The sequence below is a fragment of the Lampetra planeri genome, chromosome 1 (assembly GCF_965212315.1).
Source record: "Lampetra planeri chromosome 1, kcLamPlan1.2.h2, whole genome shotgun sequence".
NCBI lineage: Eukaryota > Metazoa > Chordata > Hyperoartia > Petromyzontiformes > Petromyzontidae > Lampetra > Lampetra planeri.
This window is the reverse complement of record NC_136107.1, coordinates 40,457,592-40,519,848: the sequence shown is the minus strand read 5'-3', so window position 1 is coordinate 40,519,848 and position 62,257 is coordinate 40,457,592. Positions and strand designations below refer to the sequence as shown.

General features: G+C 54.4%; 2 protein-coding genes across 2 annotated transcripts; both read left to right on the top strand.

The window, feature by feature from the left end:
• Window positions 1-8,484: 8,484 nt before the first annotated feature.
• Window positions 8,485-16,207, top strand: LOC144722814 (dexamethasone-induced Ras-related protein 1-like). Its single transcript, XM_078601258.1, has 2 exons — window positions 8,485-9,106; window positions 12,000-16,207. The coding sequence occupies exons 1-2, from the start codon at window positions 8,836-8,838 to the stop codon at window positions 12,704-12,706; spliced, it is 978 nt and encodes a 325-aa protein (XP_078457384.1). The 5' UTR covers window positions 8,485-8,835; the 3' UTR covers window positions 12,707-16,207.
• Window positions 16,208-21,791: 5,584 nt separating this feature from the next.
• Window positions 21,792-60,268, top strand: LOC144722807 (myosin phosphatase Rho-interacting protein-like). The gene is made up of 27 exons (XM_078601245.1): window positions 21,792-21,971; window positions 26,364-26,441; window positions 26,944-27,009; window positions 28,813-28,964; window positions 29,888-29,969; window positions 31,681-31,828; window positions 36,653-36,764; window positions 38,044-38,158; window positions 42,401-42,487; window positions 43,572-43,628; window positions 44,615-44,683; window positions 45,706-45,795; window positions 46,699-46,808; window positions 47,264-47,613; window positions 47,818-48,113; window positions 48,696-48,987; window positions 49,054-49,379; window positions 49,774-49,830; window positions 49,918-50,646; window positions 52,215-52,362; window positions 52,673-52,775; window positions 53,355-53,514; window positions 54,802-54,909; window positions 55,921-56,007; window positions 56,741-56,924; window positions 57,683-57,753; window positions 58,381-60,268. The coding sequence occupies exons 1-27, from the start codon at window positions 21,846-21,848 to the stop codon at window positions 58,432-58,434; spliced, it is 4,257 nt and encodes a 1,418-aa protein (XP_078457371.1). The 5' UTR covers window positions 21,792-21,845; the 3' UTR covers window positions 58,435-60,268.
• Window positions 60,269-62,257: the final 1,989 nt, after the last annotated feature.

The window sequence follows — 62,257 nt, the reverse complement described above, 5'->3', positions numbered from 1 at the left end:
GAGCAGCTATTACCAAATCATCGGCATACATAACGTGGTTGACCAATAGGGAGCCATCCCTTGATCGCACCCGGGCGTCGATCAGCCTCCCATTATATCTGTACCAAATGGTAATTCCCCCGGTACAGCTATTGAAGGCTTCACGTCGAAATAGATGTTAAATAATGTGGGAGCCAGAGGACATCCCTGTCGCACCCCAAGGTGTACAGGGAAAGGCTCCGACTCCCGGCCACGTAGTTTTACCCGGGCCCGCTCACCATGATGAAGGTCCTTAATGATCGTGAGCAGAGGGTCAGGGACTCCGAAAGCACGAAGAACAACCCAGAGCCCAGTCCTACTGATGGTATCATAGGCCTTGACCAGGTCAATAAAGCAGAGATGTAGGTCTTTTTGGAATTCCCTACACCTCTGCTGTAGCAGACGGACAGAAAATATGGCATCTGTGCAGGACCGCCCTTTCCTGAAACCGCATTGGGGCGCCGCAAGCCTCTCCTCAGCGTGCCTAGCAAGGCGATGTTGAATAATCCTTGCCAGGACCTTACCCGGCACACTGAGGAGTGAGATGCCCCTGTAGTTGTTACAGTCGGTACGGTCCCCCTTCTTAAAGAGGGGGACCACCAGGGCATCCTTCCAGTCCTGCGGAACCCGTCCAGTGGTCCAGACTGTTGTTATGATGTCATATAGGGCAGTCTGTGCACAAACGCCACCCTCCCTCAGCATTTCGCTTGGGAGATCATCTCTGCCCGGTGCCTTCCCTGGTCTCAGACTCCGGATCGCCCTCAGTACTTCCTCAACAGCTGGTACCTCAGCCAGCCACTCACAGGGGGTGACCTCTTCCAATATTTGAGGCACCGCAGCCTCAGCAGGGTTATCCCCACTTTGTGCCATGATGTTTTCCTGGCTGAGAGATTTTCCCTCCCCCAGGACCTCACAGAAATGCTCAGCAAATCTGCAAACCTGTTCCTGGGGGTCGGAGATTGGATCACCGTTTTTTCCTCTAATGATGGTAATAGGTGTGGCGCTGCAGGTTACTTTTTTGACACACACAGACACACAACAACAACAACAACCGCCATTCGCCACTAAGTGGCGGTGACGTCACCACGACACACACACATACACACACAGACACACACACAGACACACACAGACACACACACAGACACGCACACAGAGACAGACACACACACAGACACACACAGACACACACACACAGACACACACAGACACACACACACAGACACAGACACACACAGACACACACACAGAGACAGACACACACACACACACAGACACACACACAGACACAAACAAGCGCGCGTGTGCAAATGTCACGCGGAGAACAATCAGCACGGGACTGGGCAGAGTGGCACTCATCATCGAGAGAACACAAGACACAGACAGCACGTCCTGCTGCACGTCCTGCTTCATGTCCTGCTGCACGTCCTGCTGCACGTCCTGCTGCAGGTTATACAGCACGTCCTGCTGTACATCCTGCTTCATGTCCTGCTGCACATCCTGCTTCATGTCCTGCTGCAGGTTATACAGCACGTCCTGCTGCACGTCCTGCTGTACATCCTGCTGCACGTCCTGCTGCACGTCCTGCTTCATGCCCTGCTGCAGGTTATACAGCACGTCCTGCTGCACGTCCTGCTTCATGCCCTGCTGCACATCCTGCTTCATGTCCTGCTGCAGGTTATACAGCACGTCCTGCTGCACGTCCTGCTTCATGCCCTGCTGCACATCCTGCTTCATGTCCTGCTGCAGATTATACAGCACGTCCTGCTGCACGTCCTGCTTCATGTCCTGCTGCACATCCTGCTTCATGTCCTGCTGCAGGTTATACAGCACGTCCTGCTGCACGTCCTGCTTCATGTCCTGCTGCACATCCTGCTTCATGTCCTGCTGCAGATTATACAGCACGTCCTGCTGCACGTCCTGCTTCATGTCCTGCTGCAGGTTATACAGCACGTCCTGCTGCACGTCCTGCTTCATGTCCTGCTGCACATCCTGCTTCATGTCCTGCTGCAGATTATACAGCACGTCCTGCTGCACGTCCTGCTTCATGTCCTGCTGCAGGTTATACAGCACGTCCTGCTGCACGTCCTGCTTCATGTCCTGCTGCACATCCTGCTTCATGTCCTGCTGCAGATTATACAGCTCGTATAACTGCAGTAACGTCCTGCTTCATGTCCTGCTGCACATCCTGCTTCATGTCCTGCTGCAGGTTATACAGCACGTCCTGCTGCACATCCTGCTTCATGTCCTGCTGCAGGTTATACAGCACGTCCTGCTGCACATCCTGCTTCATGTCCTGCTGCAGGTTATACAGCACGTCCTGCTGCACGTCCTGCTTCATGTCCTGCTGCAGGTTATACAGCACGTCCTGCTGCACGTCCTGCTGCAACACTTTCTACTGCACATTATGCTCCACAACCTGTTGCACAGCCTCGTGGCTGGCGGCTGGGGTGGGCGCTTGAGTGAGGGCTGGGCCGCTGTGTGCAATGTTCACCACTGAAATCAAAAAGCCCTCGGTGGAGATCGGCACAGCCGACCGTTCAAGGGCCGCATTCCCCGCCGTGACTGGGTTCTGGCTCCTGCCGCTAACGCGACTCAGCCATGGTTTGGCTCGGGCTCCCAGGGGAGTGCATCTGCCGGTCATCTCAGTCAGTCAACCCACGGCACCTGCACGCTCTATTTGGTGACCCCCTGCCAACAGCGGGCCTTCGACACTTCGCGTGGCATCGGAGTGCACCTAGCCTGGCACAAGCGCCCTGGTGACGTCACCGCCACATAGTTGTTGTCGTTGTTGCGAAGCCACCTCGACCACGCCACTGAAGTCTCCGGCAATGTTGTCGCTTGCACAGTTGCGTCGTTCGGCGCGGCGGAAAACGAGCGCGGCTATCGCGCGCAATTGGTCGCACGCGAATTGCCAAGCGTGCCGTGTGGACTTTGGACGCACGACATCAAAACCAACGCATTCGGTCCGCCCCTTCGACTCGTACACGCGCTCTGCCGGGCATCGAGACGCAGTGCAGGGATTCGCCGATTTGCGTAATTATCGCGCGGGTTTCGTTCACTCTGCGACAGAGAGCGAGAGAATGATTCACGAATACTCGTTCAGAGGAGCCGGGGAGTTAAGCCCCCACTGGTGCGCCAACAATTTCCCAAGCTCTGTGACCCTATATTTGGAATGTTTGTCCCATCTCCATCAACGAGTGTGGTGTATCCACACAAACATCAATGTCTAGCACCTCGTGTGTGTGGTGCATTCGCCGTACATGTTTTTGTTGAACAACTGATGCGGGATTCTCATCGACTGCATTGTTGATGGAAACAAAGCAAAAGCTAATTAACTCTTTGCGGCAATCAGGGGGTGTTCGGATGTTCAAACAGCAAGCAGACGCCGATGGCAGGGCGCCAAGTCTGCATTCACCACACATCACACTTGTGGTAAAACATGCAAATACGCGTGCTTTGATAATAATAGTAGTGTGAGCATTGTCTCTGAACCCGATTGGTGGCTTACACCAGACACAGCCTCCTTTGGGGAGTTGTCTCGCCGCCGGTGTTCGGCCAGAGAACAAGGCCAGCAAGCGAACAGCCCAAAAGGGCAACGCGAATATCGAAGCCTCCGTAGCTCGAGGCGAGCAGTTCTTATAGCTATGGCGCCCTTTTTGCCGGTATCAAGACGATGGCAATAACAGCCATGACCCTCTGCGGCAATAACACTGCAGGGAGGAGATGTGACGGTGTTGAAACACCAAATAGACACCGATTGTAAGGCATCGTGAAGTCTGCGTTAACCACACATCATCCGTGGAACCCAGGCAGTGGCGAGCACAGCTATTGTTTGTGATGTTATTGTTGTTGTGATGATGATGGCTTTCGCGGAATAACGTCTCCCTCTGTCTCTGCTGTGAGTGGCTGCTCTGGCGTGCGTGTATGGAGAGGGAGGGAGAGGAGAGAGAGAGAGGCGTGTGTCACGCAGACCTCCTGGCCTTACACAATCCCCCACTTTAATTATGTTATAGTTGGTTTCATAATGACTCTTTTCTTTGTTTTCATTTAGATTTTGAGTTTCTTTGTTCCTCGAAATATTTTTCAGTTTTGTGTGGTTCCACGTGAACATACACGTGTTAGCACTGTACCACACACGTGTTAGCGCTGTACCACACACTTGTTAGCACTGTACCACACGAGTCGGTGTGAGTGCAGTGAATCACCTTTAGACCCCCCCCCCCCCCTTGTTTTGTGCTGTGAGCCTGTTCACGTTATTATCGTTTTGTTGGTGTGCTTTTTTTTACATTTTCTGTTTTCTTCTCTTTTTGTAAAATACCGAGGACTTAAATAATGTTACCCTCTCCCCAGGGGAGCTTTGAGTGAACAGCAGTAATACTATTAAGAGATGGTGGTCATAACACAGGATTGACCATCTTCATATAATAATTTTTATTTATTTTTGTTCAATGTTTTCCTGGCTTTAGAAAATAGAGAGGTTTGCTTTAGTAGTTTTGTGTGACATATCTCACACACGTGAAGATGTCCACCCGACCCGCAACAACGTACGCGAAAGCTACCGCGCCTACGCAAGGCCCGTCTCTGGGGCCTGCAAGGCGCCTGCAGCAGCAGCCGGAGCCTCGACGCGAGGCTGGGATCCGCTGGCCGACTTCCACCGATGTCCCGCTCGAAGTCTACGTGGAAGCGCTGGGCGCCATCGTGCCTGGAGGCTCAATAAAGTACGCCTCCAAGTTGAGCGGAAGGGTGGTTTTGATCGCATCCACCTTGTGGCACCGCTTCTTTTCCCTCACCCCACCGGCATACCTCATAGCAAAACTTCACATAGGAAGCACCGTGTGGCTGCTGGCATCTTGGCCTTACCACTGCGGGAGGGCGGGCAAGGTCTGGTGTGTGTACGGAGCCAGCTCTCTACATTTCGTCTACAAGCCGTACAGAGGTTTCTCTACACGGCCCCATCACCCATGTGGTGTTCCACGGCATCTTTTTTCCTAAATAACCTCGGGGGCCTTCAGTGCAGCAAGCAGCTCTTCTTTATGGACATTAAATGTATTCCACTCACGCAGATTCCCCACTTCTACAGGAGTATCCTACATACCTGGAGTTTCCTTGTCACCGCCCGACTAAATGCACCTCGGTCGGCATCAGAATTCGCTCACGAGCCGCTGTTACGGAACCCCAACATGGCACTACCCTCTGTTGTGGGCCCTGCCGTGGAGAACCGCGTGGTAGACGCACGTCTCACGAGGGTGGGCAATTTGGTGAGACCAGGTACGGAGGGGCAGTGGTATCTCCCTACCGAGATAGCTGCAATGCCCGGAATGCACTCGGTGAGACTCGCCGCAAAACTTGTGAATTAAGTGCGAAGGTCTTTCTCCGCAGCAGTGGGGAGCAGCGCGCCTGCCATGAGTGTTGGTGACGAGTCAGCCGGCGGTGGCCCAGTGCCACCAACACTGAATGTCGTCCCAGCAAGGAAGCACACTCAACTCTCTTCTTCACAGCAGCACTGGGGGCACACCTCGGGGAATAACCAGGAGGGGTGCTTCTCAGATGTAGACCGGAAAAAGCTGTACACCCAAATGGTCAATTTCCACCATCAACAAATAATAACGTCACGCAAAGGCTACGCTTGGAGGGAGATGATGCCCTGCAGTGATGGTGTGAGGCCTTACTGGGAGCTGTTTTACTCAAATCCATCGTACAAGCGCCACGGTGATGTGAGCTGGAGCATTGCTCATGGGACTGTGACCACGAACACATTGCTGCCACTTTTCACAGACACAAATCCGGAATGCGTATTTTCTGTGGTGAGCTCGAAACAGTGGCGCGTCAATACGTACACTGCAAAAGCCTAGACTCACTCTATAAGCTGTTACGAAATATTCTACTGAAATTCAAACTTCATTTCTCCCCCACAATTCTTATTTTTGGATATAGAGGGAACGAGGGTACCAAAGATAGAGGGGTTGACGAACTTCATCATGAACGACGCCAAACTGGCCTGTATCTACAGGGCCAGGAAATGCGCAATTGAAGGAAGTGGCTTCCCCAGCCACTGTCGCATCTTCAAGACCCTGCCTGCTCTCTGACAGAATTTGGCTGGAATTTCGGTACGCTCAGTTGACGGGGAGTGTCGAATCTTTCTTGACGCTCTTGATTTGAAGCTTTCGTGACTGCAGGAGTCCATACTCTTTGGTTCTTTCGGTAAAGTCACGTGGGTAGAATTATGTATTGACACCTTGGACGACCGAGGGTGCTTTGTGTAATGTGACGAAAGCAGGGGATCCGGTGATGGGTTTTTGAGGGAGAATGTTCTTGTTGGTGTCTATGGGATTTATATTACACGCGAAAACCGTTATATCTTTGATTTAAAAAGGGGGGCACAAAGGCAAACAAAAAAACTCAACAAAAAACCGACGATGATGAACGAAGAAAAGTGCCGAAAAACGGAGCATCTTCCTGTTCTGATCGTGAAAAAAATGAGGGAAGGAGGGAGGGACGTGGTTCGTGTGGCCGGGCCCGGGAGCTCTCCCAGTCACGACTCGCAGGATGGAGAAGTCGTTTGTGGAATTTCAATGCGATTACCATCACAGCAACAACAATACAACCAATATTAACCCGTGCACAGTTATCAGAATATATTTTTTCTGTGAATGTTCACGAATGTCATAGCGCAGAGCGACGTGAGGATTACACGTGAACAACTGCACACGCATTCATAATTATAACAAGACTGTCGCCATGATCACAAGAGGTTAAACGGAGGAATCTGACAATTTGTGGGACACGGCGCGGAGCTGCGCACGCGACTCCGCGTAAGCAGAGTCGTCGCTTATCGCCAGCAGAGCGAGACACGACGCGGACACATCGTGACTCGTGCACACCTCCGTGGGCTGGGAGCCTGAGAAGCGTTCGTGCGACGGGAACCAAAAACGTGAAGCTGATGCCGCCACGGGTTCGCTGCTGACTTCACGGCGAGGGGGGGGCATCTTCAACAAGACTCCCACCCTCCTCCGGTAAACACCGCACGGAAACCCGCTCCCGACACCGCTGACGATGATCTGAAACGGTCCTGGGCCTCCCCTAGGTCGACTTCGCCTCAAATGAGTACCTGGTTGCGATGTGTAAACATCGCCACTGGGGAGACAAAGGCGGCCTGGCGTGGTGCTGGCCACCCACCCCCTCGTCTGCCGTGCCGCCATTCACAGGTGCTACTACTCGCTGACAGCACTTGCCCCAACAATCTGTTCGAGGCTATACGGGGGATATTTGTCTGTGTACACGCACGTGCACTGCGGATGTAATGGGGCAGGCACGGGGGTACACCACATCTGTAGAGTAAACCGTGAGCTCTGTTTGTGTGTGTGTTGTGTTTTATTTGATCAGGTAAGGTCAACTGAGCTGCGATGTCGCTCTTTTTCAGAAGCGACCTGGAAGTGGCTTATCATCATCATCACGTGGAAGTCAGCAGCAGCAGCAGCCAAATACTCTAGAGGCATGATATTGATTGTAAATGTGTAGGGGAAAACCGGAGGACCCGGGGAGAAAAATGCACGCAACCACGAGGAGAAAGACATGCATGCAAACTCCAAATACACAGCAGCAGCAGGCGTCAGGGTCGGGATCGAACCCACGACCTCCTGTGTACCTGGCGAGGGAGTTAACATCTCCTAGCCACCGTGATGATGATGAGAGACACGCAAACTCCAAATACACAGCAGCAGCAGGCGTCAGGGTCGGGATCGAACCCACGACCTCCTGTGTACCTGGCGAGGGAGTTAACATCTAGCCACCGCAGCGCCCCTGGATCAACGCTCGCCTCGTTCGTTCCACGTCACTTCTCAATGTGCTCGCGAACACGCGAATCGCCACGTGATGTCAAACAACCGCGCACACGACTGACAGAATTGACGGATTGTCACGGGCATTGTTGCACGAGCCGTATTACTCCAACTTGTGTAGTATACACACCGTGCGTGTGTGTGTGTGAAGGCGAGAAGGTAAGGATGTGTCTGTGCCAACAGCATCGACTGGAGAGTTCTATCCAGCATCGCGTTCATCCGCAAGCGCCGGGATCGTCGCTCCATCCTCCCTGGGATGAGCGCCGCGCTCTGAGAGACGCAGCTGCGCCATCTCTCCCTCTCTCTCCGTCTTCCTCTCTCCACCTCTCTCTCTCTCCACCTCTCTCTCTCCATCTTCCTCACTCTCCCTCCCTCCCTCCTCGCCCGCCACGCGCGTCACTCGACGACAAAAAAACGACGACGACGAAAAGAGTCGCGCAGCCTCCCAGCAGCGCCCCCCTCCCCCCCCCAAGGGGCGGTCGCTGTCTGAGCGCCACGCTCCACTCAGCCTACCGCGGTACATCACCCGCCCCACCACCCAACAACAACCACCACCACCACCACCCACTTCTCCACCCACCCCCGCCACTCGTGACCGCCTCCTCCGGCTATAAAAGGGAGGCGAGTGGCCGCTGTGCACGCAGCGAGATCCGCGACGAGACCTCAAGTCACTCTCACAGAGAGCCAGAGAGCCAGTAGCGGTGTGTGCACGCACGAGAGATCGCGCACACGCATTACTCCACTCGCCCCACTCACCAAACCAGCCTCTCTCTCTCCGTGTCTCACTGCGCCACCCCCCACTCACTCACCCCACTCACCAACCCACCTCTCTCTCTCTCTGCGTGTCTCACTGCGCCGCCGCCCCCCACTCCGACGTCCCAGAGTCACCCTGGGGGGGCTTCCCGAGTCGCCAGCGCCGCTCGCAGACGGCAACTCGCGCGTCGTCCCACGCGACTCCCACGCCACGTTGCCCGCGATGGCTCCCAGAGAGCAGCAGCAGCAGCAGCAGTACGTCGTCCCCACCAAGAACTGCCACCGCATGGTGGTGCTGGGCTCCTCCAAGGTGGGCAAGACGGCGCTGGTGTCCCGCTTCCTCACGGGTCGCTACGAGGACGCCTACACGCCGACCATCGAGGACTTCCACCGCAAGTTGTACCGCATCCGGGGGGACCTCTACCAGCTGGACGTCCTCGACACGTCGGGGCACCACCCCTTCCCGGCCATGCGGCGCCTCTCCATCCTGACCGGTGAGCACACTGTGAGCGCCCTGTGAGCACACTGTGAGCGCCCTGTGAGTGCACTGTGAGCGCCCTGTGAGCACACTGTGAGTGCACGGTGCCCTCCTCGTGGGAGCCGCGACACTTTGACATCATCAGCATTCACAGACTCCTTCCTCCACGACTTTAGTTCGTTGCACTCCACACCCCCCCCCCCGCACATCGGATTAGTATGGCGCGAAAGAAGTGCAACATGCATGCAGTGCATAGAGGTGTGAGGAACCTCGCCTGGTACGCAGGAGGCTCGTGGGTTCGATCCCGGACCCTGGCGATGCCTGCTGCTGTATATTTGGAGTCTGCGTGTCCTCTCTCTCACTGTGGTCCCGTGGATATTTCTCTACAGGTCCTCTGGGGGTTTCCCTCCACAGTGTTGAGAGTGTTTGGCTGCTGTGAATGTTCACGTGGTAAGCTATCGTTCGTGGCCAGGTCGCTTCTGACTCAAAAGAGCTACTAGACAGCTCCGTGGGCTTCACCTGGTGAAACTAAAACAGTCTATAGTTTAAACCCGTGGAGTCTGCGCAACGGATGAGTTCACCAATCCGTGAAGCCCTCTCGTCGTGGCGAGCAGACCTCGCTCGACATTGCCAATTATCTCCTGAGCCATAGTGATGTTGCTGTAGCTGCTGTAGCTGCTGCTATCACGCGCAATAGAAGAGCATGATTGGAGGATGCGCGAGATTGCGAATGCTGCAACGTTGCAATCTGCTCCACGTATTCTCGTGTCTGCGGCGCGAAGCAGATTCTATTCACTCGCGAATGTCACTTCTCTGCTCGGAGATGCCGGGAGGCGAGATGCCGCTGGCTCTCGCGTCCGCTCAGAGGCAGCGGCATCTAACGTGGTATTCCGCTTGTGCCGCTGACATGCCTGGTAATGCCACGTGCTGGGTAGCGTGCACATACAGGCGTTTCAAACAACGCTTCACAAATACCGAATCGATGGGCGTCAAGGTCCGACAGGACATCCCGATGGGTCTAGCGCAGTGACAACCACGCGGCACCACCGCTGCTGCAGCCCGCGGCTCGTGGGTCCGCTTCACTCGCACAGCGGCAGCGGCAGCAGCGGCGGCGGTGGTGGTGGTGGTGGCGGCGGTGGTAGCGGTGGTAGCGGTGGTGGTGGCTGCTGCTGCTGCGAGTGAAGCCACCGCTTGGCTGAGCGCTCCCCGCTTCCCCACGACGAATTCCTAAGCGCTGAGCAACGAATCCGTGGGACGTCACTCCCTGCATTGTCGCGGCGTTAACGCAAAGACGATCTGCGTGCACTCTGTGTGTACTCTGTGTGTACTCTGTGTGTATTCTGTGTGCGCCCTGTGTGTATTGTGTGTACGCTGTGTGTACTCTGTGTGCGCTCTGTGTGTATTCTGTGTGTACTCTGTGTGTATTCTGTGTGTACTCTGTGTGTATTCTGTGTGTACTCTGGGTGTATTCTGTGTGTATTGTGTGTATTCTGTGTGTACTCTGTGTGTACTCTGTGTGCGCCCTGTGTGTACTCTGTGTGTACTCTGTGTGTACTCTGTGTGCGCCCTGTGTGTACTCTGTGTGTATTCTGTGTGCGCTCTTTGTGTATTCGGCTGTTTGCACAGAGAGGGGGGGGGGAGGCGGCTCCGTTTGTATCCAGCGGGCCAGGCTGTGTCTGCGTAGCCACGAGAGACGAAGCAACGCGGGCACCTCGCGTCTCGCACCTCGCGACGCGAACTGCCCCCCCCCTGCTCCGCATTGTCCCAGCGGCGTGGCCACGCGGGGGGCTGACACGAGTGGGGGAAGTGCGGCTCAATGGAAGCGTCGTCGTCTTTTCAGTCGTCGGGGTTGCTCTAATAATAATGAGAACCATGACGACGAGAATCATTTGCGAGCTCCTATTAAGTCGACGCTTACTCACCCCGCAGCGAGTGACGACCCACACGGGACCCGCGTCCTGTCACGAGTTCCACAAACACGAAGTGTGCGAAGCGTGTTGATGGGGAAACACGCGAAGAGGGTTGACGCCTTGCTGGCACTACAACGCCAACATAGAAATGTAGCTTTGACAAGGCAACACGACTGCATTCACCACACACGCTACTTGTGGGGGAAACGCAAACACCTCCTGTTTTATTGCCACGAAGGTTAAAACCCAATCTTATTTATTTTTTATAAAACGCGCTCAGCGTGACGACAATACAACTCTTCCAGCAATGTTTGTACTGCATGTTGAACTTCTTTGCCACCGTACGTAGCCAACCGCGCTCTCGCCGGAGGGATGGGGAAAGGACAGCGACGCGAAACACAACATGAACACGTTTTTGTTGACGACATATTTGTATTATTCCGTTTGTTTGATTGAATCTGTCAATGCGGAGCGCTTTGATGCTTCGCCCTCGCAAACAAAACACAAAGAGCCACTTCGCTCAGTGGGAGGGGGGGGGGATTATTATCCTGGCGACTTCGAACTCCTCACGGCATCTCCACAAACCGCGATTGCTGTGCGACGCCACGTGACCCGCTGCGCGATCAGCCGTGCACCCACCACCCACCCACCCACCACCACCCAGCCACCCACCACCCAGCCACCACTCAGCCACCCACCCACCACCCACCACCACCCAGCCACCACTCAGCCACCCACCCACCACCCAGCCACTCAGCCACCCACCCACCACCACCCACCACCCAGCCACCACTCAGCCACCCACCCACCACCCAGCCACCCACCCACCACCCACCACCACCCAGCCACCACTCAGCCACCCACCCACCACCCACCACCCAGCCACTCAGCCACCCACCCACCACCACCCACCACCCAGCCACCACTCAGCCACCCACGCCCGATCTCCCCCGTAGGCTGACGCTTGTCTCTCTCTCTGTCTCCGTGTGTGTGCCACAGGCGACATCTTCGTGCTGGTATTCAGCCTGGACAGCCGCGAGTCCCTGCTCGAGGCGTGCCGCCTGCGCGAGCAGATCCTGCAGACCAAGGCGTGCCTACGCAACCGCCCGACGCACTCGCTGCACGACGTGCCCATCGTCATCTGCGCCAACAAGGCGGAGCCGGCGTCGCAGCTGCAGCAGCAGCAGCAGCAGGCCCCCGGGGCCGCCGGGGCCGCCGCCGCCGCGGTGGGGGGGGGCAGCCCCGGGGGCGCCGATCCCTCGCAGGCTCCGGCGGCGGCGCTGTCCCGGGACGAGGTGGTGGCCGCGCTGGGGGCCGGCGCGCCCTACTTCGAGGTGAGCGCCAAGCGCAACCACGGCGTGGACGAGATGTTCCGCGCGCTCTTCACGCTGGCGGGGCTGCCCCGAGAGATGAGCCCTGCCCTGCACCGACGCGTCTCGGCGCTGTCCTGCCCGGGAAGGGGCGGAGGAGGAGGAGCGGGGGGGGAAGGGGACGGCGACTGCGACGGGCGGCCTGGCGGGCACGGCAGGGGCGGCCTGTGGGGGGGGGGCTCGGGCGCTTCGAAGGCGATGGACGACGCGTGCGGGCTGGTGGCCACGTGCGCGCGCAGGCCCAGCGTGCACAGCGACTTGCTGTACGTGCGCCAGAAGGCGCTGCTGTGTCGCTCGCAGAGCAAAGAGCGCTCGGACAAGTGCTGCATCATGTGATCAAGTGCTGCATCATGTGATCAAGTGCTGCATCTTGTAGTCAAGTGCTGCATCATGTGGTCAAGTGCTGCATCGTGATGTGAAGGAAAGCTGCATCATGTGGTCAAGTGCTGCATCTTGTAGTCAAGTGCTGCATCATGTGATCAAGTGCTGCATCTTGTAGTCAAGTGCTGCATCATGATGTGAAGGAAAGCTGCATCATGTGATCAAGTGCTGCATCATGTGATCAAGTGCTGCATCTTGTAGTCAAGTGCTGCATCTTGTAGTCAAGTGCTGCATCTTGTAGTCAAGTGCTGCATCGTGATGTGAAGGAGAGCTGCATCACCTGAATTCGTGCTGCATCGTGAGGTGAAGAAGTGCAGACGAAGAAGAAGGGGAGGGAGGCAAGGAGGTGCTGCAAGGATCGTCGCTGACTTTGAGCATCGGACACTTTGTTCTTTAGATTTGTGATCGACCTGAGATAAGGGACCTTGACTGTGCGTGCACGCACGGCGTGAAGGACGTCATCACCACAGTGCCTGTGTTGGGCTTGCGGTGGTTTACACACCCGCACGCACACACACACACATTCACACACACACATTCACACACACACACGCACAAAAGACAAAGATTTCCCCGTATAGCCTTTAACAGGCTGTTGGGGCAAGTGCTGTTAGCGAGCAGCACCAATGAAGGCCGGCACGGTGGCACACGAGGGGGGGGTGGGTGGCCAGCATCACGCCCGGCCGCCTTTGTCTCCCGGGTGGCGATGTTTACACCCCGTACTAGGTACTCATTTTTTAAGCTGAGTCGACCTAGGGGAGGCCCAGGATCGGTTCGGATAATCGTCACTGGTGTCGGTGGCCGTAAGCGGGAATCAAACTCGGGTGGCCGGGTTCGTAGAGCAGCGTAGCGCTCACCGCTGCGCCACCGCTCCCCACACACGCGCAGACATGGAGATGCTGAATTGTTCACTACGTATGAACAGTCTAAAATTCAATATAAGCTATTAAAACATATCGCTAAATAAAACTAAAGCTACAATGTCTACATTTCAAGTGAAAGGGAACTTTTAACATATACACTGTACAGAAGATATTTAATATTTTGAAGTTGTATAACTCTTTAGACATATCGAGCGTACACACATCGTCAACTTCATTACGGTGCCACGGTTTACATTGATGTGAGCATTTGTATTTAACGAATGTGAAAAGTCAACACTTACCTTGACACATTGAAGCTTTGTGGAGCCGAACAGTTTTCGCTGCGCTTTCTGCACTCACGTGGCTCGTTTGTGTTTAACGACACGGGCCTTGGGCCTGCAGCCAGAGGCACGCGCACGCACGAGGGAGAGACACAGAGCAAGGGAACGGGATGTAACTTCCAGCTGAACACCTCCGAGTGCCCGGCAGGAGAGTGATTGAGGCGGGGCACAGACACGCGCTGTTGCATTGCGCCGTTTGGCCCCACTGGGGACCCGACAGGGATTTTAAGCAAAGATCGAGGGAGCTGTGTGCGTGTGCAGTTCGGCCAATAAGCTGTTGGTGCAATTTCTAAATGGCTGCTTGCCTCTTGTTATCCTGTTGTGTTGAGAATCAATTCCAGGCGGCGTTCCGTCGCATTAGTTCTGTGTCGTGATGAGGGTCGCCGTCGTCTTACGGACTTCGATTGAGGACGCCGGTAACGCGACACGCCCACCTCTTGTTTCGCGTGCCGACTGCGAGACGTCACCTTGTGAATTGTGCACGCGCGAAAGCCCGTTACGTTTCGCAGCGGCACTAAGCGCTGCACGGTGCACGTGGCGACATTCTAGCGGTGGAGACCACGAGATTCGCGTCGACGGAATAATCCGAAGGCAGTCTCGGGTATGAGGCGTCGTCTTGTAACGAGCTCGGCGTGAGTGGCCATGCGCGCGAGTGAGCTTGGAGCGCGCGCACGTGACACGCGTGGCAGGGAGAGTTGCGGAGTCGCGCCAAGTTGGGAGTCGTCTCCTCGTCGCCTCTTGCACGATCTCGTAAGCGGTTGCAAAACTCCGCGGGAAATGTGTTTCTTTGTAAGTCCGCAACGAAACGTCGACGGTCGTCACAAACTCGCGTATAGCGGTGGGGGAGGGGGGGGGCGGTTTAGGCGGTGCCCCCCTTTCGACTCCACTGCTTTAACCGTGATCGTTTTACGCGGCGCCGTGACGCAGACAGCCGTGGGCGATTCTCGCGATGTCGAGGCCAGGGGCTGTGTACGGTCCGTGTCGGCTTGCTGCCGTGTCTGCCTCCCATCTACAATCCGGGCACCGCGGTGGCCAGGAGATGTGAACTCCCTCACCCGGTATACAGGAGCGCGTGGGTTCCATCCCGACCCCGAGGCCTGCTGCTGTATATTTGGAGTTTGCGTGTTTCTCTCTCCCCGTGTACCCGTGGATTTTTCTCCGGGTCCCCCGGGTTTTCCATCCACATTTAACACCAACACGCGTTTACAGCATGTGGCTCCTGCTATACACATTTAACACCAACACGCGTGTACAGCATGTGGCTCCTGCTAACAACATGTCTACGCGACGACGATAAGCCGCTCTGTTCAGCTCTCATTTGTGATGGCCACGTCGCTTCTGAAATAGAACAGAGCTCAAAGTGTATTCGTCTAATCGCAGCCTCGCGTGTTTCGACACACGGCCCGGCCTGGCGACACGCCACGCGTGTCCCTACTGACCACCCACTGAGTCAGAATATTTATTTATAATTGGAGGAGGAATCCGATGAGCTTTCAAGCTCTTTTCAACAGGTCATTGCTCGGCAATGTTCTCCTGCACTGAGGAGGCCTGCCAAGTGGGGCAGTTGGCGCGGAGACGCGGGTGATCCATTCACGCGATGGATGTAATTTATTTGCAAGGTGTGTGTGTGTGTGTATATGTGTGTAGGGGTGCAGCGGTTGTTACTAGCGTCTGACGCACGCACGTGCGGTTTCTCGAAATGCGCTCTGCCCAGAACCAACGGTGGATTTTAGACGTAAAGCCTCCGCATTATTCCAAATTACTTCACCAAAAACTTCGGTCGATTGGCTTGCCGCGTGGCCTCGAGTAACGAACGCAACGGGGCTGCGTTCACGTGGCCGCAACATCGAGTGGCGCGTTTTTTGTCGCTACCCCCCGCACCCCTTCCCCTCTCGAGGTGCCGCTGCACCCTCGGCCAGAATGTTCTTATCGACCGCTGGGGAGACTAAAAAAGCTCGCGCAGATGTTTGTGTTTTGCACAAACAAACAACAGACGCTCGCTCGCTCTTGTACAGCAGTGGCTTTTTTACTTGAATATTTGATGAACTTGTGACAATTGCACTTGCCTTTCGGTGTGCGCGGGTCGTAGGCGACGTTTAGCTGCAAACTAATTTTCGTTGGGAGCTGTGAACCATCGTCGGTCGGACTTGAACCGTTGGTCGGAAGGATTTTGTACAATGTGTAGAGGTGTGCATTCAGTTTTCTACGGTCGACTGCGTCCACGATACAAAATAAACATGAAGTACTCTTTACACACGCCTACTTGACTTCCTTCTGTGGCATGCACTCCCGGGTTATGTATAATTAGACCTTGCTCAATCCGCTGCTGGAGGAAGGGCCTCGTCTGGAGAATGCTCTTCCTACAGAGCCCTTCTGAGAGGATTTTAATAATGAATCATGATGTAATGTTGTATTGCGTCATTCATGCTAATTGCATCCCACCACGCTGTGCATGAATTTAAATTGAGGGCCAAATTCTATATACAGCTATTGCCAAGCAAAATAATCATTCAAGAAATGTCACCAAAAGAAGCACAAACAACAAACAATGACAGATGAAGTTGTCGTTCGTGACAACAACCCAGAGCCCAGGCCTACTGATGGTATCATAGGCCTTGACCAGGTCAATAAAGCAGAAATGTAGGTCTTGTTGGAATTCCCTACACCTCTGCTGTAGCAGACGGACAGAACATATGGCATCTGTGCAGGACCGCCCTTTCCTGAAACCGAATTGGGGCTCCGCAAGCCTCTCCTCAGCGTGCCTAGCAAGGCGATGTTGAATAATCCTTGCCAGGACCTGGCACACTGAGGAGTGAGATGCCCCTGTAGTTGTTACAGTCTGTGCGGTCCCCCTTCTTAAAGAGGGGGACCACCAGGGCATCCTTCCAATCCAGCGGAACCCATCCAGTGGTCCAGACTGTTGTTATGATGTCATATAGAGCAGTCTGTGCACAAACGCCACCCTCCCTCAGCATTTCGCTTGGGAGATCATCTCTGCCCGGTGCCTTTCCTGGTCTAAGACTCCGGATCGCCTTCAGTACTTCCTCAACAGCCAGCCACTCACAGGGGGTGACCTCTTCCAATATTTGAGGCACCGCAGCCTCAGCAGGGTTATCCCCACTTTGTGCCATGATGTTTTCCTGGCTGAGGGATTTCCCCTCCCCCAGGACCTCACAGAAATGCTCAGCAAATCTGCAAACCTGTTCCTGGGGGTCGGATATTGTATCACCGTTTTTTCCCCTAATGATGGTAATAGGTGTGGCGCTGCAGGTTACTTTTTGATGGAGTTAAATAGTGATTTGTGATCGCGGGCCACTGAGGCAGACTCCATCTCCTCAGCAACCCGTGACCACCACCCATCCTTGCAGCGCCTTACGGCTCTCCGAACCTCCGAGCGAAGGCTGCAGTAAACCTCCTCATTCTCTGACGTGGGATGCTGTAGCCGATGAGAGTGGGCCTGTCGCTTTTTCTCAACTAACCTGAGCACCTCCTCTGTCAGCCAGGGTTTCTGGGGAGGTCTGGACTGCGTACCCAAAGCAGCCATTGCAGCTACATGAGTCACAGTCCTAAACCTCGCCCATTTACCCTCGACATCAGGAGGAGTGGGGGACGATGCCAACCCCAGCTGCAAGCGATGATGAAATTCTCGCTTGCAACTTTCATCAGCTAACTGAGACCAGGCCACTTTTGGTTGGAATGGGGTCCTGGGTGTACACCCACCACCGGAGTGGAAGAATGGCAGGCGCATCTTACAGATGACTAATCGATGATCAGAGGGCAGATAAGCTCCACGGTAGGTCCTGGTGTCAAGGACATGGGCTCGCATCCGCTGGTCCGTCACTATGTAGTCCAGCAGATGTTCTTGCTTGGACCCGGCATGCATCCATGATGTTGTGTGGATGCGCCGATGCCGGAAGAGCGTGTTGGTAATTACAAGCCCATGGGCTGCACAAAAATCTAGCAGCCTCCTACCGTTGTTATTGAGCTGATCTGGCCCATGCCTTCCAATCACTCCAGACCAGGTGCCAGCATCATGACCAACTCGGGCACTGAAGTCACCCAATAAGACGACTCTGTCCCGAGTGGCCACTTTAGCCAGCACCTGTGACAGGAGGTGATAGAAGGCATCTGACTCATCGGCTTTGCCTGCATCCCTCCACGGATGTTCGTCTTCGGTGGGGGCATAAGTAACCACGACCACCACTCCTCGCCTCACACCTACACAGACACACCTACATAGACACACCTACACAGACATTCCTACAGAGACACACCTACAGAGACATGCCTACAGAGACACACCTACAGAGACACACCCACACAGACAAACCTACACAGACACACCTACACAGACACACCTACACAGACACACCTACAGAGATGCCGACACACGTACGGTGCGAAAGAAGTGCAACATACACACTTAGCACGGCTGGCTACGTACGGTGCGAAAGAAGTTCAACATACAGTGCATAGCTGATGAGGGCCATAAATCCATCACCGTGGTCCAGCAAGTATTCACATTTTTCGCTTTTCATTCTCAACAGCAACGCGAATGACACCGTTATGGGATGCTATTGGCATGAATGACGCGATATAAAATGAAAGTGTCATCATCATTATTATTGATGAGGACTTTGTGTTGTGAATTCTAGAATGTTGCCTCGAACCAGGACCCACACTATCAAACAGAAAGTGGACTTGTCTGCACAGTGCGCACATCCGGCAGTCCACCAGCATTGATTCAAGCAAGCGTGCCAAGCGTGCTGATGAGGCACTGAATGTTGAAACCGGCCCACAGTTCGCCTGTGTTGAACCAAATGCTTTGTGCACTCGCAGGAGAAGGCCGATGTGGACCAAAACATCCGCTTTGTACAGGTGGAAGAACAGCTGTGGAAAGGTGCATTGCCTCCTGAATTACCTCGCGATTTTTCGTACGATATGAGGGTTATCGTGATATAATATCCAGGTAGACTGTGTTTAAATTAAATTAATCCATAATACAGGTTTTTTTGGGGGTTAAATCGCGTAAATATATAAATGTGCACGCTATCTAACCCCAAAAGACGCCTGTATTACGGATGATATTGGTCGCGAAAGCCTACGTGTTAAACCAAATTAAATTAAGTTAACGTCATTGTAACTGTAGTAACCAATTGGCACGTTCTGTTTACGTGACAAACCTTACTTAATTGGCTGTGTTGGGTGGTGGCGGGTTTAACGACACATTTATATGCACGCGATCTAACCCAAAGAAACACACCTTTATTATGGAGATAACATTGGACGCGAAAGCCTACTACGTGTTCAACTGTTTTATGCAATATCATAATAATCATACTATCTTGTGTATTTTAAGGCCACGGTGTGACTTGACAGGCCGCGAGATCGCGGCGATGCACTGCCACTCAGTGGCCGTAGAACGCAGTGCAGAGGCCGCATGCCGGCCCACGTGGTGACGCTGGTGGTGATGATGGTGGTGGTGGTGCCATCTCTCTCTCTCTGTGCCTCTCGGCCCATGTGATGATGGTGATGATGGTGATGCCCTCTCTCTCTATGCCTCTCTCAGCCCATGTGATGGTGGTGATGGTGGAGATGCCATCTCTCTGTGCCTCACTCGGCCCATGTGATGATGATGATGATGGTGATGGTGATGATGGTGATGGTGGTGATGGTGGTGATGATGGTGATGATGGTGATGCCATCTCTCTGTGCTTCTCTCGGCCCATGTGATGATGGTGATGATGGTGGTGATGGTGGTGATGGTGATGATGGTGATGTCCCCTTTCTCTGTCTCTCTCTCGGCCTCTCTCGGCCTCTCTCGGCCCATGTGATGATGGTGATGGTGGTGATGGTGGTGATGCCCTCTCTCTCTCTCGGCCTCTCTCGGCCCATGTGATGCTGATGGTGATGATGGTGATGATGGTGATGATGATGGTGGTGATGATGGTGGTGATGATGGTGGTGATGGTGGTGATGATGCAGCAGGAGCAGCAGCAGGAGCAGTAGCAGCAGCAGCAGCAGCAGGAGCAGCAGCAGCAGAAGCAGCAGCAGGAGCAGCAGCAGCAGCAGGAGTAGTAGCAGTATCAGCAGCAGTATCAGCAGCAGCAACAGCAGCAGCAGTATCAGCAGCAGCTGTTGCTGCAGCAGGTCGCCAGGTCCACAGAGGGCGCTCGGGATCCACGGGACCCCGATGCCGGCCACACACCAAAGACAAAGATCCCCCGTATAGTCTCAACAGACTGTTGGGGCAAGTGCTGTTCGCGAGCAGCACCTTTTGAAGGCACGGCACACGAGGGGGTGGGGTTTCCAGCACCACGCCCGGCCGCCTTTGTATCCCGAGTGGCGATGTTTACACATCGCAACCAGGTACCAGTTTTGAGGCTGAGTCGACCTAGGGGTGGGCCCAGGACCGGTTCAGAAAATCGTCACTGGTGTCGGTGGCCGTGAGCGGGAATCGAACTCGGGTGGCCGGGTTCGTAGCGCGGCGCGCTAACCGCTGCGCCACCGCTCCATCACTGCTGCCACAGGGGCTCGAGACGGAGTGAGCCCGGGGGGCGGCAGAGACGTCGCCGGCGGCGTCTGGACACCGCCACGCGGCGGGAGAGGGACGCGGTGCGGAGTGCTGAGTGTTGCTGCCAGCCTGCTGTCTGTGTCTGTCTGTGTGTGTCTGTGTCTGTCTGTGTGTCTGTCTGTGTGTGTGTGTCTGTGTGTGTGTCTGTGTCTGTCTGGTGGTGTGGCATGTTGCTGCCCCCCCCCCTCCTCGTGTGCCGTGCCGGCCTTCCATCGCTGCTGGCTAACAGCACTTGCCCCTACAGTCTGTTAAAGGCTACACGGGGCATCTTTGTCTCTACGCGTGTGTGTGTGTCCGTGTGTGCACTGCAGTGACGCGGCGAGCAGCGGCCACCGGCCTGCCGGCGAGCGCGCCGCGGATCCTCTTACCGCACTCCGCCGGTCCTATTCGGGGCTCTTACGCACTCACTCACTCTCACACACACTCTCTCTCTCTCACACTCGCTCGCTCGCACCCAAGTGTCGTCCTCGCCTTTAAGACGCAGCCACAGAGGGAGGCAGACGGGGAGAGACAGGAGAGAGGGGAGAGAGAGGGGAGAGAGAGCTGGAGAGATGTGATGTGATCTGCCGCTGCCGCAGTGCACGTGGCGTGACGCGCGCCTGTCAAGCCGCTGTCCCCGCTGCGTGACTGCTGCTGCTTCTGCTGCTGTCACCGTGACTGCTGCTGCTCCTCGCTGCGGCGATGCCAGGATGGGGGGCTGGAGGCGGGGGTCGTGACTACGGCGGGAGCGTGTGAGCGGCCAGTGACAAACAGCACTATGTCCAAGTTGTGACAATTGAGAGACGGGCAGACGGGTGATGGGGAGTGCACAGGCACCGTAGCGCGCGTCTGGAACTCGTGCGTGCCACCGTCACCACCATCATCATCACCACCATCATCACCACAACCACCATCATCACCACCACAACCAACACAACCACCACCACCACCGCGCCGCTGACGACACAGGCGGGCAGCGTGCTGTGTTCCACACTAGCAGCCGCACTACCACCACCTCCTCACTACCACCAGCTCCTCACCACCACCACCTCACCACCAGCTCCTCACTACCACCAATTCCTCACCACCACCACCTCTTCACTCACCACCACCATCTACTCACCCACCACCACCTCACCCACCACCACCTTACCACCACCACCTCTTCACTCACCACCACCATCTACTCACCATCTCCTCACCACCACCTCTTCACTCCCTCACCACCACCACCTCACCCACCACCACCACCACCTCACCCACCACCACCACCTCACCCACCACCACCTCACCCACCATCTCCCGCTGAAGCACTTCTCTCGCGGCTTGCTGCCGCCATGCTCGCGGGCAAGGAGCTCGCCTCGTGCCTCAAGTTCCGAGCGAACATCTTCAACACGAGCAAGTGCCAGGACTGCTTCCGGGCCCGCGACTCGCACCCGGCCCTGGACGAGGAGCTGACTCAGGTGCGTGGTGGTGGTGGTGGTGGTTGTGGTGGTGGTGGTGGTCACCTGCGGGGAGAGACAGCGGCAGCAGCAGCGGCAGCGGGGGCGTCGACTCTCGTGCCAGCTTGATGAGCTGCTCTACAACAGCTCTTGTTGTTGTTGTGTTTCTTCTTGTTGTTGTTGTGTTTCTTCTTCTTCTTCCAAGAAGCGACCTGGCTATCACAAATGGCTGACATCATCACGATCATCGTCGTCGTTTGGGCATTTATAGCAGCGGCCAAATACAATACTCTAAACGCGTGATGCTGATTCTAAATGTGGAGGGGATAACCGGAGGACCCGGAGAGAGACACGCAGACTCCAAATACACAGCAGCAGGCATCGTCAAGAGTCAGGATCGAACCCACGACCTCCTGTACATCAGGCGAGGTAGTCACTGTGATGGTGAGAGAGAGAGGCTTGTAAACCCACGACCTCCTGTACATCAGGCGAGGTAGTCACTGTGATGGTGAGAGAGAGAGGCTTGTAAACCCACGACCTCCTGTACACCAGGCGAGGTAGTCACTGTGATGATGAGAGAGACAGGCTTGTAAACCCACGACCTCCTGTACACCAGGCGAGGTAGTCGCGGTGATGATGAGAGAGAGAGAGGCTTGTAAAATCTAAACATACAGCAGGCGTCTGGCTAGGGCTGAACGATTTGGGGAAAATATTTCATTGCGATTTTTCTGACAGATATTGCGATTTGATTTGCGATAAAAAAAATTTAAGTCAAGCTGCAGTTCAATATTCACGGTGTAATAGATTTAAAACATGCGATGGAGCATTACCACGTGATACCATCAAAATATGAACAGCTCTATATATTCTAATGCAAGGATGAGAACTTAAAATATATTAATTGCTTCCAATATGTATTTATGAAAATGTTGTCATTGAAATAGAACAATCGAACATAAAACAATTGTTAAGTTAAATAATTAAAGTTATAATAATAACAATCTAAACAATTCCAAAAATAAAGTAAGAGGACTTTTCAAATCGCAAAAATCGCAGCCTTTGCGATTTGCTAAACGCATTGTTTCAAATTGCGATTTCGATTTGAAATCGATTAATCGTTCAGCCCTCTGGCAGGGTCGGTATCGAACCCGCGCCCTCGTGTACACCAGGCGAGGTAGTGAACATCTCCTCGCCACCGCTCCCCATGCGTTGAGAACGAACGGCGCCACTTGGCTGGGAAGTCGCCACTCGCCTGGTAATGAAGAGCGCCCACGAGTGGGGGGCTCGGGGGGCTTGCTTTGTGGACTGAGCAAACACGGTAAGGGGGGCAGGGGGGGCAACGCCGCTCCTCGCTCGCTCACTCCCTCACTAACTCGCTCGCTTACTAACTCGCTCGCTCACTTACTCACTTACTCACTCGCTTACTTACTCACTTACTCGCTCGCCCACTCACTCGCTCACTTACTCGCTCACTTGCTCACTCACTTAATCACTCACTCGCTCACTCACTCACTCGCTCACTTAATCACTCACTCACTTGCTCACTCACTTACTCGCTTGCCCACTCACTCACTCGCTTACTCGCTCACTTAATCACTTACTCACTCGCTCGCTCACTCGCTCACGTACTCACTCACTCGCTCACTCAGTCGCTCGCTTTCTTTTGAGCCTAGTCTCAAAACGGTGTTTGACCAGACGAGGCTCAAAAGAAAGCTGTCTCTGGTGTGGACCAATCCGTTTCAAAGACAATGCATATATTATCAGAGTATGTGTTTTGTTTGCATTCTGACCACAAGTATTGTGGTTAATGCAGACATGATTCCTTGTAAAAGGTTATAGTTTAGTGTTTTAACATCTCAGCACCTGTTTTGTTGCCAGAAAAAAGGGCAAAATCAACTCTCACAACTCCTATTGTATTGCCAGAAAGGATAAAACCTCTTCTTATTATTTCAAACTTTGATTCTGGCAAAAACGGTCTCATGTTGTAGGTGGGGGGGGGGTTCGAACTCGTTTATGTGCGTCGTGGTGTGCAAAGGGGGACGCGATACACACAATATCCGTCGTACACAAAAAGTCTTCACCTCTGAGCGGCCTGATGTCGCTGGCGTGAGCGGCGTGGGTGGTGCGTCCACGGGGGGGGGGGGGGGCGGGTGGTAGCGTCACGAGTAGCGGAGTGGCGAAGTCGTGGGTCTTCAGCGAAAGTTGGATGCACAAGTGATTAGCAGTTCTGAGTACTGTGCTGCCAGTTGGAAGCTACTGCTTCACAGCTCTATGCATATCGGAATTAAAGCGATGATACACCCCATGATTATTGTCTGTTGTGCCAACTTCACCGGCCACTCGTGATGATGAAGCCCCCTTCTCCTCCGTGGTGCCTGTGACCCCGACGCCGAGTCTGTTCCACGTTCCACGGATGGTGGAGCCTAAGATGGGGCGTTGGAAGTTCAAGGCGTGTTGAACTTCTTTCGCACCGTACGTAGCCAACCGTGCTATTCGGAGGTGCAGGGGGAAGGAGAACAAACTAAAACACAAAAAGAAGTTATACATAAATTCTTTTCAATCGAGATGATGCAAAGGTGCATATCTCCCAGTGACTTCCTAATATCAGATGGAAGAGCGTTCCAGACGGCCGCAGAAGACGCGATGCAGTGACCGTCTTTTTTCGATGGCCAGCCAAAAGCCGCTGCTGCTGCTGCTGCTCTGAGGATGACTGGAGTTTGCGTGATGGTGGTTGAGGCTCCCTGACGAGATCGGTAGCAAGGTATTGTGCTTCGTTCTGTGTACAACGCTCCAATGCCAGCAAACGCCATTCGCCACTAAGTGACGGCGACGTCACCACGGCGCCTGTGGCAGGCCACGTGCACTTTGAGGCCACGTGAAGTGTCGAAGGCTCGTTGACAGGAGGTCACGGGACAGACCCACGTGTCATTATTATGCCGACGGACCCACATGGGTTGACTGAGACGACTTGCAGATACACCAGATGTGCCCCCCTACCGTGCCAACTTGCTCTCATTTTATCCGCCCGGCGCTTCGCTCGTTGTTGTGAGCGTCGCTCCTCTGACGTCCGTTGTTGTTGTTGTTGGAGGGCGACTGCCTCCAACTGCCCAGTAGCAGCGTCCTTCATGAGTCTCCATCACACACACACACACATGCATCATGATGGTAATTGTGTTGTTGTCCACCGTGAGCTGGTGGTGACTCCCATCTCCGTCTGGAGGGCCGCTGTCTGTGCGTCGTTCCGCGCCTCGTGTGTTCATGACCAGAGAGGGGAGATCCGGTAACGACATTGACAATATAAGAGCCACTTAGATTTGATTCTGTTGTTGGTCAAATTAGGTAAACAAACGAAGGGAAAAAACCCCACAAATCAATATTTCAAGAGGCCGTGCACGGTGCGACGTGGTGAGTACGAGCAAGACGGTGGTAGTCGTCAACAAACTCACCAACTGACGCACGTGGCGGGGCAGTCCGCTCGCAGAGCGACCCGCACGTGGCCGAGCCCTGCTCTCGAAGTCGAAGGCCACGTGATGCCCGTCACCACGACCCCTTCTCAATCTCGCTTCGTTTGCTCTGTTCTTCCACGTGTTAATTGTACTTTCAACTTAATTACCCTCGTTCAATGTTCGTCTCAACCTTAATTTAATCTCGTGTTCGAGTCTGTTGTACTTTGTAATGTTTGTATTATTGTCATATTACATTTTGAGTACTTTTAATAGTGTCTCTAATTTGTTATGTTTGTGTGTGAACCTGTTTGACCCAGGTCTCCGTTGAGTAGGAGGAGACTTTGTCTAAATAGGCTCCCTGGTGCCAGTTCACTCTGTAGGGGGGTTGATCGTGACTACTGTGTTATCATTAGAATGCCACTTACTTACCCAGTGACAGCCCCACTAAGTCTCACAACTCTTTTTCAAGAGAGTCCTGCCGAATTGTCGCAGGAGGAGACGATGCTGCTGCTGCTGCTGCTGTGTGATCCCAATTGAGAAATGTGTGGAATAATATCACTCACTCCGTAGTACAGGGGGAGATCATACAAACTCCACTCACTCACTCCGTAGAACAGGGGGAGATCATACAAACTCCATTCACTCCGTAGAACTGGGGGAGATCATACAAACTCCACTCACTCACTCCGTAGAACAGGGGGAGATCATACAAACTCCACTCACTCACTCTGTAGGACAGGGGGAGATCATACAAACTCCACTCACTCTTTAGGACAGGGGGAGATCATACAAACTCCACTCTCTCTGCAGAAGAGGGAAGGGGGGGTTGAGAGAACGCACAAACTCCACACACACAGAGATGGGCGCCCGAGTCTGGTGTCGAACTCACGCGGCTCTGCTCGCGAGTGTCACCGCTGCCCTGTGACCCCCGCATGACCCCGGGCTCTCATCCCCTGGCCGTGTGCAGGCCAAGCCGCTCTACGGCGGGTGGCTGTGCCTCGCCCCAGAGGGCACCGACTTCGGGAACTCTTTGCAGAGATCGAGGGTAAGTTCAGCGACAGGTCTCCTGCCCTTTAACATTCATTCGTCGCATCTTATTTATTATTTAAGCCAAGGCGCGCTCTCTCTCTCTCTATAACGTTTTAAAAGCGGTAACAAAAATAGTGGTTTAGATGGCAGTGTTGAGTCTATGGGCAGTGCTGAGTCTATGGGTAGCAGTGCTGAGTCTATGGGTAGCAATGCCGAGTCTATGGGCAGTGTTGAGTCTGTGGGTGGCAGTGCTGAGTCTATGGGTAGCAGTGCTGAGTCTATGGGTAGCAGTGCTGCTCAATGTGCAGGGGAAGTTGATTCCAGTGGAGGGCTGCAAGGAGGGAGAAGGACCGAACACGGGGACTGGGCACAGGGAGGAGGAGGAGGGACAGAGAGAAGATTGGGAACGAAGAGGACGAGACACGGAGGGAGATGAGAGAGGCGAGATGAGGTGGGGAGTGGCTGCAGGAGGAGGAGATGTAACTCGTCTGTCCCGTGCCTTGCTCTCTCGTCCTCAGAAATGGCAGAGGCGCTTCTTCCTGCTCTACGAGCACGGGGAGCTGCGCTACGCCCTGGACGCCGTGGTAAGACCGCCGTGGTGGTAAGGCCATAGTGATAAGGCCGCCGTGGTGGTAAGGCCATAGTGATAAGGCCGCCGTGGTGGTAAGGACGCGGTGGTAAGGCCGCGGTGGTAGGGCCACGGTGGTAAGGCCGCCGTGGTAAGGCCCTCCGTGGCAGCCTCCGTCGTGTGGCCCGGCTGCCCGCAGCGCTACCGCCCTGGGGTTGTGTGCTACGTAGATGTTGCAGAAGACTCGTGGTGGTGGTGGACTTCAGGGCCGTATTGTCCAATAGGCCACAGGAGGCACTGTGCCTACGAACACTAAAAAGGGCCTCACCAAAAAAATGTTGACCATTTTGTTGTTGTTTGTATGATACAAAACAATTTAACCAAGATATCTTGCATAAATATATTTACATAGCAAGGATAGTCACAGTGTACATACAATGAGGCAGAGTCATTCAGTGTCAATGTTTTTTTTATGAGGTAAGAGAGAAACTAACACCGGAGGTGAACGTTTTGAAAAAAAATTAATTGCAAACCTCGCACTAACATCTTCAAATGGTGCTTTTCGTACAATCTCATTGTCAATAGAGAGCAGTGCAAGGGAAGGACGAGGCGTTATCACTGAACTTATCACGGAAGGCCTAGAAACAGAAGTGCCTAGGGTCTACAAGAACCTGAATCCGGCCCTGGTGGTGGTGGCGGTGATGATGATTAACGTTTGTAAAGTGACGCCTTTTATTCCGTGAATCGCCACCAACGCACCGCCACTGCGTATGGAAAGCCGGGGGATAGACAGCACGTGCCGGGTACACGGCCAGCACTACAGGCAGGGGCTGACTGCCAGCTTACAGGGGAGAGTTGTCTAGACAGACTTGAATATATCTGAAGGATTATCTCATTGTCTTGCTGGCATAGAGCAACAAAAGGTTGATCCAAAGCCTGGGAGTAGCACAGTGGCACAAGCCCGAGACGTGAAGGGACAGGGCCTTGACTTGATGATGATGATAATGTTGTTGATGATGCTTATGTTGATGATGATGTTATTGTTGATGATGTTGATATTGATGTAGACTCCAGCTTGTTCAGAATGCAGCTGCTAGGGTGCTTACACCACGCACACCATTCCGTGAGCACATTACATATCACACCAGTCCTCATATCCCTTCATTGGCTACCGGTAAAATCCGAGTGTATTTTAAGATGAGGCTCTGTGCTCACCCCACATTACTTACAGGAACTAACACATTTATATATTCCATCAAGGTCCTTACCGATCTTGTGATCTCCAACTGCTCAGCACTCCCAGGTCTACAGGTTGCGCTCTTTTGGCGATCGGGCTTTTATTAGCATGGCACCCAAGCTATGGAATGCTTTTTCACTTGAAATCAGACAATCAGAGTTGGAGATATATTGAAGTCTGCTTTGAAACCCATCTCTTTAAAGTGGCCTCCCTCTTCAGTTTGGTCGGTTGGCCCTGCTGGTTCTGTTTTTGTCTCCTGCTTTCCATGCATTGCGCAGTGGAATCCTAGGGTGGAATGCGCATTAAACATTTTAATGATTATTAATGTAGATGTTGTTGATGTTAATGTTATTGTTGATGTAGATGTTGTTGATGTCGTTGTTAATGTTGTTGGTGATGTTGTTGATGTCGTTGTCGATGTTGAAGTTGTTGATGATGATATTATTGATGTTGTCGATGTTCTTGTTGATGTTGTTGATATTTTTGTTGATGTTGTTGATATTGTTGTTGATGTTGTCGATGTTGACGTTGTGGATATTGTCGAGAAGTTCTTGTCGATGATGTCGTTGTCGTCGAGTGCAGCCGAGCACGTTGCCGCAGGGCGTCGTGTGCATGTCGGAGGTGGTGGAGGTGGCGGAGGCCGAGAGCCGCACAGGCCAGAGGAACTCGCTGTGCATCTCCACGCCGCAGCGACACTTCTTCGTCCGCGGAGAAACCCGGGAGGACATTGGCGGGTCGGTCTCCAGCAGCAGCAGAAACCATTTTTGTTGTTGTTATTTTTATGATAATGAATAAAATAAGGATAGGATTTACCCTTTCTGGCAAGGATACAGGAGGTGTTAAGATGTTCAAACACCAAATAGACAACTTTTACAGGAAAGAGTTTAGCCTGTTAATTTTAATCAGTTTGATACCGGCAAAAAGGCTCCCATTGATATCACTGCTCGGCCCGAGGCGTTGACACTTTGATATTTGCACTGCCCCTGTGCTGTTCGCCTGCCGGCGTTGTTCTCTGGCCTCACTGGTGGTGAGACGAGGCCAGACAGGAGGCTCCTCTGGTGTAGGCTAATAGGTTTCAGAGACAAAGGCATCATCAAGTCTCAATTAACCACCATACACGTGGCAAAACATGCCTACACACGTGCCCTAGTAACAATGTACCCATTGTATTTGAGACTGACAGCAGCCTTCGTTATGGCCTTGTCTCAACCACCAGTGTTAGGCCAGAGAACAGTGGCACAAGTCGAACAGTACAAAGGCAACGCAAGTATTGAAGTATTCACAGCTCGGGTTGCGCAGTTAGAGCTATGGGACCTTTTTGGGAGCATCAAGACGATGAAACAATTCTAAATATTACGATGATCTCTGTTGTTAATATCGCCCGAGCCAAACCACCCATCGTCTATCTGGGTCAAGCCTGGGTAGGGAGGTGGCAACACGGGTGTCCACTCGGGTGCAGAATCAGATTCCGGATATTTATTTAGACTGGAGGAGGAATCCGAAGAGCTACAAAGCTCTTTTTCACAGCTGTCCAGTCGGGGCGGGCGGTGCCTGCGAGGCGAGGCGAGAGGCGTCCCCCTGCACCACATCGCTCCGTTTGCCGCTCCGGCGTGAAACTCAAAGCGCTAACACGACCCCGACCCCCCATCCCACACAGCTGGCAGGAGGTGCTGGGCCCCTACGTGCTCGTCAACAAACAGACGCTGAAGAAGCGGAACGCTGGGAAGTCTCTCCAGCAGGTACACGGAGCTCGCCCCAGCCAGACAGCCAGACGCACTCACCGCCATCGCTGCACTCACGACGCACGCACACAGCCATGACGTCGCTGCAAACAGAGCACGTGGCACACAAAACAATACTTGTAATATAGTAAAACATATTTGAGCCGCCCACCAAAAGTAATGTTCCCGCACTGTCTGCGCTGGTAACACGATCTCTGTCTGACGGCGTCACGGTCGGCCCGCCGTTCATCATCCCACGGCGTTGCTTCGACTCCGTGCTGTGTCGGTGGCCAGCCGTGTCGCTGGTCAGCTGTCTCCCGATTTGGGTCGAGGCTTTTCCGACAGCTCATCGCTGTTTTTAACCCTCTCGGCCCGACGCGGCCACAGCCTCACGGCACCAAGCGCCCTGGGTTCGATTCCCGACTCGGGCGCCCTCGCTCTGCGGAGTTTGTACATTCTGTGCGTTACGTACATAGGTGTGCCTGTTGAACTTTGTTTCTCACCGTACGTAGCCAAGCGAGTCTCCCCCGGGTTTCTCTGGTTTCCTCCCATCTCTAAAAAAAAAAAGTCTCACGCAGTGTGACTGATTTCGGCCAAACATCCCGATGTTGAAACGTCATTACTTGCATTCTAGATTTGAAGCTTTTGTGACTGCAAGGATTCATACTCTTAGGTTTTTTCGGTAAAGTCACGTAGGAAAAAATAATAATAAAATAAAAGAATAATGAACTGATTAATTTTCATTTATAATTATTTTATTTTATTATAATTTTTTACCTACGTGACTTTACCGAAAGAAACTAAGAGTATCATTACTTGCAAATAACTCCATTGGGGCTGACACAGCAGCAGCAGGGGTAGAGTCGCAGCTTCCTGTGAACAATTGGCAGAACCCTCTTGGAAATGACTCTTGTGACTCTGCGAGGCTTTCGAGGATTGACTGATGGAATTGAAAGAGCGGAAATTCGATCGGCGGTTTGCGTCGAGAAGCCGGTGTTTTTCGATTGCTATTTGAACAGGTAAGGCCCACTGAGCTGTATAGCTCTGACATGCCGATCTTCTCACGCCAATCACAAAGTGAGACGGCTCCCGCTGCATTGACATGCTGCTCTCTCATCTCTAGCAATACAATGGCCGCCCCTTCAGCACCGTAGTCGTGAGGTTTCTCAGACTCTCCGATCTTACATTTACATGCAAATTACACCTCTAGCCCCGCCCACTTACCCTTGGGTTGCACCCATCTTAAACCTTTAGAACCTCTTGCTGCAGCAGCTCTCCCGCTAAATTTCTTCCTGCCTCAGCAGTTCGCCTGCTGTATTTTTTCACCTGAAGACGATTGCTTGTGTTGCGATCTAAACGTCGTGATTTTGTATTATTTGTCTATCTACGTGACTTTACCGAAAGACCCAAAGAGTGTGTATAGCTCTTACCTCAGAAGCGACCTGGCCACAAATGATAGCTCAACAAAGTGGCTTATCACGTGCAAATGTATCGCAGCCAAACATAGTAATCTAAACGCACGTTGATTCTAATCGTGGAGGGTAAACCCGGAGGACGTGGGAAAATATCCAAGCGACCACGGGGAGAGAGAGAGACACACGCAAACTCCAAATATACAACGGCCATCACCAGGGTCAGGATCGAACCGACGACCTCCTGCGTACCAGGCGAGGGAGATGACATCTCGTAGCCACTGAGCGGACGATTTATTGGAGTGATTTTTTGGCAGGAGCCGAGCCCACTCAAGGCGACCTCGGGTCACGATGCCACGGACGAGCCCGGAGCCACGGACGCCGCCTTCCCGCAGTGTCGGCCTGGAGACCACTCCAGCTGCCCGACGTTCATGCAGCAGATGCACCATCGCTCACGGACACGCGGTACCCCCAAAGACAAAGACACCCCCATATAGCCGTAACAGAGTGTTGGGGGCAAGTGCTGTTAGAGTATTTGGCCGCTATAAGTGTCCACATGAGGATGAGCCACTTCGTTGGGCAGTCACTTGTGGCCAGGTCACTTCTGAAAAAGAGCCACATGGCTCGGCGGGCCTTACCTGGTAAAATAAAAACTGCGTCGTTTTTACTTTTATGCTCCGACGGCGGAGCGAGCGGCTCGCGTTCAGAAAGGTCGCGAGTTCAAATCCACGGCGGGGCGAGTTGACTCGACCCACCGTCCCTGAGCCGCACTTCACACCCAACTCCACAATCCAACCCAACTCCACAGTCCAACCCCTACCACAGTCCAACCCCTCCACAGTCCAACCCAACTCCACAGTCCAACCCAACTCCACAGTCCAATCCAACTCCACAGTCCAACCCAACTCCACAGTCCAACCCAACTCCACAGTCCAACCCAACTCCACAGTCCAACCCAACTCCACAGTCCAACCCAACTCTACAGTCCAACCCAACTCCACAGTCCAACCCAACTCCACAGTCCAAGCCAACTCGACAGACCAACCCAAGCCCCTCTGCGAGGGCTGTGAGGTGCGGGTGGCACCGCTACGCCACCCTCGCCTCACGCTCCTCATCCCAATCTCTGTCCACGCTCCCTGACCGGTTAAAGCCGTGGGGGGTGATGCGTCGGATGCCGACGCTACCACCCCCTCCCCGCCGCCTTCATCTCCCCAGAGATGACCATTCACACACTTTGCCATTTATTTATTTTCAGCCGAGTTAATTTAGGGCATGTCCGCACTACGTTCCGATTCCAAAATAAGTGGTGCACTTAATGAGGACGCCGCTTGGATTTCTATCACGGCGGTGATCGCAGAGCGCTCGCTAATGACCGCAACCCAACAAAGATCCCCCGTGTAGCCTTTAAAAGACTGTAGGGGCAAGTGCTGTTAGCGAGCAGCACCGATGAAGGCCGGCACTGTGGCACACGATGAGGTGGGTGGCCAGCACCTCGCCCGGCCACCTTTGTCTCCCAGTGGCAATGTTTACACCACCGCGCCAGGTACTCGTTTGAGGCCGAGTCGACCTAGGGGAGGCCCAGGACCGGTTCAAATAATTCTCACCGCTGTTGGTGGCCGTGAGAGGGAATCGAACTCGGTTCGACCGGGTTTGTTGCACAGCGCGCTAACCGCTGCGCCGCCGCTCCCTAACACACACACAGAAAAAACCTGCTCTGTAAACAAACATTCTCCAAATAAATAATGAAAGACGACAAATTATTAAACGGTTATATTAATGACGCATATTCCACATTCATGTTTATTTACAACTTGCCATAGTTAGAATGCGTAATAATAGAGTCTGTTGCCACTGCTAGGATCATAACAGGAAGCAAACAGAATTCGATGCCCATCTAACTTGATCAACACACCCAGGAGCCTTGGCCCACATGCGTGGACGTCTACTCACGTAATAAAGAGAGACGTTGCAGTCCTAGTCATACTGCTGAGACACAAGGAACGTATCCGGCCGGCCGGTAGAGGGAGTGGCTCGCAATCGGAAAGGTTGTGAATTCACGTCCTGGTTGGAGGGGAGGGGGTTGACTCGGCCCATCATCATCATCATGGATCCGGGGGTTGATAAAATATGTATCACTTTTTGTGGAAGTCACTAGCGATTGTCTGACGTCCACCTCCTGCTCTGGGCTGCGAACGGGAGATAAGCACCAACAGAATCAGGAGCTTTACTTCGACTGGAGGAGAGATCCGATGAGCTATGAAGCTCGCACGGAGTCAGACAGTTACAACAACGGCGAACAATACAGACACTGATGTGAGTGTAAAGTATCGGACAGCTCTAAGCAACGCACTAAATATAAATGAAAATAAATAAAGGCTATGAGTCCAAATTGCATAAGTACATCAATATCTGCCGATTTATCAACACCAAATGCAATCTTGGGCAAGGCAGCAAAAAACAACAACAACAACAACAGTCTCAGACCACACTAAGACAACAACAACAGTCCCAGACCACACCAAGACAACAACAACAGTCCCAGACCACACCAAGACAACAACAACAACATCATCATCACCATCAACGTCACGATCCATGGGCAGGTAGCCCCGTAGGTGTCCCCTGCACGTCTCGCCACTTGTTGCCACTTTCCTCTTCCGTCTTGCACCAATAAACTCAACTAGTGCCACCTCCTTCTGGCCAAGACGACGCGCAGGCCGCTCAATGTAATTGCCGATGCATTTCAGCCGCAGTGTTTCAGTCGCAGTGTTTCAGTCGCAGTGTTTCAGTCGCAGTGTTTCAGTCGCAGTGTTTCAGTCGCAGTGTTTCAGTCGCAGTGTTTCAGTCGCAGTGTTTCAGCCGCAGTGTTTCAGTCGCAGTGTTTCAGTCGCAGTGTTTCAGTCGCAGTGTTTCAGCCGCAGTGTTTCAGTCGCAGTGTTTCAGTCGCAGTGTTTCAGTCGCAGTGTTTCAGTCGCAGTGTTTCAGCCGCAGTGTTTCAGTCGCAGTGTTTCAGTCGCAGTGTTTCAGTCGCAGTGTTTCAGTCGCAGTGTTTCAGTCGCAGTGTTTCAGCCGCAGTGTTTCAGTCGCAGTGTTTCAGTCGCAGTGTTTCAGTCGCAGTGTTTCAGCCGCAGTGTTTCAGTCGCAGTGTTTCAGTCGCAGTGTTTCAGTCGCAGTGTTTCAGTCGCAGTGTTTCAGTCGCAGTGTTTCAGTCGCAGTGTTTCAGTCGCAGTGTTTCAGCCGCAGTGTTTCAGCCGCAGTGTTTCAGTCGCAGTGTTTCAGCCGCAGTGTTTCAGTCGCAGTGTTTCAGCCGCAGTGTTTCAGCCGCAGTGTTTCAGTCGCAGTGTTTCAGTCGCAGTGTTTCAGTCGCAGTGTTTCAGCCGCAGTGTTTCAGTCGCAGTGTTTCAGTCGCAGTGTTTCAGTCGCAGTGTTTCAGTCGCAGTGTTTCAGTCGCAGTGTTTCAGTCGCAGTGTTTCAGTCGCAGTGTTTCAGTCGCAGTGTTTCAGTCACAGTGTTTCAGCCGCAGTGTTTCAGTCGCAGTGTTTCAGTCGCAGTGTTTCAGTCGCAGTGTTTCAGTCGCAGTGTTTCAGTCGCAGTGTTTCAGTCGCAGTGTTTCAGTCGCAGTGTTTCAGTCGCAGTGTTTCAGTCGCAGTGTTTCAGTCGCAGTGTTTCAGTCGCAGTGTTTCAGTCACAGTGTTTCAGTCGCAGTGTTTCAGTCGCAGTGTTTCAGTCGCAGTGTTTCAGTCGCAGTGTTTCAGTCACAGTGTTTCAGTCGCAGTGTTTCAGTCGCAGTGTTTCAGTCGCAGTGTTTCAGTCGCAGTGTTTCAGTCGCAGTGTTTCAGTCGCAGTGTTTCAGCCGCAGTGTTTCAGTCGCAGTGTTTCAGTCGCAGTGTTTCAGTCGCAGTGTTTCAGCCGCAGTGTTTCAGCCGCAGTGTTTCAGTCGCAGTGTTTCAGTCGCAGTGTTTCAGCCGCAGTGTTTCAGCCGCAGTGTTTCAGTCGCAGTGTTTCAGTCGCAGTGATTCAGTCGCAGTGTTTCAGCCGCAGTGTTTCAGCCGCAGTGTTTCAGTCGCAGTGTTTCAGTCGCAGTGTTTCAGTCGCAGTGTTTCAGCCGCAGTGTTTCAGCCGCAGTGTTTCAGTCGCAGTGTTTCAGTCGCAGTGTTTCAGTCGCAGTGTTTCAGTCGCAGTGTTTCAGTCGCAGTGTTTCAGTCGCAGTGTTTCAGTCGCAGTGTTTCAGTCGCAGTGTTTCAGTCGCAGTGTTTCAGTCGCAGTGTTTCAGTCGCAGTGTTTCAGTCGCATTGTTTCAGTCGCAGTGTTTCAGCCGCAGTGTTTCAGTCGCAGTGTTTCAGTCGCAGTGTTTCAGTCGCAGTGTTTCAGTCGCAGTGTTTCAGTCGCAGTGTTTCAGTCGCAGTGTTTCAGTCGCAGTGTTTCAGTCGCAGTGTTTCAGTCGCAGTGTTTCAGTCGCAGTGTTTCAGCCGCAGTGTTTCAGCCGCAGTGTTTCAGCCGCAGTGTTTCAGTCGCAGTGTTTCAGTCGCAGTGTTTCAGTCGCAGTGTTTCAGTCGCAGTGTTTCAGTCGCAGTGTTTCAGTCGCAGTGTTTCAGCCGCAGTGTTTCAGCCGCAGTGTTTCAGTCGCAGTGTTTCAGTCGCAGTGTTTCAGCCGCAGTGTTTCAGTCGCAGTGTTTCAGTCGCAGTGTTTCAGTCGCAGTGTTTCAGTCGCAGTGTTTCAGTCGCAGTGTTTCAGTCGCAGTGTTTCAGCCGCAGTGTTTCAGTCGCAGTGTTTCAGCCGCAGTGTTTCAGTCGCAGTGTTTCAGTCGCAGTGTTTCAGCCGCAGTGTTTCAGTCGCAGTGTTTCAGTCGCAGTGTTTCAGTCGCAGTGTTTCAGTCGCAGTGTTTCAGTCGCAGTGTTTCAGTCGCAGTGTTTCAGTCGCAGTGTTTCAGCCGCAGTGTTTCAGCCGCAGTGTTTCAGTCGCAGTGTTTCAGTCGCAGTGTTTCAGCCGCAGTGTTTCAGTCGCAGTGTTTCAGTCGCAGTGTTTCAGTCGCAGTGTTTCAGTCGCAGTGTTTCAGTCGCAGTGTTTCAGTCGCAGTGTTTCAGTCGCAGTGTTTCAGCCGCAGTGTTTCAGTCGCAGTGTTTCAGTCGCAGTGTTTCAGTCGCAGTGTTTCAGTCGCAGTGTTTCAGTCGCAGTGTTTCAGTCGCAGTGTTTCAGTCGCAGTGTTTCAGTCGCAGTGTTTCAGTCACAGACTCTGAGTGTGCACAGCAACCCGCGGCCGGACGGTGATTGGCGGTGACGGCCCGCAGGTGGACTCCCCAGATCTGCCTCGGCCTGCTCGCTAAGCCGCGACGACGTCTGTGAAGGCCGCACGCTGGAGGGGGCGGCCCGCGCAGGCCCCCCCGGAGGCCCGGCCTGCAGGTGAGGAGACGCGCACCATAACACTGCCCATTGTCAGACGTGAGAGGTAAACTCTTGTCAAGGTAAACCTTTTCACTGTAACAAAAAAATCACTTGTTTTTCAGATATGAGAAGGAGGCAGATTGTCTGCTGGTCTATTCCGTTACTTAGTTTCTCCACAGCGACACTCGCGATTATTTTGTGTTGTGTATTATAGAGTTTTGCGTTGGCTAAAACTATTTAACTTGTTAAACAAAATATTCTTGATTCTTTCGGTAAAGTCACGCAGATCAAAAACAAAAAACCCACGACGTTTCGATCGCAACACAAGCGGTCTTCTTCAGGCGGAGAGATGATGAAGACCGCTCGTGTTGCGATCACAACACGAGCTTTTAAGTCTAAATTGTTAAACTAAACTTTTAGTATTTTACCAGGTAAGTCACCACTGAGCTATGCAGCTTTTTTTGAGAAGTCACCTGGCCACAAATGATAGCTCGACGAAGTGGCTTATCACGTGGAAATGCATAGCAGCCAAATACTCTAAACATGTGAATGTTGATTCTAAATGTGGAGGGAAAAACCGGAGGACCCGAAGAAAAATCCACGCGACCACGGGGAGAGAGACACGCACACTCCAAATATCCAGCAGGCGTCATTGTCGTGATCGAACCCACCAGGAGAGGGAGTTAACATTTTGTTACCGTGGCAGTCGCCACCGTGACTTAGGTACCCACAAATGTATGAAAGAGATGGGTCCTACCCAAGAGACATCTGGCAAGTTCACCGGAATTTGGTTGAAAGCAAACCTGACTCTGCTGATGGCTTTCTGAAAGTCTTCTCTCCCAGGAGGTGGTGTTGCCGATGAGTCGTGTAAATAAATAGTTTAAGTTTCATGTAGAGCGACACAGCTCTTCCTACTTGTCTGCTGATTCATTTTGCAGAGCCGTCCCAAGGGTATATGGTAAATCGGGGCGACTGCCCCAGGCCCCGTGGAATGTAGCGGGTTAGCGTGTTGAGCTATGAACCTGGCGATCCGAGTTCGATTTCTGCTCACGATCACCAACACCGGTGACGATTATCTGAACCGGTCCTGGGCCTCCCCTAGGTCGACTCGGCTACAAATGGGTACCCGGTGCGGTGTGTAAACACCGCCACTGGGGAGACAAAGGCGACCGGGCGCGGTGCTGTCCACCCCACCCTCTCGTGTGCCGTTCCAGCTGACAGCACTTGCCCCAACAGTCTGTTAAGGCTATACCGGAGCGGCGGGGGTGGGGGATCTTTGTCTTTGTGTGGCACGCAGGCTGAGTGTTGGCGATGGGGTGCAGGCGGTGGCCACTGGGAATGGCGACGTGAAAGGGCCCGGCCAGACCCAGCAGCGATGTCCACCACAGGGGGAAGCAGCGCCGGTGACGAAGGTGCGGTGGCATCTACCGGGCGGCGCGCCCAAGTCACCTCGGCCTGGCAAATGCCCCGTGCGGCAAAACACGGCAGCCCAGCCAGGTCATGAAAGTCATTTAGGTCTTCTTCTTGTCGTGCGGCTGCTGCTGATGTAGCCGCAGAGCGACGGCTGCAATGCCACGTGCAGCTGGTCAAGCCCAGGCAGCCGCGTCAGGAGCAGAGTCGTGAATCATCGCTGTGGTGTCCCCTTCGGAATTGCGGATCTGGGCGTTGCGTCGTTACACGTTGCACGGTCTCTGTTCTGGATGACCACGGTCGCACGCTTCTACTGTTGGAGAGTTTTTCATTTCCCATTTGTGCATCATCAGGCAACCCGCATCTACTGCCATGGTTTGTGCAGTGGATGCGGTTTCGGGGTTGACCACGAGCTTCGGGGAAGATCAAACGCAGGAATCTTCTGCGTTGGGTCTTTCACAACAAGGTGGTGTTTGTTTGTGACTTCTTTTGAACTCACCACAGCCCGCCATGACTTCTCTCCTGTGCCAGGTCCTGTCGGCACTCACTTGCTCAGTCTCTCACCATCTGGCTTCAGGCCTTTACCGCCCCTGCCACAGAAAATAAACTAAAAATACTATAAACTATTTTTATTTTGCCAGTTAATGCCCACTGAGATATCCGGCTCTTCTTCAGAGCTCTAGACCTCAGTATAGTTCGCATCTCTCTCTTTCTCTCTCCGTGGTGGCCACTGCGTGGATTTTCCTCCGGGGTCCTCCGGTTTTTCCCTCCACATTTAGAATCGGCGTCACGCGTTTTTGGCTGCCGTTATAAATACCCACGTGACGATGGCAAGCCCACGTCGTCTTTCAGCTTTCTTGTGATAGCCAGGCCACTTCTGTAAAATAGCTCCGTAGCAGCTGAGTGGGGCTTTAAAAATAAACATCTTTATCTTGTCTGTGGACGCTCGATCGTCCCGCACACATTCGGCTGCTGCTCGAATGCAGGAATTCAGGACGTCGTTGCCCGTGCCAGTAAACAAGTCGTCACTGCCGCACGTCATTTGATCCCCCCGGAAGCTCAGGAACGCTGGGCCGGGTGTTTGGACCCCGTCATTACCTCCCACGGACGCGTCCATTCGTCACCCTCTCTCACACAGCGGAGCGCTTCTTTCAGAGTTAACGTGACTCCGATGCTGATGAAGTAATCCTTTACGACATGGATATACGCGTGCATTACGACACGGCCCAGTTTCTGACCGCGTGAAGCAACGGCGCTTGTTTTCCAAATATGCCAGTTGCCCACTGCTGCCAGCCACACTCACACACGGCCAGCGCCATGCCCTCTCATCTCGCCTCTCTCAGCTCCTGCCATGCCCTCTCATCTCGCCTCTCTCATCTCCTGCCATGCCCCCCCATCTCGCCTCTCTCATCTCCTGCCATGCCCTCTCATCTCGCCTCTCTCATCTCCTGCCATGCCCTCTCATCTCGCCTCTCTCAGCTCCTGCCATGCCCTCTCATCTCGCCTCTCTCATCTCCTGCCATGCCCCCCCATCTCGCCTCTCTCATCTCCTGCCATGCCCTCTCATCTCGCCTCTCTCAGCTCCTGCCATGCCCTCTCATCTCGCCTCTCTCATCTCCTGCCATGCCCCCCCATCTCGCCTCTCTCATCTCCTGCCATGCCCTCTCATCTCGCCTCTCTCATCTCCTGCCATGCCCCCTCATCTCGCCTCTCTCATCTCCTGCCATGCCCCCCCATCTCGCCTCTCTCATCTCCTGCCATGCCCTCTCATCTCGCCTCTCTCAGCTCCTGCCATGCCCTCTCATCTCGCCTCTCTCATCTCCTGCCATGCCCCCCCATCTCGCCTCTCTCATCTCCTGCCATGCCCTCTCATCTCGCCTCTCTCATCTCCTGCCATGCCCCCTCATCTCGCCTCTCTCAGCTCCTGCCATGCCCCCCCATCTCGCCTCTCTCATCTCCTGCCATGCCCCCCCATCTCGCCTCTCTCATCTCCTGCCATGCCCTCTCATCTCGCCTCTCTCAGCTCCTGCCATGCCCCCCCATCTCGCCTCTCTCATCTCCTGCCATGCCCTCTCATCTCGCCTCTCTCAGCTCCTGCCATGCCCTCTCATCTCGCCTCTCTCATCTCCTGCCATGCCCCCCCATCTCGCCTCTCTCATCTCCTGCCATGCCCTCTCATCTCGCCTCTCTCATCTCCTGCCATGCCCCCTCATCTCGCCTCTCTCAGCTCCTGCCATGCCCCCCCCATCTCGCCTCTCTCATCTCCTGCCATGCCCTCTCATCTCGCCTCTCATCTCCTGCCATGCCCCCTCATCTCGCCTCTCTCATCTCCTGCCATGCCCCCCCATCTCGCCTCTCTCATCTCCTGCCATGCCCTCTCATCTCGCCTCTCTCATCTCCTGCCATGCCCCCTCATCTCGCCTCTCTCATCTCCTGCCATGCTCCCTCATCTCGCCTCTCTCAGCTCCTGCCATGCCCCCTCATCTCGCCTCTCTCATCTCCTGCCATGCCCCCTCATCTCGCCTTTCATCTCCTGCCATGCCCTCTCATCTCGCCTCTCTCAGCTCCTGCCATGCCCCCTCATCTCGCCTCTCTCAGCTCCTGCCATGCCCCCCCATCTCGCCTCTCTCATCTCCTGCCATGCCCTCTCATCTCGCCTCTCTCATCTCCTGCCATGCCCCCTCATCTCGCCTCTCTCATCTCCTGCCATGCCCCCTCATCTCGCCTCTCTCAGCTCCTGCCATGCCCTCTCATCTCGCCTCTCTCAGCTCCTGCCATGCCCTCTCATCTCGCCTCTCTCAGCTCCTGCCATGCCCCCTCATCTCGCCTCTCTCATCTCCTGCCATGCCCTCTCATCTCGCCTCTCTCAGCTCCTGCCATGCCCCCTCATCTCGCCTCTCTCATCTCCTGCCATGCCCCCTCATCTCGCCTCTCTCAGCTCCTGCCATGCCCTCTCATCTCGCCTCTCTCAGCTCCTGCCATGCCCTCTCATCTCGCCTCTCTCAGCTCCTGCCATGCCCCCTCATCTCGCCTCTCTCATCTCCTGCCATGCCCTCTCATCTCGCCTCTCTCAGCTCCTGCCATGCCCCCTCCACTCCTCCTCTTCGTTCCCAATCTTGTCCCCCTGTGCCAACTTCCCTTGTCTCACCTTGTCCCTTTAATTCTAGATTTGAAGCTTTCGTGGCTGCAAGGATTCATACTCTTAGGTTCTTTCGGTAAAGTCACGTAGGTAAAAAAATAAAAATAATAAAAAATGAAAATAACTAAATTAAATCACGACGTTTCGTGTCTTGAATAGCTTTCTTCACACGCTACAGTAATTATGCTGGAGCAGTTACACCTGATGACGGAGGCTTGTGTTGCTTCTGAAACGTCGTGATTTAATTTAGTTCTTTTATTATTATTTTACCTACATGACTTTACCGAGAGAACCTAAGGGTATGTCACCTTGTTCCTCTTTGCACCGCTCCGCTGGAGCGTTCTTCCTTCCGATACCACGAAGCCACTGGGAGCTGTGCACTTTTACATCGACATTGAAGACGCGTTTCTGTAGAGCGGCTCCTTGTGTTTAGTTTGTTGTTGTCCTTCCCCCGCATCTCCGATGAGCTACGTACGGTGCGAAAGAAGTTCAACATAAAAACAAAGATTCCTCCCCAGTATAGCCTTAACAAACTGTTGGGGCAAGTGCTGTTAGCGAGCACCTATGAAGGCCGGCATGGCACACGAGAGGGTGGGTGGCCAGCATCACGCCCGGCCGCCTTTGTCTCCCCAGTGGCGATGTTTACACACCGCACCGGGTACTCATTTGAGGCTGAGTCGACCTAGGGGAGGCCCAGGACCGGTTTAAATAATCGTCACCGGTGTTGGTAGCCGTGAGCGGCAATCGAACTCGGGTTACCGGGTTCCTAGCGCAGCATAATGCTAGCCGCTACACTACCGCCCCCCACAACGCACACACACACACACATTTACACATACACACATACATACACACATACATACATACACACACACATACATACACACATACATACACACATACATACACACACACGTACATACACAAATACATACATACACACACACATACATACACACGTACATACACATGTACATATACACACATGTACATACACACGCACATACACACACATACACACACATACACACACATACGCACACACACACATCTACGCATGTAATGGACCGGTATGTCGCGGTGTGTCCTCCAACTCTCTCGCCAGGAGTTGAGCGCCAGGTTCGGCAGCGTCCTTCCCCCGGAGCGGCGAGCCAAGTCGCTCGACCGGCGGACGAGCGAAGCCACAATGACGGTGAGAGGGGTCAGGGGTCAGGGGGCACGGGGCAGGGGTCACTCGAGGTGCGATCTGGAAGAGTCGATTGCGCTAGGTAAGCCGCGAGCGCTGGATCGCGGGGGGCTGGTCGCCAAGAAGCGCATTGGCGGCCAACCAAGAAAAACCCCATAAATCCAATTGGTGGAACATTGGGGGACCTTTGGTGTTGGGTGACAGCAACGGTGGTCACACGGTGCGACGTGGCACTGGCTGGAGTGAAGTGTGTGGCATGCACGGCTTCAGTCGCTACGACCTCGTGACCTCTGAATCTATGTCATCGAGATGTTCTGGTACCAGTGATGGTCGCTAGGAGATGTCATCTCCCTCGTCCGGTATGCAAGAGGTCGTGGGTTCGATCCCGACCCTGATGACGCCTTGTTGTATATTTGGAGTTTGCGTCTCTCTCTCTCTCCGTGGTCGCGTGGATTTTTCTCCGGGTCCTCCGGTTTCTTCCCTCCACGTTTAGAATCAACATCACGCGTTTAGAGTAGTTGGCTGCTGCTATAAATTCCCACATGATGATAAGCCACTTCATTGAGCTATCAATTTGTGGCCAGGTCAATTCTGAAAAATAACTATTTTATAATTTTCGATTTAAAGCTTTCGTGACTGCAGGGATTCATCTTCTTGGTTCTTTCGGTAAAGTCACGTAGAATGGAAATAATAAAATGATAAAAATAAAACATAATAAAATAATTCTCACGACGTTTCGGCCACAACTCAAGCAGCCGTCCTCAGGTGAAGAACAGGTCTGTCGATAAGACAGAGTCTGAATGACACGTCCTAGGCTTGGAGCGTCTATTTAGGCGCTCTTCCTCCTCCCTCCCAGCTTAAATAGACGCTCCAAGCCTAGGACGTGTCATTCAGACTCTGTCTTATCGACAGACCTGTTCTTCACCTGAGGACGGCTGTTTGCATTGTGGCCGAAACGTCGTGAGAATTATTTTATTATGTTTTATTTTTATCATTTTATTATAACTATTTTATAGTTCAGGAGGCCTTACCTGGTAAAATGAAACTCGTTTACTTCATTTCATTCGACCTGCATATGTGTGTGTTCTAGCCCGACCTATTGAACTTCAAGCAGGGTTGGCTCATGAGACTGGATGAAGATGATAAGGTACCCATCAATGTCCACCCTCTTACTCCATCGGTGACAAGTTTCGTGGTCGCTACATACTGGCAGGCAGAGTGGCGGCATAGCGGTTAACGCTCGTGCTGCCTCACAGCAAGAAGGCCCTGGGTTTGATTCCCGACCGTCCAGGTTCTATGGCTTCCTTCTGTCGATAAAAAAGACACGTACAATGGAACAGATTTTGAGCGAATATCTTGATGCTGAAAATTACCTTAAAATTAATTGATTGAAATCACACACACACACACATGGACTTATGCACACCCGCACTTACGAATACCCGCACTTACACACACACCCGCACTGATAAAACCCAACTTACAAACACCTGCACTGAAGAACACCCGTCTTACGAACACCCTCACTTCCGAACCAGCTTTCATGATTATTTTTTTACATTGACTAAACGCGCAGACTCTCACTTCAAAATCGAACCATGGCACTGTTTTATTCAGCTGAGCGATCTCCACGAGATATAATGAGTCGGCCTTGTGCTGGGAGTGAGTGTTTGTCTGTGTGTGTGGGAAATTAAATACAGTTGATTACTGAGTTCTGACTTGCGAACCGTTCGACTTACGAACGGCTCTCGGAAACGAGTTGCGTTCGTAAATCGAGGACTGCCCGAAATACAACAAGGGGAGAACGGAAACCCCACGCAGAACAAGGGGAGAACGTACAAACCAACCAACGCAGAAAGGCGCCACGGGTTGGGAATCAAACCCGGGCCCTTGTTTTTGCCGCGAGATAGCACGAGCGTTACCACCGCACCATCATCCACTTGCGCGCTTCTTTACTCTTCCCCCACACACGACATCTGCCTGTTTTCCCCGACCGGGATATTTTCCCCCCATTCTCCTCTCTCAGAGAGGCTCACCAGCTCAGAGGACGATTGTGAGTTCGCGTCGGCCGTAATGACGAGCGGCGCATCCTGGAGCTTCCCGTTGTGTGATTGCGACGTTGTCTCTCGCCAGTGGCGGAAGCACTGGTTCGTGTTGACTGACGGCAGTCTCAAGTTTTACAAAGACTCCATGGCCGAAGAGGTGAGGTTTCTGAGAGTTGTTTATCTTTTCTGCTTAACGCACTCTCAACTGGGGCGCCAGGGTGGCGAGATGTTAACTACCTCGCCTGGTACACAGGAGGTCGTGGGTACAATCCTCACCCTAACGATGCCTGCTGCTGTATATTTGGAGTTTGTGTGTCTCTCTCCCCGTGGTCACTTGGATTTTTCTCCGGGTCCTCCGGGTTTTCCCTCCACGTTTAGAATCAACATCACGTTTAGAGTATTTGGCTCATGCTATAAATATCCACACGATAATAAGCCACGTTGTTGTTGAGCTGTCATTTGTGGCCAGGTCGCTTCTGAAAAATAGCTATATAGTTCAGTGGGCCTTATCTGGTAAAATAAAAATAAAATTGTGAAGTAGATTAGTACTCATCCCCGGCACCCTACTCCCAAGACTATTCCGTGAGACCTCTTGGTGTGGTCTGGGTCACTCACAAGGCCACTCCCTGAGACCTCTCTCGGTGTGGTCTGGGTCACCCACAAGGCCACTCCCTGAGACCTCTTGGTGGGGTCTGGGTCACCCACAAGGCCACTCCCTGAGACCTCTCTCGGTGTGGTCTGGGTCACCCACAAGGCCACTCCCTGAGTCCTCTTGGTGTGGTCTGCGTCACTCACAAGGCCACTCCCTGAGTCCTCTTGGTGGGGTCTGGGTCCCTCACAAGGCCACTCCCTGAGACCTCTTGGTGTGGTCTGGGTCACTCACAAGGCCACTCCCTGAGACCTCTTGGTGTGGTCTGGGTCACTCACAAGCCCACTCCCTGAGTCCTCTTGGTGTGGTCTGCGTCAGTCACAAGGCCACTCCCTGAGTCCTCTTGGTGGGGTCTGGGTCACTCACAAGGCCACTCACTGAGACCTCTCTCAGTGTGGGGTCTGGGTCACTCACAAGGCCACTCACTGAGACCTCTTGGTGTGGTCTGGGTCACTCACAAGGCCACTTACTGAGACCTCTCTCAGTGTGGGGTCTGCGTCACTCACAGGCTGCGCTTCCTCTGCCCCCAGGCGCTGGACGAGGACGGGGAGATCGATCTGACGGCCTGCCACAACGTCGCGCCCCTCGACACGCAGAGGAACTACGGCTTCCAGATCCACGTGAGGGCCGCGACGCTCGTGCTGCGCAGCAAGAAGGGCCCGGGTTCGAACCCCGACCTGGGCACCTCGGTCTGCGTCGAATCGTATTCCTTCTATTTACGGGACTCTTTTGCCGGTATCAAAATGATGAAAAGAGAATAGGCTTCACCCTTTCCGGCAATAACACAGGAGGTGTTCAGGTGTTCAAACACCAAATAGACGCCTATTGCTGGAAAGGGTAAAGTCTATTATTTTTTCATCACTTTGATACCGGCACAGATTGGTCCTGTAGATATAACTGCTCGAGCCGAGGCATTAATACTTTTATATTTGCATTGCCCTTTTGCTGTTCGCCTTTTGGTGTTCGCTGGTCTAACACCGGTGGTGAGACAAGGCCATACAGGAGGCTGTCTCTGGTGTAGACCAATCAGTTTCAAATACAATGCATACATTTTAATGCAGACTTGACTATGCCTTGTGTCTGTTTGGTGTTCGAACATCTTGACACCTGTATTATTACCAGAAGAAGTGAAGCCTATTACTTTTCCCATCATGTATGGGCTCTGTATGGGTTGCCTCTGGGTTTTCCAGTTTCCTCTCATAGCTAATATGAAAACATACAACACAATTGGTATCTATGTATGTTGAACTTCTTACCGCACCGTACATAGCCAACGGTGCTAATCGGAGGTGCGGGGGAAGGACAACAAACCAAGCACACAAAGGAAACATCCCAACGCTGTAAAATGACCTCAAATGGAATTCCACAGCAGCAGCAGCAACATCGCGAGCCTGACTGCCGACGAGACAGTTAAACGTCGAAACCAGCCCAGGGTTTTCCCACGAATGCGTTTCTCGTCGAGAGAAGCGCCACCCCCCCCCCCCCCCACCGCCACCGCAGCAGCTGCCGTTGCTCTTCCACAGACCTCGGACGGAGTGTTCACTCTGTCGGCCATGACGGCCGGCATCCGCAGAAACTGGGTGCAGAGTCTGAGCAGCAGCGTCCGCCCTGCCACGTCGCGCCGCCTCGCCAGGTGAGCGTCCTCGCTGTGCCCCCCCCGAGGAAGATCGTGTCCATGCGCAAACGTGTGCAGTGCACATGAGATGGGACGCATTCAATCCATTCTGCTCGCTTGTCTGTATGTATGTACGTTGAACTTCTTTTGCACTGTGCGTAGCCAACCGTGCTCATCATCTTGTTACTTGTCTTCTCCACAGCGACGCTCATGATTGTTTAGCGTTATGAATCATGATGTAGTTTTGCGTTAAACTAGGGCCAAGAGCGAACAGGGAAGTCCTTGTCTATCAGCATTGCTTCAAGCTAGGCCTGAGCTCTGCTGATGAGACGCTGAACGTCTAAAACCTGTCCAGAGTTTGCTCGTGTCTTGAGCCAGTCCTGCTGAGGTGAAGGCACTCCCACAAGGCCGTGCATTACCGATGGCGGAGGAGGCCTGTCGTCCACTGATGTATTTTATGACGCACGGCACAGCATTGTGGCGGAGTGCGGCACAGCCGTGCCAGACACCGCAGCAACGCAGCGCGAAGGGGAACTGCCGCCCCCCGGTCCCTCGTGGCCTCCGATTTCCACCGCCGCCGCCGCCGCCACCGTCACCGTCGCCGCCGCCACCGCCACTGCCGCCATTCCCCTCTTCGATCCGAAGGGAGGCTGCCGAGGTCACGCGCGGCAGAGACGGAGGGACGGGCGCTCGCGCACGATCGACCTGGCCGACCTGCGGTCCCTACGCGAGGCGCTGCGCATGCAGAGCCGCCGGCAGTGCCGGCCCAGGGCCAAGACGGCGCTCATCCTGCCTCCCGGCATGGCAGCCCTGGCAGGGCCGGGTGAGCCAAGCGGCCTTCCCACCGTACGATCGTAATTGTTGTTTGCGAATGTGATTTGTTAATTTTAAACCTGACCCGTGTATCGTTGGTAGTTAAATTGCAACATGAAATGTGTTTGAGGGACTGCGTGGTGCTGTTGTGGTCTTGGTGCGGTCTGGTTCTTCTTTTATTCTTCGACATCTGCGTCGTATTTACGCGTGGCAGGCGAAAGCGGCCCGCCGGCGGCACCGCCCCCGGGGGTCCGAGCGGCGCCCATCGGGGACCCCGGGAGGGATCCGCTCCCTCGGACCCCGGCGGAGACGCCCGGTGGGGGCGGCCCCCCCCTCCCCCCCGCCCCGCGCGGCGTCGACGACGAAGAGGGGTCCGGAGTCGGGGGTCCCCCGGACTACGGAGGGGGGGCCCGGGGGGAGAGGAGGAGGAGCGGCGCGGGGTGGGACGGGGGGCCCTCCGCGCCCGGGCCCGGGCACGGCCACGATGAGATTGAACGGCGCTGGGTGCAGGTGACCGGCACCAGCACCAGCACCGTGCTCGTGCACGTGGAGGCATCGGCGTGGCCGGGCCGGGTGGCTTTCGTTTCACAACCGGAGCCAGGCGCAGGTCCCCCCCCGCAAAGGCCCAAAAACGTCAACCGACCGGCAACAAACGGCAGCGTTGTGGAAGACGCGATGCACGGAGGCAGCCGAACTCGAGGCTGTCACCTCGCTGAATGAAGTGGCGCCAGTTGTTGGCACTGGCAGACAGTCGAGAAATTGAGAGCAGTGTGTGTGACTGTGTTTGGGGCTGTGTGTGCCTGTGTGTGTGGGGCTGTGCGGTAGTGTAGTGGTTCGCATGCCGCGCTCCGAACTCGGCGACCCGAATTCAATTCTCACACCAGTGACGATTATCTAAACCAGCCCTGGGCCTACCCTAGGTCGACTGAGCCTCAATTAAATTCCTGGTGTGGTGTGTAAACATCGTCACTCGGGAGACAAAGGTGGTCGAGCGTGGTTTGAACCACCTACCCCCTCGTGTGCTGTGCACTTGTCTCAACAGTCTGTTAAGGCTCCACCGTTGTCTTTGGGGATGTGTCACCGTGCTTGCAGGTGGAGACAACGCCTCTGCGGGACGACAAGCAGGTGCCCATCGCCACGCTGGCTGGCGGGCACGGGCACATCGCCACGCTGGGTGGTGGGCAAGGGCCCATCGCCACGCTGGGTGAAGGGCAAGGGTCTATCGCCACACTGGGTGGTGGGCAGGGGTCCATCGCCACGCTGGGTGGTGGGCAAGGGCCCATCGCCACGCTGGGTGAAGGGCAAGTGCCCATCGCCACACTGGGTGGTGGGCAGGTGCCCATCGCCACATTGGGTGGCGGGCAAGGGTCCATCGCCACGCTGGGTGAAGGGCAGGGGCCCATCGCCATGCTGGGTGAAGGGCACGGGTCCATCGCCATGCTGGGTGAAGGGCAGGGACCCATCGCCACGCTGGGTGGTGAGCACGGGCCCATCGCCATGCTGGGTGAAGGGCAAGGGTCCATTGCCACGCTGGGTGAAGGGCAGGGACCCATCGCCACGCTGGGTGGTGAGCACGGGCCCATCGCCACGCTAGGTGAAGGGCACGGGCCCATCGCCACGCTGGGTGAAGGGCAGGGGCCCATCGCCACGCTGGCTGGCGTGCAAGGGCCCATCGCCACGCTGGGTGAGGTGGTGCCCGTGGACTCCCCTGGGCTCCCTGCGTCTCCTCCTCCTGGTGCCCCCACAGAAGACTTCGTGCAGCTTCTACAGAACGAGGTGCCGCACCCCTCCTCATTTATACTCTCGCTCACACACTCACAGTCTCACACACTCACAGTCTCACACACTCACAGTCTCACACACTCACAGTCTCACACACTCAGTCTCACACACTCACAGTCTCACACACTCACAGTCTCACACACAGTCTCACACACTCACAGTCTCACACACTCAGTCTCACACACTCAGGCTCACACACTCGCTCGCACTCATTCACACTCTCTCTCACACACCCACACTCACTCACACACTCACGCTCGCTCACACACTCGCTCACGCTCACTCACACACTCGCTCACTCGCACTCACTCACACTCACTCACATGCTCGCTCACACACTCACTCACACGCTCGCTCACACTCTCGTGTCTTCCCCCCCTCCGTCCAGGTGGAGAAGCTGAGGGTGAAGCTGGAGCAGGCGGAACGGGAGCTGTGGAACCTGCGGGTGAGGGCGATAGCACCACTGGCGAGGGAGGTAGCGCCGTGGGTGGTTGAGCGTGGCAGTAACGCTCGGTCTGGTGCGGTGCTGCAGGCCGGCCATGAGGAGGTGGAGGCGGAGGAGGCGGTGGCGTGGAGCGAGCCCTTCCCGACACGACCGTGCGGTGCCAACAGCGGGTCCGAGATCCGTCGCCGAGAGGGCGTCCGCTCGCCGGGGCGGGCGACGCGGCGCCACCGTCGCCCTGCCGAGCGGCGCTGCCCGGAGGACGAACCGGCGCTCGCAGCGGAACGGCTCCGCTCGGCCACGGCCGAACGGCACGAGCGAGCGGCGCCGCGAGGGGAGAGCGGGGGGGAGAGCGGGGAGGAGAGCGGGGAGGAGGGGAGGTCGGCAGGGAGCGCCGCGCCGACGGGCGCAGAGACGGAAGTCTCCGGGCCGCCCACGTGCCCCAGCGCGGAGGCACGGCGGGCGCCCGGCGCGGGCGCGGGGGAGGGGGCGGGGGAGGCCGTCGCGGCGGAGTCCGAGCCGCGGCCCGGCGGCGGAGAGGACGGCGCGGTGGGGGAGGAAGGGAAGGTCCGACGCCGCGCCGAGGTGCCGCGCGACGCTCCGAGGGGGCGCGGGGCGCGGAGCGGGGACGCCGAGGGGCGGCCGGGGGACCCCGAGGGCCGAGAGGCCGAGGCCGCGGCGGGAGCGGAGCTCGCCCGGCTCGTCCAGGAGCTGCGGCGGCGTCTCGGGGAGGCCCGGACCGAGCTGCGGGGCCGCCCCTCTCCCCACGAGGTGGAGGCGGAGCGCCTCCAGCACCGTGCCGACATCGAGACGCTCAAGGTGACGTGCACTGCGCACGCGCCGCACGTGCCGCACACGCGTGGCACACGCATCGCACACGTGTGTGCCACGCGCCACGCATGCTTGGCCCCAGGTGGGGGTGGGGGGAGAGGGGAGGTCCGTCAGGGGCAACTTGCAAGTAAATTAATCTAAAAACGATTAATAAATAGATTTTACCAGGTCAGGCCCACTGAGCTGACCTGGTTATCACAAATGATAGCTCAACGAAGTGGCTTATCAGAACGTGGACATTTACTACAGCCAAATACTGGACATTTGCGTCGATTCTAAATGTGGAGGGAAAAACCGGAGGACCAAGGGCACAGAGAGAGACATGCAAACTCCAGATATACAGGCATCAGGCTCGGGATCGAATCCACAACCTCCTGCCTACCAGGCTTTTAAAATATCCAGAAGGCCTACCTATCAGGGGACTTTTTGCCAGTATAACAATATGAACAATAAGAATGTCTTACCCTTTCTGGTGTAACTGGCTCGCCCTGTCCCTCTCTTCCTGTGATCGTTAGGAGGGGACAGACCGGTTAATAGGTAAAAACAACAACGATAATAGTCGATGAGTTCGGAGGCGATGAGTGGATACTCTGCGTTGTGTTCTGCCCTCCTTCTGATAATCGGATAACTCCACCGCCAAGGGACACCAGAGGGTTGTGTAACTGCAACTCTGTATTTCAGTGTTCTTCTGAGGAGCATTCGTGCGTCTGTAATTATGACGAGTTGCACACCAATCAACCCCAATTCACACCACCTCACTGCTCAACCCCTGCACTGTGTACAGTGTCTACCCAAATCAATATCGGTGCCCTGTACCCTGAATTGATTACTCTACTGGTGGGCGTGGCCTACTGTGCACTCACGTGACTCTGAGTCCAATCCATGGTCATTATTACTCTCATTCACTGGCTACACTGGCAATACAACAGGTATTCAGATGTTCAAACGCCAAATAGATACCTTTTGCAAGGTATCAAGTCTGCATTAACCACGTACTTGTGGCGAAGATGCATGTAGCGGTTATCGTGCTACGCTACAAACCTGGCCACCCAAGTTCAATTCCAACTCACGTCCACCAAGACCAGTGACGATCATTTGAACCATTCCTGGGCCTCCCCTAGGTCGACTCAGCCTCAAATTAGTACACATGGTGGGGTGTGTAGTAAACATCAGAGGTGTGGACTCGAGTCATGTGACTTGGACTCGAGTCAGACTCGAGTCATGAATTTGATGACTTGCGACTCGACTTGGACTTGCATAACAATGACTTTGTCCCACCTATGAGATGTGGACTCGAGTCATGTGACTTGGACTCGAGTCAGACTCGAGTCATGAATTTGATGACTTGCGACTCGACTTGGACTTGCATAACAATGACTTTGTCCCACCTCTGGTAAACATCGCCACCGGGTGTGGCGCTGCCTACCCACCCGCCTCGTGTGCCGTGCCGGCCTTCACGGGAGCTGCCGCTCGCTAACGGCACTTGCCGCTACAGCCCGCTGAGGCTACACGGGGGACCTTTGCCCTCGTGCGTGCGTGCCCACCCACGCGTGCAGGCCGAGTGCGAGCGGGGCCTGCTGCTCATGGAGGAGTGTCACCGTGGAGCGCTGCGCGAGCTGCAAGAGGCCCAGCGGCGGACGGTGGCGGCGCTGGGCGAGGAGAAGGAGCGGCTGCTGGCGGAGGAGACCGCCGCCACTGTTGCCGGTAGCGACGACGGTGGCGGCGCGGTTGGCACGGGGCGGGATGTGGGTGGGGGATTAGACACGAGGAGGTTGGCACGGGGCTAAGGGATTGGCAGGAGGTGAGCGGTGGAGATGGGCGTTTGAGGTTATTCAGCGGCGGGTAAGATGTTAACGGTGGCTAGGAGATGTTAACTACCTCGCCTGGCATGCAAGTGGTCGTGGGTGAGATCCCGACCCTGACGCCTGTGCACCTTGACTATCGATGCGGTGGAGGAGGAGGAGGAGGCGGCGTTGAGAGCGTCGCTTCGCTTTGCCGCCTCTCTTTGCTGCAGCGATCGAGGCGATGAAGACGGCCTACCGAGAGGAGCTGGAGAAGCTCCGCCAGAGCCGCGGAGGTGCCTCCCGGAGCGTCACAGAGGAGCGTGCGCAGCACGAGTGAGTCCTCGCCTACCGGTACCCGTTACATCTCCAGCTGGGATCCAACAGCCCGAGATGATGTCCAACAGCTCAGCCGGTACCCGTTACATCTCCAGCTGGGATACAAAAGCTGCAATTTTAATAGGTGCTCGCTAACAGCACTTGCCTCAACTGGGTCTCATGTGACACAGTTGTTGGTAATGATAGGGGTTGTAGTAGTGATCGTGATAGTGGTAAGGCTAGTGATAGGGGTTGGAGTAGTGATAGGGGTTGGAGTAGTGATAGTGGTAAGGGGAGTGATAGCGGTAAGGGTAGTGATAGGGGTTGTGATAGGGGTTTGGGTAGTGATAGGAGTTGGAGTAGTGATAGTGGTAAGGGTAGTGATAGGGGTTTGGGTAGTGATAGTGGTAAGGGTAGTGATAGTGGTAAGGGTTAGTGATAGGGGTTTGGGTAGTGATAGTGGTAAGGGTAGTGATAGGAGTAGTGATAGGGATAGTGACAGGGATAGTGACAGGGATAGTGACAGGTAGTGGTCGTAATCGCGGTAAGTCCGCCCGTAGCTAGGCTACATGGGGGGATCTTTGCGTCTGCGCGCAGGCAGGATCTGGCCTCGCTGCAGCGGGAGATCGAGGCCTTGTCTGAGCAGTACTCCCACAAGAGCCTGCAGGCCGCGCACCTCCTGCAGGCGCTGGAGGCCGAGAGGGCCGCGCTGCAGCAGAGCCGGCGCAACAACCGCGAGCTCAACGCGCGCAACCAGGTGACGCGGGGGACGGGGGACGGGAGGTGCAGCGGGGAGGAGACGAGGGGGGGAGGGGTGCCCCGATACCCATGTAGCGGTAGCAGCAGGGACAGCGGTTCGCCAAGCCACGTCGCGACGATCCATGCGGGAGGCATCTCCACGACCTCCTCCTCTGTGCCCGCCGCTGGGCAAATGTCCTCGGAATTTTCGCTGCGGGGCCATTTTCATTGACGAGACGATTTGTCCGTAGATCTGCGCTGTATTTGTCTGACCTGTTGTTGTTACGGTTGGACAATCGTCAAACATTTGTTACGCCCGTCCGATTGTCTGTTATCAGCACCCCAGATTTTTCACGCAATTTGGATGGAAAAAATGAAAAGTAGCTGCTGCCCCAAAGTGTTTGTAACCACCACACTCGTCTCATCTCTTGTCATCTCCATCCCGCCATCTCTGTCCTCATTTACACTGACGGTTAAAATCGGTAAAGTTTGTGTCAATGTAATTTCTCAACATAATTGCTATTAATATTATCATTATTCATTTTAAAAGTACCTGTAATAGTGGAATGATTTGATGTTGACTTTTGGCTGAGTCGCCCAAGATGAAAGAGCTTCTTAGCTCTACGGCTTTACTTGGTGGGAAATAATCTCCTGATTCTGATAAAACTCTCATCCTGGGCGCTCGAATCACGTGTAGCGGGGACTTAGGAAGCACGATTTCTGTGCAGCATGGATGCTGACACCACTATTAGTCACCATTATTATTATTATTCAAAATCAGAATATTTCACTGGAGGAGGAATCCAATGAGCTACATTTGTGCAGTCGGGGCACGGGGTCAGAACGTTACAACAAACAATACAAAAACACGATAGGAGTGCAAAGTGTAGGAAAGGTAAATAAACCACTGAAAACATTTACAAATAAAACTACTAAACTATTTAATGTATCTTACCAGGTAAAGCCCACTGAGCTATTAGCTTCTCTTTCAAAGGCGACCTCTCCACACGCGACGATAGCTCAACGAATTCCCTACCCGACAAACCCAACAACAAAAACAACCTTGAGCTGAAGCACTTCAGGAGAGACCTCGCAACTCATTCAACGAACACGGCGTGACCAGACAGTGGCGCGCATTAGAGATGCTGCGAGCAACATTTTGCGTCGATTGAAAGGCGGTTTCATGTGGACGTACGTCGTCGTTATTTGACCGAATGAGGCGCGAGTCGTCCTGGCGAATCAACTCGTTTTTGTTCCAAGGGACACCAACACGAGAATCGCTCAGACGCGAGTGTCCCCTTGGCAGAAGCTCGGCGCTCAGGTGGCGCAAGTGGCACGGGGGGCGCAGGAGGAGCGGGCGCCGGGCGAGGCGGCGGAGGGACGCGGCACCACGCGCACTAACTTCGAGCTGCAGGTGAGGCCCTCCGTCCTCCTCCCGCACCGGCATCTCCGATTAGCAAGCTTGGCTACGTACGGCGCGAAAGAAGTTCTACGTACGTACGTACGTCTGCTGTGCTCGGCGATCCCTTGACGTCAAATGGCATCGGTAGGCCATTGTGTGCCGGCGTCATCGTCCAAATGTTAAAACTGCACCGGCGAATGACTAAGTTGGGATTACACTGGCATCAAACTATTTTATTGAGCTATGGAGCTCTTTTCCAGAAGCGACCTGGCCACAAATGATAGCTCAACAAAAGCAGCTTATCATCGTGTGGAAATCTATAGCAGCCAATTACTCTAAACCCGCGTTGATTCTAAGTGTGGAGGGAAAATCCGGAGGACCCGAAGGAAAAATCCACGCAACCACGGGGAGAGGGCAAAATATACAAACAGGCGTCGTCAGGGTCGGGATCGAACCCACGATCTCCTGCATACCAGGCGATGGAGCTGACGCCAGTCGCCACCACGGCGCCCTTACACGTAGCAACGTCGCCCCCTTCTGGCCAGACCACGTCTGTGAAAAGCATCGCCTTCTCGACAGCCAGCCCCTTGCACTGACACAATGGTGCAATGTGATAGGCACGACATTTGTAATGCTTGCTATTATATTGGATGCCAGCCTCTGCTGGATTTAGGGCCGTCCAGAGGGGGTGGGGGTGCGGGGCCCCCGGGGCAATCCCACCGTGTGGGTACCCCCCAAACGCAAATGAGTGAATCTGTCGCCGTGACGTCAAGGCACGGGGGGCCATCAAAGCCCAGGGCAGCCGCCCCAATTCGCCGCAGCCCAGGGAGCGGTTCTCGCGATGTGACCATCGGATCCAGGAATACACCGTTAGCTGTCGCCCTAATCCCTTCGGAACGCATTTAACCCGTCACGTTTACCCGTCACATTTAACCCGTCACATTTAACCCGTCACATTAACCCGTCGCATTTAACCCGTCACATTCCCTGGTGAAGCGACGTCGCTGCCGTTGCCGCACGCAGGTCGCTCTGCGCGTGAAGGAGTCCGAGATCGAGTTCCTCAAGCAGGAGCTGCGCTCGCTCAGAGAGGAGCTCCACACGGCTCAGAGGGTACGCGACGCTCGCGCCGCGTCACCCACTTCAGCGCTCGGTGTTTTACTTCGCGCGCGCACGGGCCAATATGCATGCGGCGAGTACTCGCTGAAACGCGCGCTCCTTCCATCGCAACGCGCGCCGTTGCGACGCAGTCCGTGAGACGACGGACTACTTTCTTGAGCTGCAGCAGCTCAACGGCACAGTGACACGCTACGGGGGAACGCGAGAGTCACGCGGCAGTGCCGGTGGACCCTCGGTTATTTCTCCTGCCGTCTCACTCCGCGGTGTGTGGAGGAGCACACCGTGTCTCGCCAAACGTTATCGTCGTTCCATCACTCGTGGGGATATTGTCTTCGCTTAACGCAGCACTCTCGAGGCCCGCACCTGTCTCTACGTACGTTGAACTTCTTTCGCACCGTCCGTAGCCAACCATGCTCATCCGAGGTGCGGGACAGGGAATTTAAAAGAGCGTTCCAGACGGCTGGAGAAGCGCATCTGAAATCGCTGCGCGATGCGGTGACCGTCTTTGTTTCGATGGCAGAGCCAAAATCCACTGCGTCTACTACCAGCGTGTTCAAACGCGCGGACTGCGGCAGATCGATGAGCACGGTCGGCTATGTACGCTGGCAAAGAAGTTCAGCGTACAGGGAGGAGAAGTTGCTTTGCGTAACTCCTGGTGACGGTGACGGGCGTCCGGTGGTAACGACCGGCGCGGCCGCGTAACGGGCCGGGCCGCGTGCCTCCGCAGGACAAGAAGCTGGCCGCCCACCGCTACAAGGACATGTACCGTGAGATGAGCCTGGCGCGCGCGCACGCCCAGCGCGACTCGCGCCTGCTGCAGGAGAAGCTGCGTCGACTCACGCAGCAGCAGCAGCAGCAGCAGCTGGCATCGCCGGGCGTCGACCGCCGCGGACACGCACAGCCGCCCCACGGTGAGGGTCGACGCGACGCTGGCGCCTTGCGGGGCCAGTGAACTGGCACGGCGAGACGTTAGCTGCCTGCAGAAGGGCGCACGGAGGCGGTGGCACAGCGGTTAGCGCTCGCGGCAAGAAGCCCTCCCTGGTTCGATTCCGCGAAAAACTTCACCGGACCCTCCTGAAAAAGAGTCTTGAGACTCGGTGAGGTTTTCCTCGGTAAACTGGCAATAATAGTACTAAGAAATAATTATCAAAACGTCTCTTCGTGTTGCTTCTTCAGAATCGTAATCAGAATGTTTATTTCGACTGGAGGAGGAATCCGATGAGCTCTGAAGCTCTTTTTCACAGATGTCCTCCAGGACTTGAACTGAACTTTTTTCGCACCATACGTAGCCAATCGTGCTAACGAGTCGGAGTCGGAGTCGGAGAGTTACAGCGACAAGCGTGGAAGGGGTATTAGTGGGTTTCAAGTTCTGTTGATGACGTCGTAGCCTCTATTGACAGCTGTCGATCCACTGCTGGATGAAGGCCTCCTCCCACCTCATCAGTCCAGGGGGGGTTGCCTGTCCGCGCTCCACGCCACTTGTTGAAAGGGCGCCCGCAGGACCGATTCGGATCTCGTCCGCTAGCGGCGTTAGCCGTGGCTGCACGTCGCCAGGTTCACGGCACGGTTGCGCTAACCGCTGTGCTGCCGCTCCGTGACGGTGGCCGTGACGCGGGGACGCTGCCGCGCGGATGTGGAAAACTCTGTCTCTTGTCGACCGTCGTTCCAGATGTCCTGAAGTCACGGAGTAACCCGGAGGGTTTGCGCGCTGGACTTGCATCCGTTGGTCAGCGTCTCAAGGTGCTTGCATTCGTTCTGTGTGTGCGTGCGTGTGTCTGTATGTGCGTGTTTGTGCATGAAACTATTTTTTTTTACCAGGTAAGGCCCACTGAGCTATGCAGCTCTTTTTCAGAAGCAACCTGGCTATCACAGATTATAGCTCAACGAAGTGGCTTATCACGTGAGAATTCGTAGAAGCCAAATACTCTGAACACAGAAAAATCCACGTGACCACAGGGAGAAGGTCGGGATGAACCCCACAACCTCCTACTTACCAGGCGAGCTAGTTAGTGTTTCGCCAGTGCGGCGCTCGTGGGGAGCGGTAGTGTAGCGGTTAGCGCGCCGCACTACGAGCCTGCCAACCTCGGTTCGATTCCCGCTCACAGCCAACATTGGTGAGGAGTTTCCGAACCGGTCCTGGGTCGACTGGGCCTTAAGTAAGTACTTGCTCCGGTGTGTCAACATCAGCATGGGGGAGATGAAAGGCGGCCGAGCAAATCGCTGGCCGCCCACCTCCATCGTGTGCCGTGCCGGCTTGAGGGGTCCTGCTCGGTCACGGTGCTTGCTCCGACAGTCTGTGAAGGCTACACGGGGATCTTTGTCCTTGTTTGTGTTTTGTGTGCGCGCGTGCCTCTGGGTAATGTGCAGGCTGAGTCGGAGGGCTTCCCGCTGGGCGATAAAGCCCAGAAGACGCCCGTGTGACTGCACCGCCAACGTGTGACAAGACCCGCTTGATTTGCGCACTCAAGTTTTCATTTGCACGTCATCATTAAAAAATATTAGCATTTATTTGACCTTTAAATTGACCCGGCAAAACATCTCGCACGGTGTCGCCATCTCACAAATTTGAAGGCACCCCCAGCGGCAGCTGTCCCCATGCAGCCAGTCGGTGCCTGCGGTCGCTGCTGCTCTACCTGAGTGTCATTTGCGATCTGATTTTTCAAAATGTGGCAAATTATGACCACGACGTCGGCACTCGCACACGAGGGACGCCACGGCATCTTGAGCGCACCGCCGTGAATCGGACGTCGCGTAGCGTTTGTGTGGCTGATGCACCGGAAAGCGTTCACCACAGGGCGTCTTGCCGGATTCAAGCCATGAAACCGCCGCAACGACGAGCAGCGAACGCGCCACCACTTACTGCCGCTTCGGCCCAACGGTTAAAACTAAACAAATCTTGTATTTTGCCAGGTAAGGTCCCCTGAGCTAGTTGTTTTTCAGAAGTGACCTGGCCGCAGAATGATAGCTCAACGAAGTGGCTTATCGCGTGGAAATTTATAGCAGCAGCCAAATACTCTAAACGCGTGATGTTGATTCTAAATGTGGAGGGAAAAACCGGAGGAGCCGAAGAAAAATCCGCGAGCCCACGGGGGGGAGAGAGACACGCAAACACCGAATATACAACAGGCACCGTCAGCACCGGGATCGAACCCACGACCTCCTGCGTACCAAGCAAGGGAGTTAACATCTCCTAACCACCGCGGTTAAACTTCCTCCGCGCGCAAGCGAGCGCCATCTCGCCGCTCCAGGACACCGTGCGCATCTCTGGAGCCCCTCTCTGGGGTCGAGCCCAGGCGGCTCTCTCTCTCTCGCCCTCACCGACTACGCAGGGGACACCACCTCCTCCTCTCCGCTGCCGCGTGCGCCTCCTCCTCCGTCGCGTCCCCGACAGACCCCTCAGGCTTGGCGAGCGTATTGAACGTCGCGCTTTCTGAACAAGCGGCAATTTTGTTGTTGTTGTTGTTGCCGCTGTTCATTCGCACCCCTGAGATTTACGATAACGGAACGTGGGAGCTGGCGATGCGAGCGAAGTGGCGAACGTCGGATCTGCACTTTATGCGACGCGCCGCGATGACTGCGAACGTGTCCCAGGAACGCGCCTGCTACCGCGCGTTGGCTCTGCTCTTTAAAGTCCGGCGTGGCCCGTGGCCCGTGGCATGTCCGCGTTGGCTGCGCACGTGTCACGCGACACCCTGGATGCCCTTGTCGTCCTTCCCCCCCCCGCACCTCCCTTTAGCGCGGTTGGCTACGTACGGTGCGGAAGAAGTTCAACGCACGTACGTACAAACGAGATGCTCCGTCTAGACGGATTTTTCAAGTGGAATGTTTTAATTCGTAAAACGAATGGCAGCGTGACACTGGGCGCCCACTTGTTAATTCTGGGAAGTGTGTGGCTCTTGTCCGGGGGGGAGGGAGGGATTGTTCCAGGCTGAGCGTTGCGATGACGCACGACGGAACGAGGCCGCGTCTTCGCATCCAGGTAGCTTGAAACTCCCGAGGACTGAAGTTTTCGAGATAGTTATTCAGGTCAAACTAATTTATATTTTAGCAAAGCCAACAAGGGGGGAATGTCTTATTTATCTAATGCTGTAATACCTTCCCGTCCTGAAAGGCTGGTGAATAAAGCATGGTATCGGCAGTGCAATATATAAATATGAAGATGAGTCAAGACGAGAGGAGGCATGTTTATTCGTGTGTTTTACATTTCATTGAACATATTTACAGAGAATACACAATAAATATAATCTTACAATGTTGTAAGCGGCTGGAAATCGGTCTTATTTGCAGGGATACGTAGATGTACATTGAACTTCTTTCGCACCGTACGTAGCCAACCGTGCTAATTGGGGGTGCGGAGGAAGGACAACAAACTAAACACAAAAGCTGTTCTAAACAAATTAGTCCATGAGTCTGTGGGCAGTGTTGAGTCTTGGGCAGTGCTGAGTCTGTGGGCAGTGTTGAGTCTATGGGTGACAGTGCTGAGTCTATGGGTGACAGTGCTGAGTCTATGTGTAGCAGTGCTGAGTCTATGGGTAGCAGTGCTGAGTCTATGGTGCAGTGCTGAGTCTATGGGTAGCAGTGCTGAGTCTATGGGTAGCAGTGTTGAGTCTGGGTAGCAGTGCTGAGTCTATGGTGCAGTGCTGAGGCTATGGGTAGCAGTGTTGAGTCTATGGGTAGCAGTGCTGAGTCTATGGTGCAGTGCTGAGTCTATGGTGACAGTGCTGAGTCTATAGGTGGCAGTGTTGAGTCTATGGGTAGCAGTGCTGAGTCTATGGGTAGCAGTGCTGAGTCTATGGTGCAGTGCTGAGTCTATGGTGACAGTGCTGAGTCTATGGTGACAGTGTTGAGTCTATGGGTAGCAGTGTTGAGTCTATGGGTAGCAGTGCTGAGTCTATGGTGCAGTGCTGAGTCTATGGTGACAGTGCTGAGTCTATGGGTAGCAGTGTTGAGTCTATGGGTAGCAGTGCTGAGTCTATGGGTAGCAGTGCTGAGTCTATGGTGACAGTGCTGAGTCTATGGGTAGCAGTGTTGAGTCTATGGGTAGCAGTGCTGAGTCTATGGGTAGCAGTGCTGAGTCTATGGTGACAGTGCTGAGTCTATGGGTAGCAGTGTTGAGTCTATGGGTAGCAGTGCTGAGTCTATGGTGACAGTGCTGAGTCTATGGGTAGCAGTGTTGAGTCTATGGGTAGCAGTGCTGAGTCTATGGTGACAGTGCTGAGTCGATGGGTAGCAGTGTTGAGTCTATGGCAGGGGTCGGCAACCAAAATAACAAGAAGAGCCATTTCTTTCCAATTCGGTCCAAAATTCAGTATTTCAAGAGCCGCAATGCATCTGAGTACATACTGTACATACGTACATATCGTCAAGAAGCAGCCCGTAAAGAGCCGCATGCGGCTCTGGAGCCGTAGGTTGCCGACCCCTGGTCTATGGGTAGCAGTGTTGAGTCTATGGGTAGCAGTGCTGCTCAATGTGCAGGGGAAGTTGATTCCAGTGGAGGGCTGCAAGGAGGGAGAAGGACCGAACAGGGAGGAGGAGGAGGAGGGACGGAGAGAAGATTGTGAACGAAGAGGACGAGACACGGAGGGAGATGAGAGAGGCGAGATGAGGTGGGGGGGGCATGAAGGGGATGTGAAGACTGGCAGAGGTGGGACAAAGTCATTGTTATGCAAGTCCAAGTCGAGTCGCAAGTCATCAAATTCATGACTCGAGTCGACTCGAGTCCAAGTCACATGACTCGAGTCCACACCTCTGAAGACTGGCGTCTGGGATGTGAAAAGGCCGCGTTGTACTCAACGTGTATCCAGGGGGAATCGGAGGTCACCACCACCACCGCTGTTGTTGTTGTTGTCGCTGTTGTTGCTGTTGTGCTGCTGCTGGGAACCACAACAACCCCCCCAGATGGCAGGCGGATCGAGCACTGCGCCTGGGCACCACTCACCTCGTTACTACCTCGTTACGCACCTCGTTACTACCTCGTTACACACCTCGTTACCACCTCGTTACCACGTTACCACCTCGTTACCACCTCGTTACCCACCTCGTTACACACCTCGTTACTACCTCGTTACACACCTCGTTACACACCTCGTTACTACCTCGTTACACACCTCGTTACCACCTCGTTACCACACCTCGTTACACACCTCGTTACCATCTCGTTACCACACCTCGTTACTACCTCGTTACCACCTCGTTACCACCTCGTTACTACCTCGTTACCACCTCGTTACCACCTCGTTACCAC

Coding starts and splice junctions, on each gene's coding strand:
- LOC144722814 (XM_078601258.1), top strand. CDS start 8,836: ATGGCTCCCAGAGAGCAGCAGCAGCAGCAGCAGTACGTCGTCCCCACC. Junction 9,107..11,999: donor GCGCCTCTCCATCCTGACCG/GTGAGCACACTG, acceptor TGTGTGCCACAG/GCGACATCTTCGTGCTGGTA.
- LOC144722807 (XM_078601245.1), top strand. CDS start 21,846: ATGCTCGCGGGCAAGGAGCTCGCCTCGTGCCTCAAGTTCCGAGCGAAC. Junction 43,629..44,614: donor GACTGGATGAAGATGATAAG/GTACCCATCAAT, acceptor GTCTCTCGCCAG/TGGCGGAAGCACTGGTTCGT. Junction 54,910..55,920: donor GCACTAACTTCGAGCTGCAG/GTGAGGCCCTCC, acceptor TGCCGCACGCAG/GTCGCTCTGCGCGTGAAGGA.